General features: G+C 47.1%; 1 protein-coding gene, 1 non-coding gene and 1 pseudogene across 3 annotated transcripts; all 3 read right to left on the reverse strand.

Annotated features, from left to right (window-relative positions):
• Window positions 1–2965: 2965 nt before the first annotated feature.
• LOC144497703 (uncharacterized) lies at window positions 2966–41517 on the reverse strand. The gene is given in 15 exon segments (XM_078219147.1): window positions 2966–3513; window positions 5253–5431; window positions 5524–5546; window positions 10970–11203; window positions 11284–11379; window positions 17858–18385; window positions 24821–25215; window positions 26328–26414; window positions 28084–28273; window positions 28550–28671; window positions 31633–31778; window positions 31871–31893; window positions 36357–36590; window positions 36671–36766; window positions 41074–41517. Coding segments are annotated over 15 exon segments (3345 nt in total).
• On the reverse strand, window positions 16745–16938 carry LOC144498012 (U2 spliceosomal RNA). Its single transcript, XR_013498602.1, has one exon. It is a non-coding gene; the product is annotated as a U2 spliceosomal RNA (small nuclear RNA).
• A 38-nt stretch (window positions 41518–41555) lies between the features above and the next one.
• On the reverse strand, window positions 41556–47778 carry LOC144497704 (zinc-binding protein A33-like; annotated as a pseudogene). Its single transcript, XR_013498564.1, has 3 exons — window positions 47661–47778; window positions 46317–46820; window positions 41556–41734 (listed from the first exon to the last, which is right to left on the reverse strand). The product of XR_013498564.1 is annotated as a zinc-binding protein A33-like (transcript).
• Between the last annotated feature and the right edge of the window lie 24311 nt (window positions 47779–72089).

A 72089-nucleotide genomic window follows, 5' to 3' on the forward strand; every position in this document is an offset into this window, starting at 1 on the left:
ATCTCTGGGATCAATCTCATGAACCTCCTCTGAACTCCCTCTAATGCCACTATATCCTTTGCAAATATGGGGGTCAAAACTGTGCACAGTACTCCAGGTACGGTCTCGCCAATGCCTTATATAGTTGTAGCAATGTCTTACATTTATACTCTATTCCTTTAGTTGTAAATACCAAAATTCCACTTGCTTTCCCTATTACCTGAATACCAGTTTTCTACAACTCATGTACAAGGACACCCAGATCGCTCTGCACTGAAGCAGCTCAAAGGCTTTCTCCAGTTAGATAATAAGTTGCCAGCTCCTCTCTTGTATTTTCCACCTGACATGGGTCATAATCACATTTTTCCTCCATCACCTAAATCTCTGTCTCTTTTGTCATCCAGGGAGCTCTGGATTTCTTTGTCCTGCCTTTCCTCTTTGTGGTAATACATCTTGGGGGCAATTCTCCCATCCCGCTTTGCTGCTTTTGTAAAAACAATTTAAAATTACAAAGGGTTGTGAACGTAGCCCAGTCCATCACTCAAACCAGCCTCCCACTCATTGACACTGTCTACACTTTACACTGCCTCGGAAAAGCAGCCAGTATAATCCTACCCAGCTCCCTAAATCCTGGCAGCAGGAGCACATCGCTCTGTCTACTTGTGCCGTTGGTACTGATGTGGACCATGACCCCTGGCTATTCACCTCCACCCCTTCAGGCTGCTTTGCAGCTGTTCAGTGACATAAATGGCCCTGGCATCCGGAAGTAAATGTACCTGGATTCATGTCTGCAGCCACAGAAAGACCTGTTTGTAGCTCTAACTATTGAATCTCCAATCACTATTCCTGCTCCAGTCTTCTTTGTGTCCTCTGTGCAGCTGGTACCATGGACTTGACTCTGGCTGCACTCCCCCGATCAACCATCACTTCAATCAGTATTCAGCACTGAATACTGGTTGGGGAGAGAGATATACTGAGGGACTCCTGCTCTACCTGCCTTTCTGTCACTTCCTGACATCACCCCTGAAACTCGAGGCAGACAATGTTCCTTTTGGATGTGGATCAATTCTGAACTGTGCCTCAGGGGTGGTCAGGAGATTGCAGATGGGCCGAATGGTCTGTTTCTGTGCTTTAAAGACTGGAATCAAAATGAAGCATGCTGGTAATACTTATCAGGTCAGGCACTGCCTCACTCTCGCTACACCAACCCGAGGATCGATAGTCTAAGTGAACCTTGTATTTTGTGAGATTTGGACACCCTCCAGTCAATCTCTGAGTCACCAGCAAGAGGAATTCCCAAAGTTCACACTGAGTTACAGTGTAACTCCACAAGTCCCAGTGTCACTCCCTCAGTAACAGATTCACTCCTCAAGCACTGGCTCAATTCTACACCCACTCTCTTTTCAGGTCCACCTTCGCATGCCCTTCCTCTCCCCTGTAACCCTCTCTCGTGTCCCTCGCTCTATCGCTCTCAGCTCTGTGTCCATCTCCCTCCTTTGCATGTACTGATCCCAGCAGTGCACGTCATCGCTGCCTTGGATACTGTGGGTCTTCCTCTTCTGATCTGCTGTCCAACACATCAGAGGCTACACATCCCACCCTGATTTCCGAGAGTGAAGAATGCTATTCCCACATGAGCAATACACCAGAAAGTACGGCAAGCTGAAAGGCAGACGATGTTACAGTGGGAAACAGGCAGCTTTAGTGAAGATGCGAATATGAAGTTCGAAACTTGCCTCATAATCTATTTTTTAAAATTTCTTGTATGGGATGTGGGTGTTCCTGCAGCATTTCCTGCACATCCAGAATTCTCTTGACCACGGAGTGACCTTTTCAGAGGGTAATCAAGAGTCAACAATAGTGCTGCGGGTCTGGAGTTACATGTAGACCAGACAAGGTCAGGATGAAAGATTCTCTCAGTGAACCAGATGGGTTTTTACCACAATCAATGATAATTAATCACCATTATTGATGAATTCATCATCATCGAGCTGTGTCTAAATGATTGAGTTGAATGACACAGAGGGAGCAGGAGACAGACAAACCCACGGCCCACCATCATAGAAATGGTGGCACAGGATCGGCTGGGGTCACGTTTCATGACTAAACAAAGAACAAAGAACATTACAGCACAGGAACAGGCCTTTCGGCCCTCCAAGCCTGCACCAACCATGCTGCCTGACTTAACTAAAACCCCCTACCCTTCTGGGGACCATATCCCTCTATTCTCATCCTATTCATGTATTTGTCCAGACGCCCCGTAAAAGTCACTATCGTATCCGCTTCCACTACCTACCCCGGCAACGAGTTCCAGGCACCCACTACCCTCTGTGTAAAAAATATGCCTCGTACATCTCCTTTAAACCTTGTCCCTCGCACCTTAAACCTGTGTCCCCGAGTAATTGACTCTTCCACCCTGGGAAGAAGCTTCTGACTATCCACTCTGTCCATGCCTCTCATAATCTTGTCGACTTCTATCAGGTCACCCCTCAACCTTCGTCGTTCCAGTTAGAACAAACCTCTCCTCATAGCGAATGCCCTCCATACCAGGCAACATCCTGGTAAATCTTTTCTGTACCCTCTCCAAAGCCGCCACATCCTTCTGGTAGTGTGGCGACCAGAATTGAACACTATACTCCAAGTGCGGCCTAACTAAGGTTCTATAAAGCTGCAACATGACTTGCCAATTTTTAAACTCAATGCCCCGGCCGATGAAGGCAAACATGCCATCTGCCTTCTTGACTACCTTCTCCACCTGCATTGCCACTTTCAGTGACCTGTGTACCTGTACACCCAGATCCCTTTGCCTATCAATACTTTTAAGGGTTCTGCCATTTACTGTATATTTCCTATCTGTATTTGACCTCCAAAGTGCATTACCTCACAGTTCAGTTTTAACATCTCTCTTCATCTCCTGATTCTGTGCACCCCCTCATGGGAGGTTAATATCAACACCATTCCCCTTCATCTCTGACACATCAGGAATCTATGGTTCAAAGTGATGAAGTTTCAGAGGGGCAGCATTTTTACCCTCATCGGATGTTCCAGCCCAGAAATAAGGGAAGAGTTTCTCAGTGAATGTGTCAGTGAAAGTGTGGAGAACGGACATATCATCAGCATTGTAAAAGCTCACCTGCCCCCCCTCATAGTCCAGGAAAACTCCGATGGTTCTGGGATTCACACTGGGGGTCAGGGGGACTGATGGGAAATCGAGAGGTTTGTATTTATTCCCGTTACTCAGCCTCACAGCCCAGTAACCACGTTTAGGACCCAGTGTTATCTTTCCCTTCCTATTGGCTGACTCTCTGGCCACACCCACATCCCAGTCAGTCTTGTTACCGACCCCCACCTCCCAGTAATGTTTCCCCGATGTGAATCCCTCTGACCCCAGGACACAAAGACACGCGTCAAATCTCTCCGGATTATCAGGAATAAGCTGGGTTCCTCTGTAACTGATTTTTACACTGGTCCGGTCCTCAGACAGGATGAGGTAAGGATGTGCTGTCTCTGGGTCCAGCGTCAGTGAGGCTGCAACTGGGGAAATAAAAAGGACAAACAATAGATCTATTAAACAGAGGAAGCTGTGTGAAAAGGCTACCAGCTGATGTCTGTGTATAAGGAATTGGCTCAATGCATAATTTCTGCAAAAACAAATATCTCAGCCTGGGTATGGTGTACAGTTAGATATATTCCCAGACTCCAGTGTGTACAGTGAACAGATATTACAGACTGGGTATGGTATACGGTTAGATATATTCCCAGACTCCAGTGTGTACAATGAACAGATATTACAGACTGGGTACGGTGTACGGTTAGATATATTCCCAGACTCCAGTGTGTACAGTGAACAGATATTACAGACTGGGTACGGTGTACGGTTAGATATATTCCCAGACTCCAGTGTGTTCAGTGAACAGTCTACATCAACAGGGACAAAGTAGAAAGGGTCGAGAGCTTCAGGCTTTTAGGTATCCAGATCACCAACAATCTGTCCTGATCCCCCCATGCGGACACTCTAGTTAGGAAAGGCCGCCAACACCTCGACTTTCTCAGAAGACGAAGGAAATTTGGCATGTCAGCCACAACTCTCACCAACTTACACAGCTGCACCATAGAAAGCATTCTTTCTGGTTGTATCACAGCTTGGTATGGCTCAAGATACGACAAAAGGTCGTGAATGTAGCCCAATCCATCATGCAAACCAGTCAATGATGTAGAATCAGTGATTTCAGTCAAATGTGAAGGGATCTAGTGGATTCCAGTGATGTGATCCCATGTCAGTCACCCTACCTCATGAATACACGCAAACTAGCCTCCCATCCATTGACTCTGTCTACACTTCCCGCTGCTTCAGCGAAGCAGCCAGCATAATCAACAACCCCATGCACCCTGGACATTCTCTCTTCCACCTTCTTCCGTCGGGAAAAAGATACAAATGTCTGAGGTCATGTACCAACCGATTCAAGAACAGCTTCTTCCCTATTGCCACCAGACATTTGAATGGTCCTATCTCACCTTAAGTTGATCTTTCTCTGCAACCTAGCTATAACTGTAACACTACATTTTAAACTCCCTCATTTCCTTCTCTGTGAACGATATGCTCTGTCTGCATAGCGCGCAAGAAACAATACTTTTCACTGCATGCTCATACATGTGCCAATAATAAATCAAATCAATTATTACAGACTGGGTATGGAGTGTGGTTAGATACATTCCCAGACTCCAGTGTATGCAGTGAACAGATATTACAGACTGGGTATGGTGTACGGATAGATATATTCCCAGACTCCAGTGTGTACAGTGAACAGATATTACAGACTGGGTACGCTGTACGGATAGATATATTCCCAGACTCCAGTGTGTACAGTGAACAGATATTACAGACTGGGTACGGTGTACAGTTAGATATATTCCCAGACTCCAGTGTGTACAGTGAACAGATATTACAGATTGGGTACGCAGTACGGATAGATATATTCCCAGACTCCAGTGTGTATAGTGAGGTGATAATCAATGATCGCAGTCTGATTGCTGACCAGCGATTCCTGAGGGATAGGCTGAGAGTTTGATTGTGAATGTAAAAGTTGTTCAGATCCCCTCATTCTTCAGTCCCTCAGTGAGATGTGTGATATTAATAACAGTCCTTTGAGTGATGTATCTGATGTTGCTGCCCCAGTGATTTATTCATAATAACAGGCAGCACCTTCTGGAGAGAGGATAAAGAGAGCAGGAAACTGTCCAGAGAGTGGACACAAAGCTGGGGAGTTTCCTACCTGGAGAGATGATCTGTTTCATTTCCTTCCACACTGTGTAGAGCAATGGGCCTCGAAATCCCAAGTATCTCCTTCTTCGTGCCTCCATTATCATCTTCTTCTTCCTCTGAATCTCAAGTGTTGTTATCTTCCTCATAAACATCTCTGCCATGTCCCCCTTCCTCTTCGTTAACCCGTAGCTGTGTGAATGGGATTGATATAATCACTCTCTGCTGGATACAGACTGTGATCACAGTGTAAAACCCTGTGTGAGTTTGGATTCGATACTCACCTTTCTCTCAATCTTTTCAGTTCCTGTGGGACAGAGAATCAGAAATATTTTAATAAACATACACGCTGCTGTTTAGATTGAGTTACTTTATACTTTTTCCTAATAAGGAGTCAGAGAGAGTAATTGGGATCTCAGAGTTTTTCTGGACACATTTCCATTCGTGTTTCTCTGCTGTGATTCTTTTCACACACAGTTCAACATCATTTCAGAGACAGAAAACAACATTGCCTGTGCTGTCAGCACTGATGGAAACCTCGGCCCTCTGGAGATAACAAACGTCCACACTATCTGACTGCATTTGTTAAATACATTCAACATCCTGCTTAAAAATATATTGAAATCCTGAATACTGGTCATTTGTAGCTTGTTAGGTGACGGCACATCTGACGAACCTATCATTCCAAATTTAAAATTTTGAACTTGGAAAACGTACATCCAATGAGAGAATAAACAAAACAGGCTTTCCTCATGCAAATAGCACTTCTTAAAACAGGGTGACCTCAGCTGTACACAGTATTAAATGTACAATCCACGGTTCAAGATAGATTTGAAACAACTTCTCTGCTTATAGATTCTTTCTTCCAGTCAAGGTGGATGCAAGTGCAAAATGCAATCAGAACATTCTCTGGTGCATCTGTGCAACTGTATGTGTGTGTGTGGACATGTGTGCATGGATATGTGTGTGTGGATATGTGTGTGCACATATAGAACATAGAACAGTACAGCACAGAACAGGCCCTTCGACCCACGATGTTGTGCCGAGCTTTATCTGAAACCAAGATCAAGCTATCCCACTCCCTATCATCCTGGTGTGCTCCATGTGCCTATCCAATAACCGCTTAAATGTTCCTAAAGTGTCTGACTCCACTATCACTGCAGGCAGTCCATTCCACACCCCAACCACTCTCTGCGTAAAGAACCTACCTCTGATATCCTTCCTATATCTCCCACCATGAACCCTATAGTTATGCCCCCTTGTAATAGCTCCATCCACCCGAGGAAATAGTATTTGAACGTTCACTCTATCTATCTCCTTCATCATTTTATAAACCTCTATTAAGTCTCCCCTCAGCCTCCTCCGCTCCAGAGAGAACAGCCCTAGCTCCCGCAACCTTTCCTCATAAGACCTACCCTCCAAACCAGGCAGCATCCTGGTAAATCTCCTCTGCACTCTTTCCAGCGCTTCCACATCCTTCTTATAGTGAGGTGACCAGAACTGCACACAATATTCCAAATGTGGTCTCACCAAGGTCCTGTACAGTTGCAGCATAACCCCATGGCTCTTAAACTCCAACCCCCTGTTAATAAAAGCTAACACACTACAGGCCTTCTTCACAGCTCTATCCACTTGAGTGGCAACCTTTAGAGATCTGTGGATATGGACCCCACGATCTCTCTGTTCCTCCACAGTCTTCAGAACCCTACCTTTGACCCTGTAATACACATTTAAATTAGTGCTACCAAAATGAATCACCTCACATTTATCAGGGTTAAACTCCATTTGCCATTTTTCAGCCCAGCTTTGCATCCTATCTATGTCTCTTTGCAGCCTACAACAGCCCTCCACCTCATCCACTACTCCACCAATCTTGGTGTCATCAGCAAATTTACTGATCCACCCTTCAGCCCCCTCCTCTCAGTCATTAATAAAAATCACAAAGAGCAGAGGACCAAGCACTGATCCCTGTGGCACTCCGCTAGCAACCTGCCTCCAGACCGAAAATGTTCCATCCACCACCACCCTCTGTCTTCGATCGGATACAGTAAGAAGTCTCACAACACCAGGTTAAAGTCCAACAGGTTTATTTGGTGGCAAATACCATAAGCTTTTGGAGCGCTGCTCCTTCATCAGATGGAGTGGAAATGTGCTCTCAAACAGTGCAAACAGACACAAAATCAAGTTGCAGAATACTGATTAGAATGCGAATCCCTATAGCCAGCCAGGTCTTAAAGGTACACACCTCCAGATCATTTCGATCAGATAGCCAGTTACCTATCCAATCGGCCAACTTTCCCTCTATCCCACACCTCCTTACTTTCGTCATCATTTACACAGAGGGTGGTGGGGGCCTGGAATGCGCTGCCAGGCAAGGTGGTGGAGGCGGACACACTGGGAACGTTTAAGACTTATCAAGATAGCCATATGAACGGAGGGGGAATGGAGGGATACAAAAGAATGATCTAGTTTGGACCAGGGAGCGGCACAGTCTTGGAGGGCCGAAGGGCCTGTTCCTGTGCTGTATTGTTCTTTGTTCTTTATATAAGCCGACCATGGGGGACCTTATCAAACGCCTTACTAAAATCCATGTATATGACATCAACTGCCCTACCTTCATCAACACACTTAGTTACCTCCTCAAAAAATTCTATCAAATTTGTGAGGCACGACTTGCCCTTCACGAATCCGTGATGACTATCCCGGATTAATCCGCATCTTTCTAAATGGTCGGAAATCCCATCCCTAAGGACCTTTTCCATCAATTTACCAACCACCGTAGTAAGACTAACCGGTCTATAATTACCAGGGTAATTTCTATTCCCTTTCTTAAACAGAGGAACAACATTCGCCACTCTCCAGTCCTCTGGCACCATCCCCGTGGACAGTGAGGACCCAAAGATCAAAGCCAAAGGCTCTGCAATCTCATCCCTTGCCTCCCAAAGAATCCCAGGATATATTTCATCAGGCCCAGGGGACTTATCGACCTTCAGTTTATTCAAAACTGCCAGGACATCCTCCTTCCGAACATCTATTTCCTCCAGCCTATTAGCCTGTAACACCTTCTCTTCCTCAAAAACATGCCCCCTCTCCTTGGTGAACAGTGAAGAAAAGTATTCATTCATCACCTCGCCTATCTCTACTGACTCCATACACAAGTTCCCACTACTGTCCTTGACCGGCCCTAACCTCACCCTGGTCATTCTTTTATTCCTCACATAAGAGTTTTTACCCCTTGGGGTTTTCCTTGATCCGACCCACCAAGGACTTCTCATGTCCCCTCCTAGCTCTCCTAAGCCCCTTTTTCAGCTCATTCCTTGCTAACTTGTAACCCTCAATCGAGCCATCTGAACCTTGTTTCCTCATCCCTACATAAGCTTCCCTCTTCTTTTTCATAAGACATTCCACCTCTTTCGTGAACCATGGTTCCCTTACTCGGCCATTTACTCCCTGCCTGACAGGGACATACCTATCAAGGACACCCAGCATTTGTTCCTTGAAAAAGTTCCACTTTTCATTAGTGCCTTTCCCTGACAGTTTCTGTTCCCATCTTATGCCCCCTAATTCTTGCCTAATCGCATCATAATTACCTCTCCCCCAATTGTAAACCTTGCCCTGCCATACGGCCCTATCCCTCTCCAATGCAATAACAAAAGACACCGAATTGTGGTCACTATCTCCAAAGTGCTCTCCCACAACCAAATCTAACACTTGGCCCGGTTCATTTCCCAGTACCAAATCCAATGTGGCCTCACCTCTTGTCGGCCTATCCACATATTGTGTCAGGAAACCCTCCTGCACACACTGCACAAAAACTGCCCCATCCGAACTATTTGACCTACAAAGGTTCCAATCAATATTTGGAAAGTTAAAGTCCCCCATGACAACTACCCTGTGACCCCCACACATATCCATAATCTGCTTAGCAATTTCTTCCTCCACATCTCTATTACTATTTGGGGGCCTATAGTAAACTCCTACCAACGTGACCGCTCCTTTCCTATTTCTAACCTCAGCCCATATTACCTCAGTGTGCAGATCCCCCTCGAAGTGCCTTTCCGCAGCCGTTAAACTATCCTTGATTAACAACGCTACTCCTCCACCTCTTTTACCAGCTTCCCTACACTTACTGAAACATCTATACCCCGGAACGTCCAACAACCATTCCTGTCCTTGTTCTACCCACGTCTCCGTAATGGCCACAACATCGTAGTCTCAAGTACCAATCCGCACCCCAAGTTAATCTACCTTGTTCCGGATGCTCCTTGCATTGAAGTAGACACACTTCAACCTACCTTCCTGTCTACCGGCACCCACCCTTGACCTTGACACCTTCCCCAATACCTCACCACCCTCAACACTGACTTCTGGACTACAACTCCTTTTCCCACTCCCCTGACAAATTAGTTTAAACCCCCTGAAGAGCCATATCAAATTTCCCTCCCAGGATATTGGTGCCCCTCTGGTTCAGCTCCCGAAATTCCTGTTTTAAATCCCCATCCCTTCTCTTACCTATGTCGTTGGTACCAATGTGTACCACGACTTGTGACTGATTCCCCTCCCCCTTAAGAATCTGGAAAACACGGTCCGAGACGTCACGGACCCTGGCATCCGGTAGGCAACATGCCATCCTCGAGTCTCTTTTGCTGCCACAGAACCTCCAATCTACCCCTCTAACTAACGAGTCCCCAATAACTATTGCCCTCCCGCTCTCCCCCTTACCCTCCCGAGCCACAGAGACGGACACAGTGCTGGAGATCCTCTCACTGCGGCTCACCGCTGGTCTGTCGTCCCCTTCAACCGTATCCAAAGCGGAATACTTGTTGCTAAGGGGAACGACCACAGGGGATCCCTGCACTGACTGCTTCCTCCCAGCCCCTCTCACCGTCACCCATTTATTTTCATTCCTCGGAGTAACTGTATCCCTAAAGCTTCTGCCTATGACCATCTCCGCGTCCCTAATAATCCTAAGTTCGTCCAACTCTAGCTCCATGAGCATGAGCATGAATGTGTGTGTGCACATGTGTATGTCTGTGCATATGTGTGTGTGTACACGTGTGGGTGTGCGTGCATATATGTGTCTATGTGTGTGTGTGTGCGTGTGTGTGTGTGTGTGCGTGTGTGTGTGTGCGTGTGTGCGTGTGTGTGTGTGTGTGCATGCGTGTGTGTGTGTGTGCGTGCGTGTGTGTGCGCGTGAGAGTTACAGTCCATGGATGGGAAGGAAATTTTGAGGAGAATGGAAAAAAAGATTCAGCATTTTTGATCTGTCAATGTCTCCCACCTGCACGTCACTATCTATCCTCTCGTTTGTCTCCAATGGATCCAGCTTGCTCCTGGCCGTAATCCCCAATCCTCCCACCATCCTGGCTCCCCCCACCCCCACCCCCACCCCCTGCCTGCCCCTGCCCTCACCTCACCCATCCACCCACCTGTCTAGTTTAAATGATTTCTCATCTAATGTTCCTCACAAACCCTCCTTGGTTTCAGTGCTCCCATCTCTTCATTCCAAATTCCTTTCTGAACATTTTATTCTGGCTCCAGTCACAATCAGTGTGAGGGGTTGTTAGTGTGGGACAGTCTCCTCAACACTCCCAAACTCAATCCTGACTCATACCTGTGTGTCCTCAGTTATACTGCACACTGTGCATTGTTGTCATGGGGTTTGTCCCTATCATAAAATGCAGTTTCTAATCACACCAACAGTTTGGGGATTGGATTATAAAGGGTCACCTTGAGAAAGGAGACACTGTCTTGCTGCTCGATGTCGACACAAAGGTTCAATATCTTCTCCTCAAGTGAAGTCAGTTCCTCTTCAATTCTTCTCAGATTCTCCTCCATTGGTTGCAGATCTTCCTCCTTTTGTTTCCTCAGCTCTTCGATTAAATGTTTCTCTTTGTCTTCAAGATATCGATGGATTTTGGCAAATTGTGTGGAGATGTCTTGCTCCAGGGATCCAGTGAGTTGCTATGACAGTGAGAGAGATTGTTTAAACAGCGGGTTGTTAAAGGGTTGCAGTGTTGAAAGGGAGCTGGAGTCATACTCACCTCCAGTTCTGAAATCTCCCTCTGCTGCCGCTGTTTGAATTCACTTTGATTTTGCTTTTCCTTCTCCATGGAATCCAAGGATAATTTCAGCTGGTCCTAAAAATGGAATCAGATCTCAGCGTGATCCATTGTAATGTCTGCTGTTATATCACAAACTGTGAGGAGAGGTGTTCAGGGAGAGGTGTTAACATGTGGCACGAGCACTTTATAACTGGCAGAGTGAAAGGTATTGAATCAGACCAGGTACAGCTTCAAACCAACAACAGCTTCATGGTGTATAGAATATATGAATGGATTTGATAGTTTAGACATTGTTAATTGTACAGTAATTGTGTTTGATTGTGGTGCTGGTCCTGGTATTAATTGGGGATTCGCTGGACCTCCTACACACAGGCACAGACTAAAACTGACAGTTGGCTGGGAGGTGTAGGCTTGTGGATCTGAGTTTAATCAGTGGTCGGGGGAGGTGGAGCGTATTGTTCAGCAGGATAATGAGATTAGTTGGGTTGGACCTGATTTAAAGATATTACATTGCTGGGGATCGGACTTCTGCCCCTCAGTGGAGGTCCTGCCTGAGCGTGCAGCCAGCCAATCAGATTGGAACCAGATGCGAGTGGCCGCAAGGCGAGCCATGGAGATCAAAGGTGGACAGTGGATTGAAGGAAGCCCAGCGTTTTTGTGTGGCGAGGAATTGGGCCCCATGGGGTGAGGAGGGGAGTGGGGACAGGGGTTTTGGAGACCAGGCCGGAAGGTGGAAGTCCAGCTCAGCTTGTTAAGGCCATGCACTGCCCAGGATCTCCGTGGGACAAGTGACTTTTCATCCAGCTGCGCAATGCACCCAAAGTTCAGCCTGACAGGTTTACAGGTCTCGGAACGGACAAAGATGGGGTAAGATCTTCAGAGGTCTCCATAATGCGCCAAGGGCACCCCCTCCCTCCATTCTTTCTGCCCTTCCTCCACCTTTGGCGAACAGCGGACTGGCCTCACTCGTCCGTTCCACTGCCCACTGGAGGTAGAAAGAGGCTCAGAATCGCCACTGAATTGGGCAGTTAAGCCCCTCAGTAAGCTAAGGGATGGCTGATTACCCACCCATATTGTAGATTCTGCTCGGGGTGGGCAGGAAGGCAGTGGGCGAACTATTTTACATCCCCCCACCAACAATCTGCCTCACAGACTACACTGTAATAAAGGAAACTTACTTCGAGCTACATTCCACTATAGTAATAGTAGAAACACAGTCACTAAGAAAGGAAATTTGTACAAAGCTACATTACATTACAGTAAGTGAAAACACGGTCAGTAATAAAGAAAACCTACTTAATGCTACATTATACAAGAGCAATAGTTTAAACAGTCTGTAATGACAGACTCAATGGGCCAAATGGCCTACTTCTGCTCCAATCTTATGTTCTTATGGTAATGAAGGAATCTTCCTTAAAAGCAACATTACAGTACAGAAATAGTGGAAGCACAGTCTGTCATGAAGGAAAAGTATTTTTTATTCAGTTATTGGATGTGGGCATCACTGGCCAGACCCAATTAATACCAGGACCAGCATGTCAAACGTTTGTTGTGATGTGGAGATGCCGGCGTTGGACTGGGGTAAACACAGTAAGAAGTTTAACAACACCAGGTTAAAGTCCAACAGGTTTATTTGGTAGCAAAAGCCACACAAGCTTTCGAAGCTCTAAGCCCCTTCTTCAGGTGAGTGGGAATTCTGTTCACAAACAGAGTTTATAAAGACACAGACTCAATTTACATGAATAATGGTTGGAATGCGAATACTTACAACTAATCAAGTCTTTAAGAAACAAAACAATGGGAGTGGAGAGAGCATCAAGACAGGCTAAAAAGATGTGTATTGTCTCCAGACAAGACAGCCAGTGAAACTCTGCAGGTCCACGCAACTGTGGGCGTTACAAATAGTGTGACATGAACCCAATATCCCGGTTGAGGCCGTCCGCGTGTGTGCGGAACTTGGCTATCAGTTTCTGCTCAGCGACTCTGCGCTGTCGTGTGTCGCGAAGGCCGCCTTGGAGAACGCTTACCCGAATATCAGAGGCCGAATGCCCGTGACCGCTGAAGTGCTCCCCAACAGGAAGAGAACAGTCTTGCCTGGTGATTGTCGAGCGGTGTTCATTCATCCGTTGTCGCAGCGTCTGCATAGTTTCCCCAATGTACCATGCCTCGGGACATCCTTTCTTGCAGCGTATCAGGTAGACAACGTTGGCCGAGTTGCAAGAGTATGTACCGTGTACCTGGTGGATGGTGTTCTCACGTGAGATGATGGCATCTGTGTCGATGATCCGGCACGTCTTGCAGAGGCTGCTGTGGCAGGGTTGTGTGGTGTCTTGGTCACTGTTCTCCTGAAGGCTGGGTAGTTTGCTGCGGACAATGGTCTGTTTGAGGTTGTGCGGTTGTTTGAAGGCAAGAAGTGGGGGTGTGGGGATGGCCTTGGCGAGATGTTCGTCTTCATCAATGACATGTTGAAGGCTCCGGAGGGGATGCCATAGCTTCTCCGCTCCGGGGAAGTACTGGACAACGAAGGGTACTCTGTCCACTGTGTCCCGTGTTTGTCTTCTGAGGAGGTCGGTGCGGTTTTTCACTGTGGCGCGTTGGAACTGTTGATCAATGAGTCTAGCGCCATATCCTGTTTTTATGAGGGCACCTTTCAGCGTCTGGAGGTGTCTGTTGCGATCCTCCTCATCCGAGCAGATCCTGTGTATACGGAGGGCTTGTCCGTAGGGAAGGCCGCTGCCCTCGACTTGACATGTATGCCCAAGCCGTCAGGAGGTGCGTCAACACCAAATTCATCAGCCGCACTCACAAGACAGCCCCAAACATCACCCAAGCACAACGTAACGCCATCCACGCTCTCAAGACCAACCGCAACATTGTCATCAAACCAGCAGACAAAGGAGGGGCCATCGTCATACTGAACAGAACAGATTACTGCAAAGAAGTGTACCGACAACTCAACAACGAGGAACACTACAGACAGTTACCTGCAGATCCGACCAAAGAACACACCCGTCAACTCAACACTCTGATCAAGACCTTTGATCCGGACCTTCAGAACACCCTCCGTGCTCTCATCCCACGTACTTCCCGCGTTGGAGATCTCTACTGCCTCCCGAAGATACACAAGGCAAACACACCCGGCCGTCCCATCGTATCGGGCAATGGGACCCTGTGCGAGAACCTCTCCGGCTATGTCGAGGGCATCCTGAAACCCATTGTACAAAGAACCCCCAGCTTTTGTCGCGACACGACGGACTTCCTACAGAAACTCGGCACACATGGAGCAGTTGAACCAGGAGCGCTCCTCGTCACAATGGATGTCTCGGCACTCTACACCAGCATCCCCCATGACGATGGCATTGCTGCAACGGCCTCAATGCTCAGCGCCAACAACTGCCAGTTTCCAGATGCAACTTTACATCTCATCCGCTTCATCCTGGACCACAATATCTTCACCTTCAACAACCAGTTCTTCATCCAGACACACGGAACAGCCATGGGGACCAAATTTGCACCTCAATATGCCAACATCTTCATGCACAGGTTCGAACAAGATTTCTTCACCGCACAGGACCTTCAACCGATGCTATACACTAGATACATCGATGACATTTTCTTCCTTTGGACTCATGGTGAACAATCACTGAAACAACTCTATGATGACATCAACAAGTTCCATCCTACCATCAGGCTCACCATAGACTACTCTCCGGAATCGGTTGCATTCTTGGACACGCGCATCTCCATTAAGGACGGTCACCTCAGCACCTCACTGTACCGCAAGCCCACAGATAACCTCACGATGCTCCACTTCTCCAGCTTCCACCCTAAACACGTTAAAGAAGCCATCCCCTACGGACAAGCCCTCCGTATACACAGGATCTGCTCGGATGAGGAGGATCGCAACAGACACCTCCAGACGCTGAAAGGTGCCCTCATAAGAACAGGATATGGCGCTAGACTCATTGATCAACAGTTCCAACGCGCCACAGCGAAAAACCGCACCGACCTCCTCAGAAGACAAACACGGGACACAGTGGACAGAGTACCCTTCGTTGTCCAGTACTTCCCCGGAGCGGAGAAGCTACGGCATCCCCTCCGGAGCCTTCAACATGTCATTGATGAAGACGAACATCTCGCCAAGGCCATCCCCACACCCCCACTTCTTGCCTTCAAACAACCGCACAACCTCAAACAGACCATTGTCCGCAGCAAACTACCCAGCCTTCAGGAGAACAGTGACCAAGACACCACACAACCCTGCCACAGCAGCCTCTGCAAGACGTGCCGGATCATCGACACAGATGCCATCATCTCACGTGAGAACACCATCCACCAGGTACACGGTACATACTCTTGCAACTCGGCCAACGTTGTCTACCTGATACGCTGCAAGAAAGGATGTCCCAAGGCATGGTACATTGGGGAAACTATGCAGACGCTGCGACAACGGATGAATGAACACCGCTCGACAATCACCAGGCAAGACTGTTCTCTTCCTGTTGGGGAGCACTTCAGCGGTCACGGGCATTCGGCCTCTGATATTCGGGTAAGCGTTCTCCAAGGCGGCCTTCGCGACACACGACAGCGCAGAGTCGCTGAGCAGAAACTGATAGCCAAGTTCCGCACACACGCGGACGGCCTCAACCGGGATATTGGGTTCATGTCACACTATTTGTAACGCCCACAGTTGCGTGGACCTGCAGAGTTTCACTGGCTGTCTTGTCTGGAGACAATACACATCTTTTTAGCCTGTCTTGATGCTCTCTCCACTCCCATTGTTTTGTTTCTTAAAGACTTGATTAGCTGTAAGTATTCGCATTCCAACCATTATTCATGTAAATTGAGTCTGTGTCTTTATAAACTCTGTTTGTGAACAGAATTCCCACTCACCTGAAGAAGGGGCTTGCAGCTCCGAAAGCTTGTGTGGCTTTTGCAACCAAATAAACCTGTTGGACTTTAACCTGGTGTTGTTAAAACATTTGTTGCCCATCCCTAGTTGTTCTTGAGAAGGTGGTGGTGAGCTGCCTTCTTGAACCGCTGCAGTGTCTGAGGTGTAGGTACATCCAGAGTGCTGTTAGGGAAGGTGTTTCAGGATTTTTACCTGCGACAGTAAAGGAACAGGGATATATTTCCAAGTCAGGATGGTGAGTGACTCGGTGGGGAATCTCTAGTTGGCGTTTTCCCGGGCCTCTGCTGCTCTTGTCCTTCTCGATGGTCGTGGTCGTGGGTTTGGAAGGTGATGCGTGAGGAGCCTTGCTGAATTACTGGAGTGCATCTCGTGGATGCTACACACTGCTGCCACTGTTCGCCGGTAGTGGAGGAACAGAATTTTTTTAAAAATCCGATTCAATCAAGTCAAGTCCAATTCAGAGTCTCAAAAAGTGAGACATTCCCGATCCAAGCTGACAAGACAGGGCTCTCACCTCCTGTCTTGGGCTTGATCTACATGATCCAAGCTGATTGGAGTAGGCATTGCACCTCCTCTAAGGCTTGATCTCATTTGCATCGTGGCCAAAAGGCCGAGATGCCGCTTTTAAAAATTGCTTCAAATGAAGCTAAAATGTAACCGAATGACTGAACTGATCAGAACAGATACTACACTTGATCTTAGCCAAAAGGCCGAGGAACAGAATGCTTTTAGAAAGGGTAGCAATCAAAGGTAGCTTTGTCTGGCATCTTGAGTACTTACATAAAGCTACATTATAGTGCAGTAATAGTGGAAATACGATATTGTAATAAAGGAAACTTACTTAAAGCTACACTACACTGCAGTAATAGTCACAGTCTATAATGAAGGAAGCTTACACAAAGCTACATTACACTAAAATAATAGTGGAAACATTCTGCAATAAAAGAAACTTACGTAAAGTTACATTACACTGACTACAGTAATACTGCAAACACATTCTGGAATGAAGGAAACTTTCTTAACGCTGGAGTTACCGACTCTCTCACTGTGTCTTGTTGTTTCCCTGAATTGAAGCTTAATCTCCAGGATTTTGCTGCCATCGACCCAGAAGAAATCTCACCGGGACATGAGAAACTGAGTTTATAATTTTCTTGGAAAACAGCGATGTTGGGAAATGACTGACAGTAAAATAAAATGAGCCAATCACTTGTTGAAGGCTCTCTGTTCATTTCCCAATTGGTTGGGAAGACAATGCTGATGAGGATTGACATGTGCATTGACCAATGGCTGGAGTCTGGGGGCGGGGTTTAGAGACAGGCAATCATGTGCTGAATTCTCCAGGAACAGAATCAGTTTCAGTGCGTTCCCCAACTCCAGAAATAATATCAACACAACACAGCCCGAATGAAGAAAGCTGAAACCTGGGACTGCATTCATATAATGTCAGTGAAAACAGAGGCTGTAAGACCTTTCACACACTATTAACATTAACACTCACATTTCCCACTGCCAGGTGTCAGTATTGAGCTGAAAGCGAGCAATCGGGCAGAGCAACATTTGTCTACTAACTTATTACAGTCCCAATTACAGCCCAATAAACACCATGAACATGGAGACGGGTAACTCACTGTGTCCCCTTACCTTGTACTTGTCAAAAGCCATTGGTAGAGTTAGTAGTGTGTGGACTGAATGTGGGGGAGAGTCTAGACAACTGGCACAGATCAGAATCTGATCATCCTCACAGAACAGCTTCAGCTTCTCCCCATGTTCCTCACAGAGAGACTGCTCCCTCTCTGTGTCTCCATCCAGCTTCTCCCCGTGTTTCTCACAGAGAGACTGCTCCCTCTCTGTGTCTCCATCCAGCTTCTCACCATGTTCCTCCTCCAGTTTCAGCTCCAGTTGCCTGGTTTTCTCACAGAGATTGGCCAGTACCCTGTTACTGGTGAAACTTCTCCGGGGGAGAAGCTGCTGACATTCCGGGCAGGACACAGCCTGACGCTGCTTTCCCCAACACTTCTGGATACAGGATTTACAGAAGTTGTGCTCACAGTCCAGCCGCACCGGCTCCACAAACAGAGCCAGGCAGATGGAGCAGGTTAAATCCTCACTCAGGGATAAGATGTGTTCACTGACGGCCATCTCCGTTGCTGCTCCTGCTTCTGTTATTCGCTGAACTTTCAGTTTCATTTCAGTTTCATTTCACTCCGGTTATCAGTAAATTTCACATCGTTCTTAAAGAGGCAGTGTCACCCAGACAGGTTTACTGGCAAAATAAAAAATTTCTTATCACAGATTAAAGTTCCATCAGCTTCCCCGTGGATCTCAGCAAAGAAACGTTTTTAAACTAATCCCATTACCCCACTCTAAATCCCCCAAACTCAATATACATCCCAAATCATTCCTCTCTGTCCTGTTCCCTCCCAGAGCCATGCACCAATCCCAACTAAACCCATTGATCCACACTCTCCGAAGATCCCTGTGGTAACGCAGATTGCCTTGTTCTCTCCCATAGTCCTGGATGTGGAGATGCCGGCGTTGGACTGGGATAGGCACAGTGAGAAGTCTCACAATACCAGGTACATACTCTTATACGGTTCAGAGATACTCAGAGAATGGGCAGGCTGGCATCAGCAGGGAGAGTGAAGTGGGTGTTGCCACAGCAACCCAGGCTCCTTGGCAGGCCAGTTGTTGGTTGGATGGCTGTTGTGGATCAGGCTGGTGCCAACCGCACAGTTTTTATACTCAGTCTGTGGGGGGGGGGGGGGGGGGGGGGGCGGGGGTTGGTTGCAGGAACTCTGGCTCCTTGTGCTTCCTGTGATGGAGATCATAACAATGGGGTCAGACTTACATCAGAGAGCTCAAGGAGAGAAAATAAATTGAATGAAAGATTGGAAATGTACACTGCTCTACACTCTCTCCTTTACCCTGTATCAATCTCAAACTAATTCCACTGATGTAATCTCTCCCCACAGCTCAGTATCAATCTCAAACTAATCCCACTGCCCCGATCTCTCCCCATAGCCCTGTATCAGTCTCAAACTAATCCCACTGCCCCGATCTCTCCCCATAGCCCTGTATCAGTCTCAAACTAATCCATCTGCCCCACTCTTTCCCCATTTCTGTATCAATTCCAAACAAATCCCACTCTCTCCACATAATGCGGCTGCCCTGTGCTTTCCCCATATCCCTGTATCTATCCCAAACTAATCCCACTGCCCCAAATCTCTGCTGAGTTTCAGAAAATAAATATTAAGAGTAACAAGGGAGAGAGTAGGGCCTCTTAAGGATCAACAAGGTCATCTATGTGCGGATCCACAAGAGATGGGTGAGATCCTAAATGAATATTTCTCATCAGTATTTACTGTTGAGAAAAGCATGGATGTTAGGGAACTTGGGGAAATAAATAGAGATTTCTTGAGGAGTGTACACATTACAGAGAAGGAGGTGTTGGAAGTCTTAAAGCGCATCAAGGTAGATAAATCTGTGGGACCTGATGAGGTATATCCCAGGACATTGTGGGAGGCTAGGGAGGAAATTGTGGGCCCCCGAGCCGAGATATTTGAATCATCGATAGTCACGGGTGAAGTGCCTGAAGATTGGAGAGTGGCAAATGTTGTGCCTTTGTTTAAAAAGGGCGGCAGGGAAAAGCCTGGGAACTACAGGCCAGTGAGCCTCACATCTGTGGTGGGCAAATGGTTGGAAGGTATTTTGAGAGACAGGATCTACAGGCATTTAGAGATGCAAGGGCTGATTAGGGACAGTCAGCATGGATTTGTGAGTGGAAAATCATGTCTCACAAATTTAATTAAGTTTTTTGAAGGGTTAACCAAGAAGGTAGATGAGGGCAGTGCAGTTGATGTTGTCTACATGGACTTTAGCAAGGCCTTTGACAAGGTACCACATGGGAGGTTGTTGCATAAAGTTAAATCTCACGGGATCCAGGGTGAGTTATTGAAATAGATACAAAATTGGCTTCTGTCGAGTGGTTGTAGAGAGTTGTTTTTCAAACTGGAGGCCTGTGACCAGCGGTGTGCCTCAGGGATCAGTGCTGGGCCCACTGTTATTTGTCATTTATATTAATGATTTGGATGAGAATATAGGAGGCATGGTTAGTAAGTTTGCAGATGACACCAAGATTGGTGGCATAGTGGACAGTGAAGAAAGTTATCTCCAATTGCAACCGGATCTTGATCAATTGGGCCAGTGGGCTGACGAATGGCAGATGGAGTTTAATTTAGATAAATGCAAGGTGATGTATTTTGGTAGATTGAACCAGGGCAGGACTTTCTCAGTTAATGGCAGGGCGTTGGGGAAAGTTACATAACAAAGAGATCTCGGGGTACAGGTTCATAGCTCCTTGAAAGTGGAGTCACAGGTGGACAGAATGGTGAAGAAGGCATTCGGCATGCTTGGTTTCATCGGTCAGAACATTGAATTCAGGAATTGGGACGTCTTGTTAAAGTTGTACAAGACATTGGTAAGGCCACACTTGGAATACTGTGTGCAATTCTGGTCACCCTATTATAGAAAGGATATTATTAAACTAGAAAGAGTGCAGAAAAGATTTACTCGGATGCTACCGGGACTTGATGGATTGAGTTATAAGGAGAGGCTGAATAGACTGGGACTTTTTTCTCTGGAGCATAGGAGGCTGAGGGGTGATCTTATAGATGTCTATAAAATAATGAGGGGCATAGACAAGGTAGATAGTCAATATATTTTCCCAAAGGTAGGGAGTCTAAAACTAGAGGGCATAGGTTTAAGGTGAGAGAGGAGAGATACAAAAGTGTCCAGAGGGGCAATTTTGTCACACACAGGGTGGTGAGTGTCTGGAACAAGCTGTCAGAGGTAGTAGTAGAGGCGGGTATAATTTCACCTTTTAAAAAGCATTTAGATATTTACATGGGTACGATGAGTAGAGAGGGATATGGGCCAAATGTGGGCAATTGGGGTTAGCTTAGAGGCTTTTAAAAAAAGGGCAGCATGGACAAGTTGGGTTGAAGGTCCTGTTTCCATGCTGTAAACCTCTATGATGCTATGACTCTAATTCTGCTCTGGGTGTATCTGTTGCATCCTTAAGTAATCCTATCCTATTTTTAAGTATTCATGTGTTTGTAGTGTATTTCACAATTGTTTGTCTGTTGCCTGATAATTATTTTTTAAATCCTCTTTACATTTCCAATGTTTCATTTAACTTCTTTTCTCTCCTTCTTGAGCTCTCTGACTGTAAGTCTGACCCCATTGTTACGATCTCCATCACAGGAAGGCACAAGGAACCAGCAGTTCTGACCGCCCCAGGAAAACTAAGGATAAAAACTGTGCAGTTGGCACCAACATGATCCAGACCAGCCATCCAACCAACCAACTGGCCTGCCAAGGAGCGTGGGTTGTTGTGGCAACAACACTTCACTCTCTCTGCTGATGCGAGCCAGGCCCTGCCCATTCTTTGGCTCCACCTACTCCCAGCCCTGCCATCCCATCAATCATGGTGCCCATGTGAAACTCCGCCATCTTGGTGAAGGAGTCACTGGAGGGGGTGAGGATGGGGGTCGTTGCTGCTGGAGATGTGTGAGGGACTCCATCAGTGATATAGCCAGTAATTTTGAGATGCAGTGCTGTCAGAAAATGTATTAGCCATTTCATTTCTAAAGCTACTCTGACCACTGTTTTCCTCTGATATGTTTTTATTACTTCACAGGATGTCGCATCACTGGCTAGGCCAGCATTTATTGTCCTTCCTTAATTACCCTTCAGAAGGTTGTCGGGAGTTGCCTTCTTGAACCGCTGTAATCCTTGAGTTGTAGGTACACCCACAGTGCTGTTAGGGAGGAAGTTCCAGGATTTTGACCCAGTGACGTTGAAGGAACGGGTGACATATTTCCAAGTCAGGATGGTGAGTGACTCAGAGCGGAACAATTTTAATCCCCAAAAGTCAGTAACATTCTGCTTTTTAGGCATTTTACTTTGAACCATGTGGTATTTTCCATCATTAGTCTTTCGCAAAGCTGGAATTTCATTACTCAACAGTTTATGTTTTAAATTCAAGTTTATTAAGACATGAGTTAGAGAAAAATTTACTTGTTTCTGACTGGGGGATGGTGCATGGGGGGAACACTGCTTTTCCTGGGCCTGGTTGTAATGGATACAATTTCAAAATGTGAAACTGATGCAAGATTTGGAAGTATTGTGCACGGTGAGGAGAATAGTGATGGACTTCAAGAGGATGTAGAGAGACTGGTGGAATGGGCAGACATGTGGCAGATGAAGTCTAATGTAGATCAGTGGGAAGTGATACATTTTGGTCAGAAGAATGAGGAGATGTGACGCAAAATAAAGGTTACAATGCTGAATGCAGGAGCAGAGAGAGCTGGGTATATTTCGCATCAATCATTGAAAGTGGCAGGACAAGTTCCAGTTAATAAATTACATTGAATCCTGAGTTTTATGAATAGGGCACAGAGTACAAAAGCAAGTCACTTATAAACATTTATAAAACACTGGCTCAGTCTGAACAGGAAGAATGTGAATGTTTTTGAAAGAATGCAGCAAATGTTTACGAGAATGTTTCTGAGGATGAGAGAGTTCAGTTATGAGGATAGATTGGTGAAGCTGGCACTGTTCTCCTTGGAGAAGAGATAGTTGAAAGGAGATTTGTTAGATGTATTCAAAATCATGGAGGATCTGGATAGAGTAAATAGGGAGAAACTGTTCCCATCGGCAGAATCGACATTAGAAAAAATCTCCTTACACTTGGACAGATTCACAGAATCCCTACAGTGCAGAAAGAGGCCATTTGGCCCTTCAAGCCTGCACTGACGCTCCAACAGAGCATCTTCCCCAGGCCCTATCCCTGTAACCCCTCATATTTACCCCACTAATCCCCCAAAACTACACGTCTTAGGACTTTAAGGGACAATTTGCCATGGCCAATCCACCTAAACTGCACATCTCTGGACTGTGGGAGGAAACCGTAGCACCTGGAGGACACCCACACGCACACGGGGAGAACATGCAAACTCCGCACAGAGAGTGACCCAAGCTGGGAATCGAACCCGGGTCCCTGGTGCTGTGATTAAGGAGTGCTAGCCACTGTGCCGTCAATGCACACAACATGGGGTCTGGATGTGGAATGCACTGATTGAGTGTTTGCTGGTGACAGATCCAATTGCTGTTTTCAAAAAGGAACTGGATAATGATCTGAGATCTGCTGGGAGGGATCAGCCGACACGGAGTAGAAAGTGCATCCACAACATTTTCTTCTGATTATTTTTATTTGGCCAATAAAATATCTTGCTTTGTAATTCCACACAGTTCAAGAGGTGAACAAGAAGTTCCCAAACCCACACCGTATCCACACCCCCTCGCGCACACACCCTGAAACTTGATCACAATGAATAAGTAATTCCATCCATTGAGTTGTGGAGAATCAGAATTGTGGGGGTCTGTTAGCTCAGTTGGCTGGATGGCTGGTTCTTGATACAGAGTGAGGCTAACAGTGTGTGTTCAATTCCTGTACCTCTCGACATGAGGTTATCCATGTGAAATATACCCAGCTCTCTCTGCTCCTGCATTCAGAATTGTAACCTTTATTTTGCGTCACATCTCCTCATTCTTCTGACCAAAATGTATCACTTTACACTGATCTACGTTAAACTTCATCTGCCACATGTCTGCCCATTCCACCAGCCTCTCGACATGAGGTTATCCATGAAGGTTCCACATTTTCAAACTTGCCTCTTGCCTGAGGTGTGATGACCCTCAGGTTAAATCACCACCAGTCAGCTCTCTCTCCAAGGGGAGAGCAGCACATGGTCCTCTGGGACTGTGACGACGTTCAATCAGACTTGTGGCACATAATGCACAAACCCAAAATAAATATCATTAAAACTTAGATTTATTTGAACTTATATTTTTGGGGTCCACATGTTTGCAATAAATTCCCAATTTTCCCCAGGTGGCACAGTGGTTAGCACTGCTGCTTCACAGCTCCACGGACCCGGGTTCAATTCCCGGCTTGGGATTCCCACACTTCAATTCCCACATTGTCTGTGTGGAGTCTGCACGTCCTCCCCGTGTCTGTGTGGGTTTCCTCCGGGTGCTCCAGTTTCCTCCCACAGTCCGAAAGATGTGCTGGTTAGATGAGTTGGCCATGCTAAATTCTCCCTCAGTGTACCCAAACAGGCGCAGGAGTGTGGCGACTAGGGAATTTTCACAATAACTTCATTATAGTGTTAACGTAACCTTATTTGTGACACTAATAAACTTGAAACTTTAAAATAATTCTAAATCTACACCAGAATGGTAACATGTGCACACACGATGGGCTGGGGTCACAATTCATGACCTTTTCATTTTAACTGTCCCACCCCCTCCATTCTGCCCCCGTCCTGCCCACCAATCCTCTCTCTCCCCAAATGGGGGTTGAATATCACTGTTTCCTTCACTGTTTCGGAATCTACGCTTCTAAATGTCGCATGTTTAATTGGAGCTGCTCTCGGAATCCTCTTTTTATAATGCAGACCTGAAATAAGGGAAGAGTTTCTCAGTGAAGGTGTCAGTGAAAGTGTGGAGAACGGACATATCATCAGCATCGTAAAAGCTCACCTGTCCCCCCTCATAGTCCAGGAAAACTCCGATGTTCCTGGGATTCACTCTGGGGGTCAGGGGGACTAACGGGCTTTCCAGAGCTCCGTATCCATCCCCGTTTCTCAGACGCAGCGCCCAGTAATCATGTTCGGGGCCCAGTGTGAGATCCGCCTTCCTATTGCCTGACTCTCTGGCCACACCCACCTCCCAGTCAGTCTTGTCCCCGACCTCCACCTCCCAGTAATGTCTCCCCGACGTGTGTCCCTGCGCCCCCAGGGAACAAAGAGTCTCACTGAACCTCTCCAGGTTATTAGAAACCAGCATGGTCGTACTGATTTTCACACTGCTCCGCTGCTCAGACAGGACGAGCTGACGACGCTCTGTGGTCGAGACCAAGGTGGGGGAGGCTGAGACTGGGGAAATAAAAAAAACATCCGGGTAAATATTTTACACAGTGGATGGATACAGATGAAAGTCTGATGTCTGTGTAACTGGACCCGCCCTCCCCACCATCACCCTCCGCCTCCCCTCCCACCATCACACCCCAAACCCCCAGTCCATAGCTGCTGCAGCATTGAATATTACTGACTGATGACAGTGAACTGTTAGATACATTGCCGTACAAAGCACACAAGGAGCAGCAGTGGGTCAGTCAGTCCATCAAGCCTGCTCCTCCAGTTAATAAGAGCATGATTGATCAAACCTGCAACCTGCCTTCTTCCACAGTTAAAGGTGTGGGTCGGTGGATTGTCCGTGGTAAATTTCCCCTTAGTGTCCCAAGGTGCGTAGGTTAGAAGGATTGGCCCTGGAAAATGTGTGGGGTTACGGGATGGGGCGGGGGAGATATTCAGAGTCAGTGCAGACTCGATGGGCCGAATAGCCTTTCTGCACTATAAGGGTTCTACAATAACCTCTCACCCTCTTGCTGACCAAGATTTTATACACCTGTGCTTTACAAATACTCAAAGTCGCGGCTTCTGCTATCTTTATCGGAACAGAGTTTCAAAGATTCACGACCTTCTGAGAGAAAACATTTCACCTCATCTCTCTGCTTACATATTTTCCCTACGAATCATACAAACAAAGAGCAACACACGAGGCCATTCAGCCCCTCCAGCCTGCTCCAGTGTGTACAGTAAATACAGCGTCTCCATCTCATCACTGTCCAGAGAGGCCCATTTTCAAGGTCTGAGTGTCTGGGTGTCAAATTAAGACATTCTGCCGCCCTCATTCTCACATCCCTCTGTGGATTGTCACCCTGTCGGCTTGGAGATGCTGTGTGCTGCGACTCTGCCTTCAGCAACGTCATCAGGAGTTCTTTGCCCCCACCACCCCCATGGGCACCCATGGCAGCAAGGTCAGTTGGGGGGGAGGGGGGGAGGTGCCACACAAAGTGCAGTCCAAAGAGCCCACGATGCCAGAACAAAGGAAGACTCTGCAGCTCTGGGACTGCCATGGCTGGGAGGGGGCTGAAGATGGTCCCAGTCATTGTGGTTTGACACATCACCAAATTCTGACCGCCAACCCGTGAAGATCTTGTGACGGTGACACAAGACCTCCCCGTGTGCATCAAAGGCAGAGTCGCTTTCTACCAGGGTCCATTTGTCAAGTCCTGTGGGGAAGGGGAATTGGCAAATTAATGGGGTCGGGGCAGTGAACCCAGGAGTCCCCCCGAGTCAAGAAGACAAGATACACGCGCATGAAGGTCACTGGACACCTGTATTGGGACTGAGCTGCCTTTGGACAGCAGCAGCGGTTACTGAGCACTCCAGAAGATAGCCTCTGCTTGCCTCAGATGGTGAGGGGGGGTCAGAAAGGGTGCCCTCAAAATGGCCTGTCCCACTTCCTCCTTGTTGGGGAAGTAAACCCTGCTGGACCCCATCTTCACTGTCACAGAAAGAAAACGTTAGCTGCTCCAACTCGGGACGTTGCAACACTGGAAGACAATCTCAAGCACGACTGACCAGAAAGAAGAGGTGCAATGAGCTGTCAAGTCTTGAAATTGACCTCGGTGCCCTCGGTGAGACCCACCTCCCTGGGGAGAGACACCTGAAGGAACAAACTGGGAATATACCTTCTGCTGGAGAGGGCAGGCTGACAGTGACTCGAATATCAATGGAGCTGGTTCTGCCACTGGGAATTGGATGTGGGATACTCAACCAAAATTCCTCAATTGTATCCATGAAATTCCATCCAGAGCTCAACCATAACCAATCTACCAGGGTCATCGGCACAAAGGCCCCAGTGCAGATGTTCAGAAAAAGTTCTATTCTGACCTGCCAGCCCAGAGAAAGAAAATAACCATTCTCCCGGGGCAACTTAATTGCCAGTGTTGGCCATGACTCCAATTTCTGGAGAGAATCCAGTGGGAAAAATAGCGAGAAGTCCACCCTTTCCTCCTGGCATCTCGGTGCCCTCCTGCCAACAAAGTTCACTCAGCATGGCATCCTTAGAAACAGGAAGAAGTCTCACAACACCAGGTTAAAGTCCAAAAGATTTATTTGGTATCACGAGTTTTCAGAGCAATGCCCCTTCATCAGGTGAGTCACTGAGGAAGGAGCAGTGCTCCGAAAGCTCGTGATACCAAATAAATCTGTTGAAATTTAACTTGGTGTTGTGAGACTTCTTACTGTGCCCATCTCAGTCCAGCGCCGGCATCTCCACATCATGGCTACCACCGACTCCTTATAAACAAACACCCACTTCCGTCAATAAGACAAATACAGACCACATGAAAGTATCAAAGATCAAAGCACTATCTCTTCCTGGATTACGTCGTTGTTCCAGTCAAAGACCGAAGTGATGTCTGTGTCACTCAATCCATGTGGGGGACTGATGCCTGCCAGACAGATCATCGACTGATGCTGAGTGTCCACCCAGCACCAAGACATCACAAGACCCTGAACTCCAAGAAGAAGATCATTGTCTCACCCCTAAAGCTGCCAGACCAAAGAGAGGAAATCCAAGCATAGCTCACAGCCAACCGGCTAGGTTTCCCCAAGTGCAACGGAATTTCAGAACTGTGGGATCAAATGAAGTCAGCTGCGTGGGATGCGTGTGTTCCGAACCATCGCCGAGCCTCATGGTCACCAGCATTGGTTCAATGAAAATGATGCTGAAATACGTGACCTCCTGGAAGGAAAAGGCTCAGTGCTCATTGCCTGACAGAACAATCCAAGAGGCAGCGTTTCCAACAGTTACAGACGGACAGCCAAGGACAAACACGGAAGAGAAAGGTGGAGTGGGAAGAGAAAGTCCAAGGGATCCAATGAAATGCTGACCTTCCTGACGTGCAAAGCTTTTTCGATACAACCGATGGACCCAGGTCAAATGGACAAAGTCCCCTTCACTGACAGGATGGAGTTCCTCTTCTGAAGGGTGACAAAGCCACCCATCGATGCTGGAAAAGACATCCCCCATTCCTGAATCCACAGCGACAGGTGTCAGCGGCTGCAGGCTGTCCCCCAGATCCTGTGGCCGAATCCATGGGTGAGTCACCATCGACGGGAAAGCTGCAACAAACTATCAAACTGATGGGAAACAACAAATCCCGCGGCCCAGAAGGTATTCCAGCTGAGAGTGTCAAAGCCAGCAGAGTTTGCCTCACATCAGAACTCCATGCCCCTCATCCAATTTGCAGGATATAGAAATTCCCTCGGTTCAAGAATGAGGTCTTCAAGAAAGGAGATAAGTTAGGCTGTGGAAACTATCGAGGTATTTGTCCATTGGAATGAAATGTGACTTTACCTGGGTTTGGGGCTCAGTTGAGATGTCTATTTCCCAGCAGGCCTGAGGAGTTCCGCGCATATGCAGAGCGGTCACATGACCAGCTGCACATGCTCTGTGCTCTTCCTTTGGGGTTTTCTTTTCTGTTGAGGAGTCATTGGAAACGTGCTTGACTGGTGAAAACCACAGTCACAGGACCCAGCATGGGCCTGGGAAAAGGGAATTTCTTCTGGCATTGTGGGCTCTTTGGACTGCACTTTGTGTGGCACCTACCGTCCCCGCTCCCCCCGCCCCACCCCCCCCAGTGACCTTGCTGCATGGGTGCCCATGGGGGGGGGGGGGGGGGGGGCAAAGAACTCCTACACCATGGATGTAACCAGGCAAAGAGAGGAAAGGAATGAACGAGAGGAGAAGAATAAACCTCCTAAAAGACTTGAAGGACAGCACTGGGATAAAGATACCACCCAGAGACAGAGACAGAGAGAGAGAGAGAGAGATCATTTGGAGGAAGAGAGAGAGACCACCAGGAGAGAGAGAGAGAGAGACCACCAGGAAAGAGAGAGAGACCACCAGGAGAGTAATAGACGGAGAGAGAGAGAGAGAGAAAGACAACCTGGAGAGATAGAGAGAGAGACTGACCACCAGGAGATACAGAGAGAGAGAGAGAGAGAGAGAGAGACCACCAGGAGAGTAAGAGAGAGCGAGAGAGATAGAGAGAGACCATCTGGAGAGAGATAGAAAGAGACCATCTGGAAAGAGAGAGATAGAGAGACCACCGAGAGAGAGAGAGGGAGAGAGAGACACAACCTGGAGAGATAGGGAGACAGACTGACCACCAGGAGACGCAGAGAGAGAGCGAGAGAGAGACCAACAGGAGAGTAATAGAGAGCGAGAGAGATAGAGAGAGACCACCTGGAGAGACCACTGGGAGAGAGAGAGAGAGACCACCTGGAGAGAAAGAGAGAGAAAGAGAGATAGAGAGAGACCACTGGAACAGAGAGAGAGAGAGAGACCATCTGGAGAGAGAAAGAGAGAGACCATCAGGAGAGTAATAGAGAGAGAGAGAGAGAGACAACCTGGAGAGATAGGGAGAGAGACTGACCACCAGGAGACACAGAGAGAGAGAGAGAGACCACCAGGAGACAGAGAGAAAGAAAGGGAAAGAGAGACAACCAGGAGACACAGAGAGAGAGAGAGAGAGAGAGATCACTAGGAGAGAGAGAAAATGAGAGAATTCACCAGGAGACACAGATAGAGAGAGACCATGAGAGAGCGAGAGAGAGAGAGACATTGGGAGACAGAGGCCTGGATGAGGACCAGAGGTTCCAGGCAGCTAATGTGCTTCTGTGTGCTGGATCCATGTAACTGGGGCTCACTGAGGCCCTGGGGAGTTGGACAAACCCGGACACAAGTTCTCCTGAATCACCTACTTCCTGTGGCTGAGGAAATGCTCCCGGAGACAGTGTGGTTCTCCTTCGAAAGGAACCTCTAGCATAGTCTGTGCTTCTCAGACAAATCCAAGGAAAAGGTTGAGAACAAGACCAGGAACTTTTGATTGGCCTAATCAAACTGACCAAATCATTTGACTCAGTAAATCACGAGGATCGATGGATTGTTCCCCAGACATTTGGATGTTCATCACAATCCTGCCGTTGATGATATTATTGTAACTGTCAGGAGTGGGAGATCTGAGACAAACACTTTCTAAACCTGCTCCAGTGTCAAACAGTGTAACAACCTCCCAGACTATTCACAATCTACCTGTCAGGAGTTATTCACCTCATCAAAGATCCTCTGCCCTCTGGTATGAATATTAAATAGCATCTTGATGGAAGACTTTTTAACCTCAGTTGCCTCTGTGCCAAAACTAAACTGACCACCATAGACGTACATGATCTACGGTTTACGGAAGACTGCAGTGTCGGTGCCCTCTCTGCACCAGACTTGCAAATTATCCCCCTTGAGCTCTTCAATTCTCCATGCAAAAAACTTGAGAGTTACCAAAAACTTAAATAGCAACCCAGACCTGCCAATCAAATATTTCACCTGCCATATATATTGAAGGAGAGACTCTGTGATACATTGGCAGCCATCTTTTTCAATATTGGTGAGGAGATCCAACACTGGCTCAGTTGCCCAGCTCAGCTTCCTACAAACTAGAGGAGGGAATGTGTAACAACAAAGACCTCGGTAAGAAGTCTCACAACACCAGGTTAAAGTCCAACAGGTTTCTTTGGAATCACGAGTTTTCGGAGCGCTGCTCCTTCGTCAGGTGAGCGGAGGTTAGTTCACAAACATGGCATCGATTTGTGCAAAGGCACAATTGCAAGATATTTACAGATTAGAATGTGAAGAGTGGTTGGAATGTGAGTCTTTACAGGTAAGAACAGTGTGTGGAGAGAGGGATAATCATAGGTTAAAGAGGTGTGAATTGTCTCAAGCCAAGACAGTTGGTCTTTAACTGTGAGACTTCTTACTGTGCCCACCCCAGTCCATCTCCACATCATAACAAAGACCTCCACAAGTCAACAGAAGTCCTAGTCCACAGAGTGGCTGTTGTCACAACTCTCCTGCACGGCAGTGAGACCTGGACTGTGCATCATGATACACAAAACAGCTCGGGAAATTCCTTCCACAATATTCCCCAGATTCAATGGCAGGAACATCCAACAAACACTCCAGCCTATCTTGAAGTCACCGCCACAAATATTCAGGAAAAACTCCAACAGATTCAACTGTGATGGACTGGACAGTGTCTGAATATCTGAAATGAGTCTTCCTCTGCCAGTGCCTGTTTTCTCAACTCGCAAATGACCAGCATTCCAGAGAAGGTTAGGAAAGCAATCACTACACAAAACACAACTCTGACATTCCCCTTGAAACCCGGTGGCATTGACATAAATGACTGGGAGGAGATTGCTGTCAATTGTTCAAATTGGAAACAACTTGTCCATCAAACCACATCAACCTTTGTATCCAAAGTGAGGTCCCCGATGCTGCTGCACTGGTGATCTGTACCCAATAACAGGCAGCACCTTCGGGAGAGGGAGGGCGAGAGTCAGAGACTGTACAGAGAGTGGACACCAAGCTGGGGAGTTTCTTACCTGGAGAGGTTATCCGTTTCATTGCCTTCCACACTGGGTAGAGAAATGGGTCTCGGAAGCCTGCGTATTTCTCTGTTGGAAACTCCAGTATCTCTACATCTTCACTCCCCTCATCATCTTCCCCATCCTCCCCTTTATCCAGGTAGCTGTGTGAATGGGATTGATTTAATCACTCTCTGCTGGATACAGACTGTGATCACAGTGTAAAACCCTGTGTGAGTTTAGATTAGATACTCACCTTTCTCTCAATCTTTTCAGTTCCTGTGGGACAGAAAATCAGAAACATTTAATAAATATACACGCTGCTGTTTAGATTGTAATGTTCAATTATGTAGAATCAGTGATTTCAGTCAAATGTGAAGGGATCTAATGGACTCCAGTGATGTGATCCCATGTCAGTCACCCCACCTCATGAATACACGCAAACCAGCCTCCCCTCCATTGACTCTGTCTATACTTCCCGCTGCCTCGGCAAAGCACCCAGCATAATCAAGGACCCCAAGCAACCCGGACATTCTCTCTTCCAACTTCTTCCATCAGGAAAAAGATACAAAAGTCTGAGGTCATGTACCAACCGACTCGAGAACAGTTTCTTCCTTGCTGCTGTCAGACGTTTGAATGGACCTACCTCATATTAAGTTGATCTTTCTCTACACCCTAGCTATTGTTGTAACACTACATTCTCCTCTCCTTTCCTTCTCTATGAACGGTATGCTTTGTATAGCGCACAAGGAACGATACTTTTCACTATATACTAATACATGTGACAATAATAAATCAAATCAAATTGACAGTTTTCCTCTGCTGCTGAGGACTATGAAGGTTCAAACGATCAGTTCCTCATTTTTTCTGATCTCTATTTTCCCATAAAATTCACAGTTTCTCTCTGTTCGTGTCACCCTGACTTGGTGACAGCGATGTTATTCTTAACCTCAACATCCCCTCGATACAGGGATAGCTGGAACCCAATCTGAGCGTCAGTGAGCAGGTTATTCCTGTGTAAACGCCACTTGATAGCATTGTCGACATTTTCTCTCACACTGCTAATGGGGGGGGTAATTAGTCGCATTGGATTTCCTCTGACTTTTGTCAAGAAATTCATACCTGGGCATTTTTCCACATTGCTGGGGAGATTCCAGTGCTGCAGTCCTACTGGAACAGCTTGGTTGGCGTTGATTCTGGAGCACAAGTCTTCAGTACCATTGCCAGAATATTGTCAGGGCCTTTGCAGTAGCCAGCACCTTCAGCCGGGTCTTGATGTCATGGTGAGTGAATTGAACTGGCTGAAGGTGTGAGGCTGGGACCCTCAGGAGGAGGCCGAGGTGGATCATCCACTCAGCCCTTCTCGCCAATGATGATTGGTTCAGCTTTGGTTTTTACACTGATGCTCCTTCATCATTCCGGACGGGGATATTTGTGGAGCCTCCTCCTCCAGTGAGTTGTTTCATTGATTCACGATTGGATGTGGCAGGACTGCAGAACTCAAATCCCATCCGTTGGTTTTGGGATCACTTGGCTCTTGTCACATGCTGCCTCTGCTATTGAACATTCATGTAGTCTTGTGTTGTAGCTTCACCAGACTGACACCTCATTTTTAGGTATGTCTGGTGCTGTCCTGGCAACAAACATATCTTAAATGGCCATTCAGCCCCTTGAGCCTGCCCCGCCATTTAATAAGATTGTGACTGATCAAATCGTAACTTTAAACATCCCGTCGACTCACCGACAACCTATCACCCCCTTGCTTACCCAGAATCTACCCATGTCTGCCTCAAAAACATCAGAGTCTACCTCCTTTGCCTTTTGAGGAAGTGACTTACAAAGACTCACGACCCTTTAACTTTGATCTCCATTTTAAATGGATGATCTTATTTTTAAACAGTGACCCCTAGTTCCAGATTGTCTGACGAGAGGAAACATCCTCTCCACCTCCACCCTGTCAAGACTCCTCAGGTTCTTATAGCTGGAATGTTACGGACATTCACGCTGGTGGGATTTTCCCATCCCGCTCCAGTGAATGGAGATTTGGCTGGACGCCAAATTCTCCGACTTCGCTGCAGTGGGAGTGTCGTGTGAACGGCCGGTAAGATCGCACCCTCTGAGTGGGAATTTTCGGCTTCGCTCAAATCCAGACTGGAAAATGTTGCCCGAGGTCAACAGACATTCCCTTTCTCCGCCCCCTCGCCCACTCCAATTCCATGGCAGGCGGGACGGTAGAATTCCAGCGTATATAGAAACATAGAAGATAGGAGCAGGAAGAGGCTATTTGGCCCTTTGAGCCTGCTCCGCCATTCATTACCATCATGGCAGATCATCCAACTCAATAGCCTAACCCTGCCTTTCCCCATAACCTTTGATCCCATTCGCCCCAAGTGCTATATCTCGCCGCCTCTTGAATATGTTTCAATCAAGTTGCCTCTTCTTCTTCTAAACTTCAACAGATACAAATCTAGGTCCTTAAAAGACAATATTAGTTCAATAAATCGTCCCTGCACTGCTTCCAATGTATTTATATTCCTCCATAAATAAGTTGACTCATACTGTACACAATACTCTAGATGTGGTCTAACCAATGCCCTGTACAACTGAAGCATTACTTTTGTATTCAATTTCATCACACGAAATGATAACATTCTATTCGCTTTTCTAAATACTGGCAGTACCTGCCTATTAGCCTTCCACGTTTCATGCACTAAGATACCCAAATCCTTCTGTATCTCAGAGCTCTGCAATCTCTCACCATTTAGATGAGAAGCTTCTTTTTTATTCTTGCTGCCAAAATGGATAATTTCACATTTTCCTGTATTATACTCTATTTGTCAGACCTTTGCCCACTCACTTAACCTTTCTATATCTTTTTTGTAGTCTCCTTATGTCCTCTTTGTAAATTAAACTGATTGTCAATATGTCTTTCTGACAAGATCCGATTAGTTCTCCCTTTATACACCACCCTACCATGTTGTTCCTGTCAGGAGGCCTGGACACGACTCCCACAAGTGACCTCTTGCCTTTACTATTTCTCATCTCCACCCAAACCGTTTCCGCATCCTGGTTTCCATAACCTAGGTCATATCTATCAATTGCGCTAATACATCATTAACTTACAGACACACTTCGCCACCTTTTCCTTGCTTCTTGACCTTTCTAAATATCTGAAATCCTTCAATATTCAGGTCACAATCCTTGCCTTCTGCAGCCATGTCTTTGTAATGCCTATCAAATGGTATTTATTTATTTCTAAGTACGCTCTCAGTTCATCTGTTTTGTTTTCAATGTTTTGTGCAGTCAGATACAGAGTTTTTATTTTTATCCTCTCATTATTTTTGTAACCTCTATCTCATTGGTGATTTACTGTTCAATTTGGACTCTCTATCCCTTCTGTCATGGTCTGTTTTTCATTTCATGTGAGAATACTTTTCTCTTTTGCCTGGTTGCTTCTCTTTCAGTGACCATACCTTCCCTGATCTGATCCCTTGTCCCCACTATTTAACTTAAAACTCTCTCTACTTCCCTTGATATGAGGCTCGCTAGGACAGTGGTCCCAGCACGGTTCAGGTGTAGACCATCCCAATGATACAGGTCCCTCTTTCTTCAGTTCTGGTGCCAGTAATCCACGAACTCGAACCCACTTCTCCCATACCAGTCTGTGAGCTTCCTGCATTCTTTATTGAAGCAGGGTGGATCCCCTGGTTTGATGGTAATGGTAAAATTGTGGATAATGGTAGAGTGGGGACATGCTGGACCATGAGGTTATAGATTGTGTTTGAATACAATTCTGCTGATAGCCCAAAGAGCTTCATAAAAACACATTGGGTCTTTCCTGTGAGATATTAACTTTTGGTTCTGATAAAATTCTTTTTAGCATTTTATTGAATCTTCTTAATTGTCTCTAAGCTTTATTAAAATGGGGAGACCTGAACTCTGTACATTATTCCAAGTGTGATCTAACTTTGGTTCAATTCAGGTTGATAGCATCTTCTCAGCTCACTGTGTGTATGTGTCTGTGTGTGTTTGTGTGTGTGTGTCTGTGTGTGTGTGTGTGTGCGCATCTGTACTTGTGTGTACAGTTTGTGCGTACCTGCATATGTTTGTGTACCCTGCATGTGTGTAATTACATGTAGATGTTACCTGCATGTGTGTAGACCTGAATCTCTGTGTATATATACCATGTATGCCGTATGTATATGTGTGCATGTGTACCTGTTTGTACCTGCGTGTGCCTGCATGTGTGTGTACCTATTGATATCATAAGAAAATTGAGCAGGAGAGGAAACAGATTCTCCATTAGCTCCCAAAAGGTATTTCCAATTTTCGAAGTCTGGAAGCCTCTCCAGATGACCTTCTATTCTCTGGTTTGTCTCCAATGGATCTGGTTTCCTCTCAGCCCAGGCCACCCTCCACCTATCTGGTTTGAATGAATTCTGATTGTCATCTTAAACATTCCTGACAAGACTGTTTCTGTCTCTGATTCCAGTGCAACCATCTCTTCTCTCCCAATCCTTTTCTTTGCCCATTCACTCTGCTTCCAGTTACACTCCAGTCAGTGGAGGTGCTGAGAGTATGGGACCACCTCGCTGACATCCTGAACTCAATCCTGACTGATCCCTGTGTGTCCTCAGTTATACTGCACACTGTGCATTGTTGTCATGGGGTTTGACCCTATCATAAAATGCAGTTTACAATCACCCCACTAACAGTTTGGGGATTGGATTATAAAGGGTCACCTTGAGAAAGGAGACGCTGTCTTGCTGCTCGATGTCAACACAAAGGTTCGCTATCTTTCCCTCAAGTGAAGTCAGTTCCTCTTCAATTCTTCTCAGATTCTCCTCCATTGGTTGCAGATCTTCTTCCTTTTGTTTCCTCAGCTCTTCAATTAAATGTTTTTCTTTTTCTTCAAGATATTGATGGATTTTGGCAAATTGTGTGGAGATGTCTTGCTCCAGGGATCCAGTGAGTTGCTATGACAGTGAGAGAGATTGTTTAAACAGCGGGTTGTTAAAGGGTTGCAGTGTTGAAAGGGAGCTGGAGTCATACTCACCTCCAGTTCTGAAATCTCCCTCTGCTGCTGCTGTTTGAATTCACTTTGAGTTTTCTTTTCCTTCTCCATGGAATCCAAGGATAATTTCAGCTGGTCCTAAAAATGGAATCAGATCTCAGTGTGATCCATTGTAATGTCTGCTGTTATATCACAAACTGTGAGGAGAGGTGTTCAGGGAGAGGTGTTAACATGTGGCACGAGCACTTTATAACCGGCAGAGTGAAAGGTATTGAATCAGACCAGGTACAGCTTCAAACCAACAACAGCTTCATGGTGTATAGAATATATGAATGGATTTGATAGTTTAGACATTGTTAAGTGTATAGTAATTGTGTTTGATTGTGGTGCTGGTCTTGGGTTTTAAATGGGGATTTCCTGTGCCTTTAAATAGGCACAGACTAAAACTGAGGCAGTTGGGTTGGAGGATGCGTAGACCTGTCCGGGCTGAATTTTACACAGAGGCTTCTTTCACTGTCTGAGGAAAAGTCAGTTGCAACGCGACCAGCTTTAGTAAATGGCTGGTCTGCAGAGATATTGGGGACAATGGTCCCTCAAGCAGCGCAGCAGGCCGAGAGGCTTAAGCTGAGGCCGTTTAGCGGGCTCCCAATTGGGCGCCAGACCCTCTCTGTCAGCTTCGTGCCAGAAATCGGTGCGGAGCTGCATAATATATTCTGATTGTCAATTAAACATATTTTACATTTAATCAGCGGGCTCGGGACTGAAGTCTCGGAGCCTGCTCGCCTCTCTCCCTCCCTGCCAGGAGTGTTTCACTCCAGCAGGGTTTACAATAGCTCTCCACTTGCGGGGAGCTGGCGGCCCAACCGCGCTGGAGTGAAGTGAGGCCATCGAGGCCCCCGAGAAGGTCAGAGTTAAGGGGTGGTGACCCCTGCGCATTGCCAGCTTGGCAGTATCAGCCTGGCCCCCTGGCACTGCCCAAGGAGCAAAGTGCCAATGCCCAGGGGGCACCTGACATTGTCCACCAGGCATCGGGCAGTGCCAAGGCAGCGGGACCTAATGGGGGGCGATCAGTGGGGTGGGCTATCCCAGTGCCACTCTGCACTCGGCGGTGACAGAGGGAGGGATGCCAGCGATCGGGGCTGTGGGGGTGGGGGGAGAAATCGGGGCTGCGAGTGGAAGGGATGGTTGGGTTGGTGGGGGTGGCAAGTTTGAGATGGGCTGGGGGTGGTGGGGGGATGTTCAAGGCTGACCCGGACATGTTCGAGGGGCCAATGATCGGGTCTGGGGGGGTGGCGGGGGAGATCGGATGGGCAGCCTTGCAGGGTCGTGGGGCTGGCTAGCGATCAAACTGGCCAGCGATCGGGAGGCCGACAGTGTGTGGCTACTATGGATGCATTGACCTTGGTGCTGACAGATCAGCGCATGCACAGTGGCCCACTCAGCGCTATGCTGCCAGTCTCTCCAGCGGGAATAGGCCCCTTCCCCGGATTTTTCAGGTGAATCACACTCTGGCTCTCTGCAGTGCACAGACTGTGGGAGATTCATTTTGAAAATCCTGCTGAAAAAAAACAGTGGGATTTACTTCAGTTTTTAACGTGAATTCGACACTTTTTGGGGGGGAAATCACCCCATTAAGTTTAAATTTATTTATTAGTGTCACAAGTAGGCTTCCATTAACACTGCAATGAAATTACTGTGAAAATCCCTCGTCGCCACACTCCGGCGCTGTTTAACTACACTGAGTGAGAATTAAGCTTGGCCAATGCATCCAACCAGCACGTATTTCGGACTGTGGGAGGAAACCGGAGCACCGGAGGAGACCCACGCAGACACGGGGAGAATGTGCAGGCTCCGCACAGACAGTGAACCAAGCCGGGAATTGAACCCGGGTCCCTGACGCAATGTGAGGCAGCAGTGCTAACCACTGTGCCACCGTGCGGTATTACACCGTGGGAGGGTATTACCAAGGTGAGGGTTAAACCGCTGCCCCTTCGTGAAAGGAGATCCCACCTTCGTGTGCTGCTGGGATCTCTGACAGTTCCACCAACATCAGAAGAGAGCAGTGGGCACTGCTCGGGCTGCCAGGAGTCCCACACGTGTCAAAAGTGGACACCGGATGGAAGGAAGTGCAGGATATTTGAGTGGGGAAGGTTTGGACACCGTAGGTGAGGTGGGGCAGGAGGGAACACAGGACATTCACACCGGCGGGATATTGGACACCCTTCTGGGAGGTTGATATCCAACCCTTGGCTTCTTAAGACCATCCGGAGCCTAATATCTCTGCGGGACTCGCTCATCTGGGTGGGCTATAAACAGCTAAATAAAATTCAACATTGGGGAGAGATCAGGCCAGCATAAAATTCCTCCCACAACACTGTAAATAAAAAATGTGTTAATATTACACTATACGATATTAATATACTTCAACAACTGCTTTTCTGGCTGGAATAACAGTCTAAAAGTGAAGGTTGTAACCTAAGAAAATGGAAAACTACCCTCCAATATTCTCAGAGTCTGAACCATTTATACAATGAAAGAGTGATAAGAGTTTCGTAGGCATGGTTAGTAAGGTTGCAGATGACACCAAGATTGGTGGCGTAGTGGACAGTGAAGAAGGTTATCTAGGATTGCAATGGGATCTTGATCAATTGGGCTGACGAATGGCAGGTGGAGTTTAATTTAGATAAATGAGAGGTGATGCATTTTGGTCGATCGAACCAGGGCAGGACTTACTCAGTTAATGGTAGGGTGTTGGGGAGAGTTATAGAAGAAAGCGATCTAGGGGCACAAGTTCATAGCTCCTTGAAAGTCACAGGTGGACAGGGTGGTGAAGAAGGCATGCTTGGTTTCATTGGTCAGAACATTGAATTCAGGAATTGGGACATCTTGTTGAAGTTGTACAAGACATTGGTAAAGCCACACTTGGAATGTACAGTTTTGGTCACCTTATTATAGAAAGGATATTATTAAACTAGAAAGAGTACAGAAAAGAATTACTCGGATGCTACCAGGACCTGATAGTTTGAGTTATAAGGAGAGGTTGGATAGGGTGGGGCTTTTTTCTCTGGAGCTTGGCAGGCTTAGGGCTGATCTTATAGAGATCTATAAAATAATGAGGAGCATAGATCAACTAGATAGTCAGTATCTTTTCCCAAAGGTAGGGGAGTGTAAAACTCGAAGGCATAGGTTTAAGGTGAGAGGGGAGAGATACAAAAGTGTCCAGAAGGGCAATGTTTTCACATAGAGGGCGGCGAGTGTCTGGAACAAGGTGCCAGAGGTAGTAGTAGAGGCAGGTAGAATTCTGTCTTTTAAAAAGCGTTCAGACAGTTACATGGGTACGATGGCTGTCGAGGGATATGTGCCAAACGTGGGCAATTGGAACTAGCTTAGGGGTTAAAAAAAGGGGCAGCATGGACAAGTTGGGCCGTAGGGCCTGTTTCCATGCTGTAAACCTCTATGGCTCAATGAATCTTTGTGTGGGCACAGGTTAAATCATGACCCAGGAGAAAAACAACATACGTGGCCTTGGTATTGTCACTATCGAACAGAAATCCAAAGAAAAAAGTAGAGTATTTTGTGAGCTAGATAGTTCAATGGTCGTGAAAGAGGAACATATCAGACAAGTGTGTGATCTAATTGAATGGTAGAGCAGAATCGATGGGCCAAATGGCTGACATCTTTATGGCCTTCAATAGTGATGAAGGGTTGGACCTTCTGTCAGGCTTCTTGGGTTAAATGTACAATTAATATGAAACAGTCAGCAATGGAGGAAACTTATTTAACGCCGTATTACACAACAGCTCGAGTTACCCACCCTCCCACTGTGTGCTATTGTCTCCCTGAATTGAAGACTAATCTCCAGGAATCTAATACGAGGCGACCCAGGAGAAAGAAAATCACAGGGACATGAAAAGAAAACAGCTTTTATTGTTTTTTCTTGGGAAACTTATTTGTATAAAAATATCACCGATGTTGGGAAATGACTGACAGTAAAATAAAATGAGCCAATCACTTGTTGAAGGCTCTCTGTTCATTTCCCAATTGGTGGGGAAGACAATGCTGATGAGGATTGACATGTGCATCGACCAATGGCTGAAGTCCGGGGGCGGGGTTTAGAGACAGGAAATCATGTGCTGAATTCTCCAGGTACAGAATCAGTTTCAGTGCGTTCCCCAACTCCAGAAATAATATCAACACAACACAGCCCGAATGAAGAAAGCTGAAACCTGGGACTGCATTCATATAATGTCAGTGTAAATAGAGGCTGTAAAACCTTTCACACACTATTAACATTAACACTCACATTTCCCACTGTCAGATGTCAGCATTGAGCTGAAAGCGAGCAATCGGGCAGAGCAACATTTGTCTATTAACGTATTACAGTCCCGGGTTACAGCCCAATAAACACCATGAACATGGAGACGGATAACTCACTGCCCCCTTACCTTGTACCTTTCAACAGCCATTGGTAGAGTTAGGAATCTGTGGGCTAAATGTGGGGGAGAGTCCAGACAACTGGCACAGATCAGAATCTCATCATTCTCACAGAACAGGATCAGCTTCTCCCCGTGTTTCTCACAGAGAGACTGCTCCCTCTCTGTGTCTCCATCCAGCTTCTCCCCATGTTCCTCCTCCAGTTTCAGCTCCAGTTGGCTGGTTTTCTCACAGAGATTGGCCAGTACCCTGTTACTGGTGAAACTTCTCCGGGGGAGAAGCTGCTGACATTCCGGGCAGGACACAGCCTGACGCTGCTTTCCTCAACACTTCTGGATTCAGGATTTACAGAAGTTGTGCTCACAGTCCAGCCGCACCGGCTCCACAAACAGAGACTGACAGATAGAGCAAGTTAAATCCTCACTCAGGGATAAGATGTGTTTACTGACGGCCATCTCCGTTGCTGCTCCTGCTTCTGTTATTCGCTGAACTTTCAGTTTCGTTTCACCCAGTTTAGCATGAAATTCACTGAAAGGGCACGGTCATCATGCAAATGTGTCTTTGAACGCCCAATACAAAACACAGCGGCCAAATTCTTGGATCTGGGGGTCGCAGATTGAAGATGAAAATCTGAAGAGAGTTCAGGTTCAGCATTAACCCCTTCACTGTTGGCTATAAAATACACATACAGGAATCTGAGTAAATCTGCCCTCACCCCCACATGGTTCCATCAGATTCCCCAGGGATCTCAGCAACGAATCGTTTTTAAACTACTCCCACTGTCCCACTCTCAAATCCCAAAAGCCGGTATCAACACCAAATCATTCCTCTCTGTTCTGCTCCCTCCCCGAGCCATGTACCAATCCCAACTAAATCCATTGATTCACACTCTCCCAATATATCTGTATCTGTGTGGCCAAATTCCCCTCCAACTCCATTTTCAAGTTAGCGGACTACACCGCCATCTGAAACCCCCCACGACTTGCCTGGGCTTGCAAAATCTCACTAACTGTCCTGGCTGGAGATAATATACATCTCTTTAACCTGTGCTTAACCCTCTCTCCACTCACATTGTCTGTACCTTTAAGACTTGATTACCTGTAAAGACTCGCATTCCAACCATTATTTTGTCAATTGAGTTTGTGTCTTTAAATGCCCTGTTTGTGAACAGAACTCCCACTCACCTGATGAAGGAGCAGTGCTCTGAAAGCTTGTGGCTTGTGCTACCAAATAAACCTGTTGGACTTTAACCTGGTGTTGTGAGACCACTTACTGAACAGGAAAGAGACAGAGAATCTGTTGGAATGGTGAGACGATGATAATCTCGCCCACAATGTCAGTGAAATGAAGGAGATAGTCATCGACTTCAGGAAGCGGAGTGGAGGACATGCCCGTGTCTACATCAATGGGGGTGAAGTAGAAATGGTCGAGAGCTTCATGTTTCTCGGTATTCAGATCACCAGCAACCTGTCCTGATCCCTCCACACTGATGCTACAGTGGAAAAACCCACAATGCCTCTACTTTCTCAGGAAGCTAAGGAAATTCAGCATGTCCACTACAGGTCTCACCAATTTTCATAGATGTGCTATAGAAAGCATCCTTTCTGGTTGTATCACAGCTTGGTGGGTTCTTCCACTGCTCCTGCTCTGACCAAGACAGCAAGAAACTAAACAGGCTGTGAACGTAGCCCCGTCTATTCACACAAACCAGCTTCCCATCCATTGAATCTGCCAGCACTTCCCGCTGCCTCGGAAAAGCAGCCACGCTCCCTGAACATACTCTCTTCCATCTTCCTCCATCGGGAAAAAGATACAGAAGTCTGAAAAAAAGGTTCACGTTTGTCTGAAAACAACCGACTGAAGGACAGCTTCTTCCCCGCTGCCATCAGACTTTTGAAAGGTCCTATCACACATTAGCAGATCTCTTCAACCAACCTGTAATGTTATATTCTGCACCGTGTCCTTTCATTCTCCCCTATGTTCTCGAATGGTTTGTTTTGTCTGCATAGCGTACAAGAAACAATAATTTTCAATGTATCCCAATACATGTGAAAATAAATCAAAATCAATCCCAACTGAACATACTGACCTGAACTCTTCAGATTTCCCTGTATGAACCCCAAACTAATCCCACTGTCCCAATAACTCCCTATAACCCAATATCAATCCCAAACTAATCCCACTGCCCAATATCAGTTATCAACTCATCCCATTCCCCCACAGTGCAACATCTGCCCCAAACTAATCCCACTTACCCCATCTCTAATATGTTACTTATCATATTTTTATTATTATTTGTGTATGTATTCATGTGAATGAAGTGTACTTCACTCGTTCGTTTCTTATTTCTTCACAGTTTAATTTTTCAGATCCTCTTTACTTTCCGATGTTTTATTTGACTCCTTTTCACTTCTCTGCCTGCACCAATGTCTGAGCCACTTGGTTCTGATCCCCAGCACAGGAAACACAAGGAGCCAGAGGTCCTGAATCCTCCCCATCCCGAATAGCAAAACTCTGACCCACACCAGAGACCAGCCAACCTGTGCCCCAGTGAGTGCCACTTACAGTGCCAACTCACACCTTCACCTCTCTGTGTCCAGTTGCAGCCTGGTGACAAGGCCCCGCCCACTGAGCCCTGTCCAGTGTCCCCGCCCAGTCTGTGTCCCCGCCCATTGAACCCTGTCCAATCAGTGGCCCTGCCAACACTGACCCCGCCCCTTGCCTGGCCCCGCCCACTTCCAGCCCTGCCATTCTGTCAATCATGGATCCCAATTGACAATCTTGTGAAAAGTCTGCTGCCTTGTATTGATCATTGTGGTTCCATTCACTCACAGTCTTCAAACACTTGGTCTAGTTTTATAAAGATAGGTGTCATTTCCATTACAGCAGAAAAACGCTACATTATAATTAAACAACATCTACAATCAAGGCACAATTCAGAATTGATCCACATCCAAAAGGAACGTTGTCTGACTCCCAAAATCCCCTCCTCCACCTGGAAACAAAGTCCCCTCCCAGAATAATAACAACAACTTTTCTTTCAAGAAGAAATTCGATACAGCTCTTGGGGATGATGGGTTCAAGGGATATGGGGGGAAGGGGAGATCAGGGCATTGAATTTGTTGATCAGCCATGATCCAGTGAATGACAGAGCAGTCTCAAAGGGCTGAATGGTCTACTCCTGCTTCTAGTTTCTATGTATTCATGCAGAATCTTTAACACAATGAAAATGCTCAAAGCACTTCACAGGGACATTATTGAACAAAGAATGACACAGTGAAATAAACAGATAGTACAACACAACCTAAAGCTGGGTCAAAGAGGTAGATTTTAAGAAGTGTCTTAAAGGAGGAAAGCAGAGAGACGGGGAGGCGAAGTGATGGAATTCCAGATCTTGGGCAACAAAAACAGAAAATGCAGGAAAATCTTAGCAGGTCTGACAGCATCTGTGGAGAGGGAACAGAGCCAATGTTCCAAATCTGGATGTCCCTTCGTCAGAGCTAAGACAAAGAAAATAGGATGAGGTTTGTACTCTTCAGGGTGGGGAAGCGGCTGTAAATGAAATGTATGGCATAGATAAAAGAGAAAGGGAATGTAAATGGTGATGATAAACGCTTGGAATAGTGCTACTAATGTCCATTAAGAAATCAGAATGTATAAATGGCAGACCAAAGGTGCAGAGTGTGGGGATGTGGCAGATGGCCCGAGTGGGGTAGAACGAGGGACAGGGTTGAAACAAGGTGGAACGTGAGATTTTAGGAGGGGAAAAATTTTAAAAATATAAAGTAATAAAAATGGATTAAGAACATGAAAAGAAGAAATGAAATAAAAGAAATAGAAATGGGGTGAAGGTGGAGGAGAGCGTTCATGCTGTAAAGTTGTTGCACTCAATGTTCAGTCTGGAAGGCTGTAAAATGCTCAATTGGAAGATGAGGCTGTTCCTCCAGTTTGCATTGGGCTTCACTGGAACATTGTAAAAGGCATGTGGACAGGAGAGCAGGACGGTGTGTTGAAATGGCAAGCAACAGAACAGACCGAAGGTGTTCAGCAAAGTGGTCACCCAGTCTGCGATTGGTCTCTCCGATGCAGAGTGGACCGCATTGGGAGCGGCGAATGCAATAGACCAGATTGAAGGAGGTGCACCTGAAGCACTACTTCACCTGAAAAGAGTGTTTAGGACCATGGACAGTGAGCAGGGATGAGGTAAAAGGATAGGTGTTGCACCTTCTATGGCTGCATAGTAAGGTGCTGTGGGTGGTGGGTGAGGTGTTGGGTATGAGGGAGGATGGGACCAGGGTGTCGAGGAGGGATTCTTCCCTGCGGAATGCTGACAGGGGGAGTGAGGGGGAGATGTGCATGTTAGGTGGATTGGCCATGCCGCCTTAGTGTCCCAAGATGCGTAGGTTAGATGGATTAGCCATGGTAAATGTGTGGGGTTACGGGGATATGGCGGGGAGAAGGCCTGGGTAAGATGCTCTGTCTGGGAGCTGGTGCAAACTTGATGGGCTGAATGTTACTTCAGAAGGAACTCTTCAAAATGCAGCTAATGAAAATACAACAAAGCTTACTCCAACTTATTACTCAAAGAAAGGGTTTAATAAAGAAACATAATTACTCCAAACTTGGGGCCATGCCCTGGGCCACTCCAAGCTCTTCACAATTCTACATAGTTCCTTATTTATAGTGAGTCAGCTGACCATCACATCATTCTGTAATTGGTTCCATCTTTTACTGGGTCAGCTGACCCTTATATCTTGTTCCCATTGGTCACATTACATCCGATCAAAGTTGTCAGCGGTTACATTCTAGCGTGAATGGCCTCCTCCCGCACTGTAAGGATTCGATGATTCTGTGTGTTTAATGGTGCCATCATGCTGGGGTTGGCAGAAAAGGCAGAGGATGATTCTTTCAATGCAGGAGTTGGTTTTCACCCACAATCTTAGTGAACCACATGGGTTTTTACCACAATTAACGATAGTTTCACATTCACCATCACTGAGCTGAGTTTTAATTATTGATTTGAATGACACAGAGAGAGCAGGACACAGACAAACCCACGCGTCACCATCACGACAATGGTGGCACAGGATGGGCTGTGGTCACATTTCATGACATTTTAGTTTCAACCATCCCCCTTCATCCCCTGATTCTCTCCCTCCCCTGATGGGAGTTTAATATCAACACCATTCCCCTTCATATCGGGCTAGGAATCTCGATTCAAAGTGACGGAGTTTCAGAGGGGCAGCATTTTTACCCTCATTGTACGCCCCAGCCCAGAAATAAGGGAAGAGTTTCTCAATGAAGGTGTCAGTGAAAGTGTGGAGAACGGACATATCATCAGCATTGTAAAAGCTCACCTGTCCCCACTCATAGTCCAGGAAAACTCCGATGTTCCTGGGATTCACAGTCAGGGTCAGGGGGATTTCTGTTCTTTAGAGGGCTTCATATCGATTCCCGTTTCTCAGCCACACAGCCCAGTAACCAGCTTCAGAACCCAGTGTTATCTTTCCCTTCCTATTGGCTGACTCTCTGGCCACACCCAGTGCCCAGTCAGTCTTGTTCCCGACCCCCACCTCCCAGTAATGTTTCCCCGATGTGAATCCCTTTGACCCCAGGACACAGTGACACACATCAAATCTCTCCGGATTATCAGGAACCAGCCAGGATTCCCGCTTACTGATGGTCACACTGCTCCGGTCCTCAGACAGGATGAGTTTACGATGTGCTGTGTTTGGGTCCAGCAACAGTGAGACTGCAACTGGAAAATACAAAATAAATCACAATAAATATGTTAACCAGAGGAAGCTGCATGGACACAGGTTACCAGTAGGTGTCTGTATAACTGGACTTGGAACATAGTCCAAAATATCTGCATCACCAAATACCTCAGTGTGTAAAGTGAAAAGATATTACAGACTGGGTATGGTGTCCAGTTAGATATATTCCCAGACTCCAGTGTGTACAGTGAACAGATATTACAGACTGGGTACGGTGTACAGTTAGATATATTCCCAGACTCCAGTGTGTACAGTGAACAGATATTACAGACTGGGTACAGTGTACAGTTAGATATATTCCCAGACTCCAGTGTGTACAGTGAACAGATATTACAGACTGGGTACGGTGTACAGTTAGATATATTCCCAGACTCCAGTGTGTACAGTGAACAGATATTACAGACTGGGTACAGTGTACAGTTAGATATATTCCCAGACTCCAGTGTGAACAGTGAGGTGACAATAAATGTTCGCAGTCTGGTCACTGTCCAGTGAGTCCAGCTGGATAGACTGAGAGTTTGATTGTGAATTAAAAAGATCTTCTGATCTCATTCTTGAATCCCTTAACCAGAGGAGCAACATGAAGAACGGTCGCTTGAGTAACATCCCTGGTGTTGCTGCCCCAGTGATCTGTTCACAGGAACAGGCAGCACCTTCAGATGTGTGGGAGGGTGGGGCGGGGCGGGGCGGTGGCAGGGGGTGGGCGGGGGGGGGGGTGGGGGGGGGGTTGGGCGGGGGGGGGGGGGTGTGGGCGGGGGGAGGGGGGTGAAGGGACCATGAAACTGTACAGAAAGTGGACACAAAGCTGTGGAGTTTCTTACCTGGAGAGATGATCTGTTTCATTTCTTTCCACATTGCGTAGAGTAACGGGCCTCGATACCCTGTGTATGTCCTTTCTTGAAACTCCATTATCATTTCTGTCCGATTCTCTGATTTCATTTTTCTCGTGTCCATCCACATCTCTCCCCACACGTCCCACTTTCTGATCTTCAACCCGTAGCTGTGTGAATGAGATTGATATAATCACTCCCTGCTGGATACAGACTGTGGTCACAGTGTAAAACCCTGTGTGAGTTTAGATTAGATACTCACCTTTCTCTGTATCTTTTTAATTCCTGAGGGACAGAGAATCAGAAACATTTTAATAAAATGCTGTTTAGATTGTCATTTTCAATTATGGCAAATCAGTGATTTCAGTCAAATGTGAAGGGATCACAGAATATAGAATCCGTACAGTGCAGAAGAGGCTATTCAGCCCATTGAGTCTGCACCGACTCTTTGAAGGAGCATCCCACCCAGGCCAATCCCGTAACTCTGCACATTTACTCTGGCGAATCGGCCGAACCCATGCCCCTTTGGACTGTGGGAGGAAACCGGAGCACCCAGAAGAAACCCACGCAGGCACGATGAGAAAGTGCAAACTCCACACACACAACCACTCGAGGCCAGAATCGAACCCAGGTCCCTGTCACTGTGAGGCAGCAGTGAAAGGGAAATGTGGATAGAGAAAGCCCAGCCAAAGCCCTCCGCCCACCTATCCAATTTAAGTGATTTCTAATTGCTGCATCAATGTTCCTCACAAACCCTCCCTGGTTTCAGCTCCCATCTCTTCATTCCCATTCCTTTTCTGAACCTTTTATTCTGGCTCCAGTCACAATCAGTGTGAGGGGTTGTTAGTGTGGGACAGTCTCCTCAACACTCCTGAACTCAATCCTGACTGATCCCTTTGTGCCTTCAGTTATACTGCAAACTGTGCATTGTTGTGATGGGGTTTGACCCTATTATAAAATGCAGTTACAATCACACCAACAGTTTGGGGATTTGGTTACAAAGGGTCACCTTGAGAAAGGAGACACTGTCTTGCTGCTCGATGTCTACACAAAGGTTCAATATTTTCTCCTCAAGTGAAGTCAGTTCCTCTTTAATTCTTCTCAGATTCTCCTCCATTGGTCGCAGATCTTCCTCCTTTTGTTTCCTCAGCTCTTCGATTAAATGTTTCTCTTTGTCTTCAAGATATCGATGGATTTTGGCAAATTGTGTGGAGATGTCTTGCTCCAGGGATCCAGTGAGTTGCTATGACAGTGAGAGAGATTGTTTAAACATCGGGTTGTTAAAGGGTTGCAGTGTTGAAAGGGATCTGAAGTCATACTCACCTCCAGTTCTGAAATCTCCCTCTGCTGCCGCTGTTTGAATTCACTTTGATTTTTCTTTTCCTTCTCCATGGAATCCAAGGATAATTTCAGCTGGTCCTAAAAATGGAATCAGATCTCAGCGTGATCCATTGTAATGTCTGCTGTTATATCACAAACTGTAAGGAGAGGTGTTCAGGGAGAGGTGTTAACATGTGGCACGAGCACTTTATAACCGGCAGAGTGAAAGGTATTGAATCAGACCAGCTCCAAACCAAGCAATGAATTATGGGCTGGAAGATAGAGAATGGGGCTATGTTACTGGACGAGTAATCCAGACAGCTGGACTAAAGATGCAGAGGCATGAGTTCAAACCCCAATTATTATTTTGCATCATTTTCAAATTCACAGTAGAAAATGAAAAGTTTACTTGACTCATCTTAGTTGAAAAATCGATCCTATCAGAATAGGAAGCCTGGTTTGATGGTGCCCTCGATCACTGGTGGGCAACCTGTGGCCCGGGGTGACCAACAGCCCATCAGGGTTGTGAGAGCGTCCCTCAAGACCCTTTGTCGACCGTTGCCCACGCACAGGGTTACCACATTCCGGGTTGCTTTTTCCCTGCCGGAAGTGATACACACATCCGACAAGGACACGCAAACTGAGGAGCCTGCTGATTGCTCACAACACTGACTGTGAGAGCCCTGCCCTGTGCCCAATCAAAGCCTAAATGTTCATTTTGGGAAATCTCTAATAATTGCATGTGGACCAATGCTGCTCCATTGCTGTGTTGCTGTTACTGGGTCTGTGAGTTAATTGTTAAAAGCGGGTTATTTGGGAAACTCTGTGGAACAGATTCATCCCCAACCCAGTGACAAATTACCTCAGACTCCTGCACTGTTGAAATGTCAGTATTGAGCTGGAGACAATCAACTGAACATCATTTGTCCATTAACTTCACATTGATACAGGGATATGGAGAGAGGGAGTAGGACAATGGGATTAGTTTGGCATTGATACTGGGTTATGGGGAGAGAGTGGGTCAGTGGGATTAGTGCGGGATTGATACTGGGTTATGGGGAGGGAGTGGGTCAGTGGGATTAGTGCGGGATTGATACTGGGTTATGGGGAGGGAGTGGGTCAGTGGGATTAGTGCGGGATTGATACTGGGCTATGGAGAGTGGGTCAGTGGGATTAGTTTGGGATTGATACACAAATATGGGGAGGGAGTGGGGCAGTGGGATTAGTGCAGGATTGATACTGGATTATGGGGAGGGAGTGGGTCAGTTTCATTTCTCCCAGATTGAACTCAATTCAAAACCCGCCCTTTTAAAGGGACACTGTTGTCAAACAAAGTCCTTTTATTCAGCAATGTTTTTTTGAACGTCAAAAATGTAATACACATTTCTTGGACCTGGGGGTCTCAGATTGGAGATGGAAATCTGGAGACGGGTCAGGAATTTGGACAAAGTCTCGCCCAAATGAATGAGACAAAACAAGAATGATTCCTCCATCAGAAATCCCACTTTTAACCCTTTCACTGCTGAAAGTGCTCCTGCAGGAATCCCAGCTGAGTTCCCTCAGCCCAGCAATGTTCCATCAGCTTCCCCAGAATTTCAGGCAAGGAACCTGTTTATTTTCAAATATCCCTCTCTGTCCCACTATCCCCACAATCCCATATCAATCCCAAACTATTGCATCTGTCCATCTTTGTCCAATAGCCCAGTATCAATCCCAAACTAGTCCCACTGCCCCACTCTCTCCCCATAGCCCAGTACCAATCCCAAACTAGTCCCACGCCTGGCATCCCAAAACTCAGTATCAATCTAAAATGACTCCCACTGCCCCACTCTCTACATCTTGATCTGTATTAATTGGAAACTCACCCACAGCTTCACTCTTTAAACATAGCTATGTATCAATATCAATTTTAGTCCACTGGCACTGTCTCCCTATATCCCTGTTTCAATCTCAAACTAATCCTACTGTCCCTATATCCCTGTTTCAATCCTGAAGCAATCCCACTGTCCAATTCTCTTCCCATATCCCAGTTAGGTGGATTGACCATGTTCTCGGTAATCCTTGCGAGGCCAGCTGTGTGAGCGCACAGTAAGACCCCACTGTGAATGTGTCCAGTGATGGGAAAAATTGCAGCCACTTTCAGGTTTTTCCAGAGTTTTTTTATTGAGGTCTCCAGTCGCTTGAAAGGTACAGAATCCAGTTCCCAGACTACTTGAGACCACCCCTCTTCCTCCCGTGATATTCCTCACATTTTCCGCATGCAGTGGTTGCCACAGACACCAAAGTTGCAGCAGGTGAATCCGTCCTCACAGTGTCCATATGGACAGGGGTTGCAGGGACATGTTTTCAGAATGATTCCAGCTTCATCACATTTCTCCTCCTCGACAAACACAGGGCAGACTCGAAACCTCACTGCAATCCAGAGAGAGACACAAATCCATCATTTGCCATTCCCTCTGACAGTGCGGCACTCCCTCAGCACTGACCCTGTGACAGTGCAGCAGTCCCTCAGTACTGACCCTCTGACAGTGCGGCGCTCCCAAAGTACTGACCCTCTGACAGTGCAGCACTCCCTCAGCACTGACCCTCTGACAGTGCAGCACTCCCTCAGTACTGACCCACCGACTGTGCAGCACTCCCTCAGCACTGACCCTCTGACAGTGCGACACTCCCTCAGCACTGACCCTGTGACAGTGCAGCAGTCCCTCAGTACTGACCCTCTGACAGTGCGGCGCTCCCAAAGTACTGACCCTCTGACAGTGCGGCACTCCCTCAGTACTGACCCTCTGACAGTGCAGCACTCCCTCAGTACTGACCCACCGACAGTGCAGCACTCCCTCAGTACTGACCCTCTGACAGTGCGGCACTCCCTCAGTACTGATGCTCTGACAGTGCAGCACTCCCTCAGTACTGACCCTCTGACAGTGCAGCATTCCCTCAGTACTGACCCTCTGACAGTGCGGCACTCCCTCAGCACTGACCCTCTGACAGTGCAGCACTCCCTCAGTACTGACCCTCTGACAGTGCAGCACTCCCTCAGTACTGACCTTTTGACAGTGCAGCACTCCCTCAGTACTGACCCTCTGACAGTGCGGCACTCCCTCAGCACTGACCCTCTGACAGTGCGGCACTCCCTCAGTACTGACCCTCTGACAGTGCGGCACTCCCTCAGTATTGACCCTCTGACAGTGCGGCACTCCCTCAGCACTGACCCTCTGACAGTGCAGCACTGCCTCAGCACTGACCCTCTGACAGTGCAGCACTCCCTCAGTCCTGACCCTCTGACAGTGCAGCACTCCCTCAGTACTGACCCTCTGACAGTGCAGCACTCCCTCAGCACTGACCCTCTGACAGTGCAGCATTCCCTCAGTACTGACCCTCTGACAGTGCGGCACTCCCTCAGTACTGACCCTCTGACAGTGTGGCACTCCCTCAGTACTGACCCTCTGACAGTGCAGCACTCCCTCATACTGACCCCCCTACAGTGCGGCACTCCCTCAGCACTGACCCTCCAACAGTGCGGCGCTCCCTCAGCACTGACCATCTGACTGTGCAGCACTCCCTCAGTACTGACCCTCTGACAGTGCAGCACTCCCTCAGCACTGACACTCTGACAGTGCAGCACTCCCTCAGCACTCGTTGCTCTCAGATGCACGATATAACTTACTGTACTCGATCGAACAGCTGCATGGGTTCCTCTCATCGATCCTCAGGCAGAACTTGCAAAGTTCTGAAAAATCAGCAGGAAGGAAATAATTAAATCTTCAAATTTAATCTCAGTGATCGAAACATTCAAATTTTCTCTCTCTGAGTCTTTCTCTGTGTCTCTCTCCCTATGTCTCTGAGTCTCTCTCTGTGTCCCTGTCTCTGCATGTCTGTGTGTGTCTCTCTCTCGGTCTTTGTGTGTCTCTTCTCTTTGTCTGTGTGAGTGTGTGTGTGTCTGTGTGTGTGTGTATGTGTGTGTGTCTTTCTGTGTGTGTGTGTCTTTCTGTGTGTGTGTGTGTCTCTCTCTCACACCTGTGGTGCTCGCTGGGGATACAGTCAGAGTTAGGAGCAGCGTGATGGTGACCAGTCGGTCCATCTCTCTCCCTGGTGTCGATCAGGAGTTGGAGGGGTGGGTTCTGCCTCACAGAGTGTCGTTGTGTGGAAGATATGGGCTTTTTCTCGATGGGGACACTCCCTTCCCCACCCCACAACCACCCACTCCCATCACCCTCCCACCTTGATATGATTGGATCCTGATGAATCCGGCCTCACCCACTGACCCACCAGACAGTGTGTGTCACCTTCCCCCACCTCCACCCAGGTTGTGTGAGTTGGCACAGTGAGGGAACATCGCGTGAAATCAGGATCTTGGAATCCATTAGCATTGCTGAACCAGAGCCAGACTCAAAGAACAAAGAATGAAGTACAGGCCCTTCGGCCCATCCACGCCCGTGCCGGTCACAATGCCCCAGATAAACTAGAGAAAAAAATCTTCTGCCCTTCCTTGGTCTGCATCCCTCTATTCCCTCCCTATTCATGTCCCCATCCAATTGCCTCTTAAATATTGCGAATGTACCTGCTTCCACCACCTTCTCTGGCTGCGCATTCCAAGCACCCACCACTCTTTGCATGAAAATCTTCCCCCGCACATCTCCCTTAAATTTTCCCCCTCTCACCTTGAACCTGTACCCCCTTGTAATTGACACTTCCACCCTGGGGGAAAAAGCCTCTGACTATCCACCCCTCCCCATATAGAAACATAGAAACATAGAAAAACTACAGCACAAACAGGCCCTTCGGCCCACAAGTTGTGCCGAACACATCCCTAACTTCTAGACCTACCTATAACCCTCCATCCTATTACGCTCCATGTACTCATCCAGGAGTCTCCTAAAAGACCCTTTTGAGTTCGCTTCCACCCTGGGAAAAAGCCTCTGAGAGTCCACCCGATCTATGCCTCTCAACATCTTATACACCTCTATTAGGTCTCCTCTCATCCTTCGTCTCTCCAAGGAGAAAAGACCGAGCTCCCTCAGCCTATCCTCATAAGGCATGCCACTCAATCCAGGCAACATCCTTGTAAAACTCCTCTGCACCCTTTCAATCCTTCCTATAGTGAGGCGACCAGAACTGAGCATAGTACTCCAAGTGGGGTCTGACGATGGTCTTATATAGCTCCAAGTATCAATCCCAAACTAATCCCACTGCCCCGCTCTCCCCATAGCCCTGTATTAATCCGAAACCAAGCCCACTGCTCCACGCTCCCCATATCATTAAAGCAATCCCAAACTAACCCCAATGCCCTGCTCTCCCGAGATCCCTGTTTCAATCCCAAATTAATCCCACTCCCCCACTCTCCTTCCATCCGTTTCAATCCCAAACTAATCCCTCTGCCCCATTCTCTCTATCTCCCTGTTTCAGTCCCAAACTAGTCCCACTGCCCCACTCTCTCCCCATAGCCCTGTATCAACCCCAAACTAATCTCACTGCCCCACTCTCTCCCCATAGCCCTGTATCAATCTCAAACTAATCTCACTGCCCCACTCTCTCCCCATAGCCCTGTATCAATCTCAAACTAATCTCACTGCCCCACTCTCTCCCGATAGCCCAGTATCAATCCCAAACTAATCTCACTGCCCCACTCTCTCCCCATAGCCCAGTATCAATCTCAAACTAATCTCACTGCCCCACTCTCTCCCCATAGCCCTGTATCAATCTCAAACTAATCTCACTGCCCCACTCTCTCCCCATAGCCCAGTATCAATCCCAAACTAATCTCACTGCCCCACTCTCTCCCCATAGTTCCTGTATCTATCCCAAACTTACCCCACTGACCTGATCTGTCTGCTAATATTTTTCTTCTGATAAAACATTTTTATTATGAGTATGTATTAATGTGCACGAAGTGTACTTTCACGAGTTGTTTTCTTATTCCTTGATAGTTTAACTTTTCAGATCCTCTTCACTTTCCAATGTTTTATTTGACTCCTTTTCACTTCTCTGCCTGCACCAATGTCTGAGCCACTTGGTTCTGATCCCCAAGGAGCCAGAGGTCCTGACTCCTCCCCATCCCGAATAGCAGCACTCTGAGCCACACCAGAGATCGGCCAACCTGTGCCCCAAGGGAGTGCCACTTACAGTGCCAACTCACACCCTCACCTCTCTGCTGTTTGTGCCCAGTTCCAGCCTTGTGACAAGGCCCCGCCCACTTTCCAGCCCCACCCACTGAACCCTGCCCAGTGTCCCCACCCATTGAACTCAGTCCAATCAGTGGCACCACCAAACACCCTGACCCCGCCCACTATCTGGCCCCGCCTACACTCAGTCCTGCCAACCTGTCAATCGTGGTTCCCAATTGACGACCCTGTGAAAAGTCTGCTGCCTTGTATTGATCATTGTGGTTCCATTCACTCACAGTCTTCACATATTTTCTCTAGTTTTGTAAATCTTGTGGAGATGTCGGTGTTGGACTGGGGTGGGCGCAGTCAGAAGTCTCACAACACCAGGTTAAAGTCCAACAGGTTTATTTAGTAGCACAAGCTTTTGGAGCATTGCTCCTTCATCAGGTGAGTGGGAGTTGGGTTCACAAACAGGGCATATTATAGACAGTTTAACAACTTACTGTGAAAAACACTTACTGTGTTTACCCCAGTCCAACGCCGGCATCTCCACATCATATTATAGACACACAGATTCAATATCAAGATAATAGATGGAATGCGAATTTTTAACAGGTAATCAAGTCTTTACAGGGACAGACAATGTGAGTGGAGAGAGGGTTAAGCACAGGTTCAAGAGGAGTGAATTGTCTCCAGCCAGGACAGTTAGTGAGATTTTGCAACCCAGGCAAGTCATGGGGGTTACAGATAGTGTGACATGAACCCAAGATCCCGGTTAAGGCTGTCCTCATGTGTGTGGACCTTGGCTATCAGTCTCTGCTCAGCAGGCCCGGGTCCACAGGCAGAGTGGAGAATGGTGCGTCCACTGGGTGAGTCTGCCTGGAACTGGGCGGAGCACAAAGCAAAGCTGCCTCCGATATGGGATTGGCTGCGCCAAATGATTGACATGTCCATTGTAGGCGGAGCCCAAGTCCGAGCATTACTTGATTGGCTGTTTGAGCCGTCAATCAGAGCGCTGAGCTGTTTGATTGGAGCTGTGTGTTGGGTATTGAGTGTGTTTATTGGAAGCATTTCCCTTCTGATTTACAGGCTGAGTTTTGTTGATGGGTCATTGCTGAATATGAGAAGGTGAGGTGTAATTATCTGGGAGGGCAGAGTGTCTGAGGATTCTTTCTGACTTCCTATTGTTAAGTTGTGTGTGTGTTGGGAGCTGGTTATTATCCTGTGGACTGGGAATGGTCAGTTCTGTCTGTGTGTTGGATGTTTTCTGTCTTTTCAAATCTATCTCAAGATCCCCTCCATCCTCCTCTCTCTGTAACCTCCTCAAAAAGCAGAGACTTCCATTTATATTGAGCTTTTTACAATCACCAGTTGTCCAAAAGCTCTTTACGTTGTGGTCACTGATATAACGAGAGAGACATCGCAGCCAGTGTGTGCACATCAAGATCCCACAAAATGCAGTGTAAGAATGAGCAGATAATCTGTTTCTTACTGATGTTGATTGAGGTATTGTTACAATCCTGGTAGAGACTGAAAACTTTATTTCAAAAGATTTAAATTCTCAGTGACCAACTTCAAGGAATTCCCTGATAAGCTTCCAAATTTTAGCACTCTCACTGTAACAAAGTAACCAGGACAAGTGTCTGAACAATACCTTGTCGTCAACTAATACAGCACCCTGCAGTAAAGATATCCCCCTTTAATGCTTAACCAGACCGAACACACCACAGTTATACTTTATGTTTCGCTGTCTGCATATAGTTTTACAGGAACCAACCTCAGACCCAGCTCCTATCAGACTCTTCTTCCTGTGTCTCTGATTTGTGACCTTCAGTGACCGTTAAAAGACATTTCTCTGAGTTTCCATGAGAATTCCAAACTGACTGCCAACGAGGAGGTTCCCTGGAGGAAATTCCTCCCCCGGCCTCCCCAGGTTGAATCTTCTGGTATTTTAGATTGCTCAGGGGTGTATTTCTTGTCCCACGTTCTCCCAGAAAACTCTGAGAAAGAACCTCCTCTCCTCTCTGCTGACCATACTGGCTGCAGTCCTCTATCTATGCCCCCTGCCCACCCCTCCACTCCCCCTGCCCCACCCCACCCACCCCTCCACTCCCTACCATTCCTCCCCCTCATCAAACACCGACATCTCCACATGGACTTGGAGCCGGCTCACCAGCTTCCCTGACACTGAGAGTTGTCTCTGTTGTTTACCCTCCAGTGCTCACACAGGGGAGCTGTCCTTCCAAAGCACTGTCTGTCTCAGCAGTGTCTGTCTCCAACCTCTCCCACCATCAGTTCCATCATTTCAAGAAGGCTAATTTAATCTTGGACCACATCTCCAAACATCACCAGAAGAAGACATCAATATGTATGGAAGCTGCTGTATAAACTCAGCATCCTTTCAGTGCAGCGCCAGGTACAAGTCACTCTCTGAGTCACTCTAACCAAGAAGGTAATCAGATACTCAGTGGTTAGAAAGGCTTCAGCTTCTAATCTACCAGCACAAACACCCGGGGGAGGAGCCATTCCTGGGGTAGTAATGGAGGGACTTCAATTAGCCTCAGCATCTCTGGTCTATGGAGGGGAGAATCGGCCAGGAATCCCGTTCCTCATCAGTGAGTCCAGCTGGGAAGTCAGGGGGAGGACAGGATGTGTCTCGGCTGTGACAGTCTCCATTGTCTGACAACACTCACTGTCTGGGTCTACACATGCTGAATGGCCACTCAAACAGAGCACGAGAGGCCACTCAATGTCCACAGTCTGTACCTTGAGGATTGGAGGGAATGGGAGGGGACAACAGCTTGTATTTATAGAGCATTCTAATATAGTCAAAGGTCCCAAAGTGTTTCATAGACATGTAATCAGAGAAAAATTGATACTGGGAGATATTATGAAGGGATGACCAGAAATATGATCATCCAATTTAACACATCAGCCATGCCGCATACAGAAATCCCATTTTTGATCTCTAATTGGCCCAATTTCTCTTTTCACTAGTTAAATACCAATAGAAGACTTTTGGATTCCCTTTTATGTTCCCTCGCACAATCTTCTCAGTCTCTCTTTCCTTCTCTTACTTGGTTTTCCAATTCCCCTCTGAATCTACAAGAGACGAACTAGGAGCAGGGATCGGCAATTCAGCTCTTTGAGCCTGCTCTGCCGTTTACTCAATGTCCCAGCATCCACCGCTCTCTGGGGCAGTGAATTGCACAGATTCAAGACCCTTTGAGAGAAGTAATTTCTCCTCATCTCTGTTTTAAATCTGCTGCCCCTTAATCATAAAACTATGACCTCTTGTTCCAGGTTGCCCCACAAGAAGAATCATGCAGTCTACGTTTACTTTGCCAATACCTTTTATCATCTTATGTACCTCAATGTCCTCTCATTCTTCTCAACCCGAGAGAGTCCACGCCTAAACTGCTCAACTTCTCTTCCTAATACAGAGTCCTCATCTCTGGAATCAATCTCGTGAACCTCCTCTGAACTCCTTCTAATGCCACTATATCCTTCGCAAATAAGAGGATCGAAACTGTGCACAGTACTCCAGGTACGGTCTCACCAATGCCTTATATAGTTGTAGCAATGTCTTCTTACATTTATACTCTATTCCTTTTGCTATAAATACCAAAATTCCATTTGCTTTCTTTATTACCTGCACACCAGTTTTCTACAACTCATGTACGAGGACACCCAGATCGCTCTGCACTTAAGCACCTCAAAGGCTTTCTCCAGTTAGATAATAAGTTGCCAGCTTCTCCCTTGTATTTTCCACCTGACATGGGTCATAATCACACTTTTCCTCCATCACCTTAATCTCTGTCTCTTTCATCATCCAGGGAGCTCTGGATTTCTTTGCCCTGCCTTTCCCCTTGTGGTAATACACCTTGAGGGCAGTTCCTCCATCCCGCTGCGCTGCTTTTGTAAAAACAATTTATCACTACAAAGGGTTGTGAACATAGCCCAGTCCATCACTCAAACCAGCCTCCACTCATTGACACTGTCTACACTTTACACTGCCTCGGAAAAGCAGCCAGTGTAATCAAGGACCCCACGGACCCCGGACATATGCACTTCCACCTTCTTCCGTCGGGAAAAAGATTCAAACGTATCAGGACATGTACCAGCCGACTCAAGAACAGCTTCTTCCCTGCTGCCATCAGACTTTTGAATGGACCTACCTCGCATGAAGTTGATCTTTCTCTCCAGCCTGGAGAACACTGTAACACTGTAGACTGTAACACTACATTCTGCACTCTCTCCTTCTCTGTCTGTATAACGCGCAAGAAACAATACTTTTCACTGTACACTAACACGTGACAATAATTAATCAAATCAGGGGAGACTCGAGCGGAGGCTGTTTTGCGGTCTTCCCGCTGGGCGCCACGGCGTCAGCGCGTCTCCCAGTGCCGGATTTCTGGTGCCATCAGATCCGTGCCAGAAATCGGTGGGGAGCTGCCTGATGTGTTCAGCAGCTCATTTAAATACGATTGAAATGCTATTAACGGGCCCGGGTCTGAAGTCTCCAGACCTGTTCGCCTCCCTCCCACCACCCAACCAGGAGTATTTCACTCCAACGGGATTTAGTATCGATTCCCACTTGTGGGGAGCTGGTGGCCCGACCCTGCTAGAGTGAAGGGGGGGCAATCGAGGCCCCCAGAGGGTCGGGCGCCGATGGGGTGCCTCCTGGGCATTATCACCTTGAGAATGCCAGGCTGGACCCCCTGGCACTGTCCAAGGGGCAAAGTGCCAATGTCGAGGGGACACCTTCCCACTGCCCACTGGGCATCGGACAGTGCCCAAGGACGTGGGGCCTAATGGGGCAGGGCCTGAAGCATGGCAGGGCCTCTGGGGTGGGGTGGGGGTGGCTGTTGAGGGCGGGGTGTTCCGCTGCCAGTCTGACTGGGATCTGTGACAGAGGCAGGGAGGCCAGCGATCGGAGCTGGCCATTGGGGTGGAGGGGGTGGGGCTTCGGGGAGGGCGTTCGGCATTGTGGTTGGGGGGGCGGTGTCGAGACTGCCGATGGTGGTAGGAGATCGGAGAGGGGGGTGTGGGGAGATGGTGCGGGGTGGCGGGGGGGGGGATTGAGGCGGGCTGGGCTGGGGGAGGGGGGTGGTGGAGATCGTGGCTGGGCTGCTGGGGTGGGGTGGGGATTGAGACGGTGGTCGGGGTGGGGCTGAGGGGGGCGGTGGTCGGGGCTGGGCCCAGACATGTCCGGGGGGGGGGCGCAAGTAATCAGGGTGCGGGGGGGGAGGTGGTTGCAGGGCCGATGATGCGGGCGTTGCAGGGCTGGCCAGCGATCGGGAGGCTGGGAGGGCGACTGCACATGCGCTGATCTCTGCTATGACAGATTGGTGTACACGCAGTGGCCTGCTCAGCGCGATGCTGCCGGCCTCTGCTACAGGGACAGGCCCCGGGCACAGATTTCTGAACTGATTTACTCTGCAGTGCAGAGTGTGGGAGATTCATCTTCAAAATCCCGCTGAAAAAACCCAGCATGATTTACTCCAGTTTTTACGGGAATTTGATAGTTAGAATTTTGGGAGAGTTGTCCCCTTTGACTCTGCCTGATTAATTTGCTCTTTAAAGGCATCCTACTGTAAAAGTCCAGGACACAATATATTCGTGAATGTCACTTTCTCCATCAATGGGTTTATAATTTCCAGTTCACAGAAAGCATAACATTTTCCTGAAGAATGAAACACTTGCATTTATATATCACCTTTCACAAACTCAGCATCTGCAAGCACGACAGCCGATGTAGTGTTTATTGATGGGTAGTCACTGTTCTAATTTCGCAAAAATGGCAGCCAATTAGTACACAGCAAGCTCCCACAAACAGCAATTTGATAATGACCAGATAACCTGTTTTGGTGATGTTGATTGCAGGATCCATACTGACTGGGACATCAGCAATAACGCCCCTGCTCTTATACAATGTAGTGTCATGGGATCTTTTACATTCACCCGAGAGGGCAGACAGGGACTTTGTTGAACTCATCTGAAAGATGGTGCCTCTGACAGTGCAGCACTCCCTCAGTACTGCACTGGAGTGTCAGCCTCACCGCTCAAGTCTCTGGAGCGTGACTTGAACCGACAACCTTCTGACTCAGAGATGAGAGTGCTCACTAAGCCATGGCTGACAATAATGTATAATATTTCTGTTGTATTAGATTCAGTTTCCAAGGGGTTCAATCCCAAGGCTGTGTACAAAATGCTTTCCCCCTTGTAAACTGGCAGCCTGGAAGTTTGATTTGATTTAAAGTGGTAACTAGTTGGAGCTGCAGGTGTCAGTGTTGTGTTTGTGTCTGGGTTCCTGAGGTTGTGAAAGTGGTAAAGTCCCTGGTGTCAGGAGAAGTGAAACTGATGGAGAAAAGTGGGTAGACTCCAGGGGTGAGGAACAACCTACAGACTCGGTGCTGATAGAGGATCACCACATCGAGCAAAAGCCCAAACTTCCTAAATCCCACTGACTCAAACAGAGCCACACTCCAGAACAACCATCAACTGTCTGAAAATCCCTGATATTCCTCAGGGATATTGGCAGCAGTGCATTCTCCTCCCACCATTAGATCTGCTGTATCTGGAGGACTTTCTATTTCCCCAGGTTCTGCTCCCAAACATAGTATCCAATGATATTAAGGTCAATAATAAAGAAGTGTCTGAGAGACTGAGGCAGGTGAGTCTTGATCCTGAACTGGGTGTGTGAGTGGCCCATGAAAATCACACTCTTCAGGGACAGGTTAGACTCCCCAAACACTTGACAGTCTGTGTTCTCCCTCCCCAAGCGTCCCTTTGTATCTATCCCTCTCGCTTTTACCCCTCTCTGCGGTGTCCCATCCTCCAGTGCCCCTGTCTCTCCTGGAACAATGTCCCAAAAAGTGAGGAGATGGTGAGTGAAGGAGCAGAATTTATAATAAGTACATTGCATAATATCCACACTCATGTTCAGCGGTCTGACTATCCTGTGGGGAATCAGGTGTGGAAATGCCCCTTATGCTGTGTGAGAAGATCCAGCTGAGAGACCTGTTTACTCGGTGCTTTGAGCTGAGCTGTTTGATTGGAGCTGTGTGTTGGATATTGAGTGTGTTTATTGGAAGCATTTCCCTTCTGATTTCCAGGCTGAGTTTTGTTGATGGGTCATTGCTGAATATGAGAAGGTGAGGTGTAATTATCTGGGAGGGCAGAGTGTCTGAGGATTCTTGCTGACTTCCTATTGTTGAGTTGTGTGTGTGTTGGGAGCTGGGTCTTCTCCTGTGGACTGGGAATGGTCAGTTCTCACTGTGTGATGTTATTGGTCTTTTCAAAGAGCTTCTTCCACTCTATCTCTGAATTTTGGAGAAGATACAGAGGAGATTTACTCGAATGTTTCCAGGATTGAGGGATTTCAGTTCTGTGGATAGACCAGAGAAGCTGGAATTGTTTCCCTGAGAGCAGAGAAGATTCAATTTGTTTGAGATGTTTAAAATCATGAAGTGTTTCGAGTAAATAAAGACAAACTGTTCTCATTCACAGAACATCGATAATTAGAAGTTATAGAAAAAAGATGATTGAAAAAAAATCAGAGTTGACTTGATGAATAATATTTTTACACAATGTGTGGTTAGGATTTGGAATGTACTGTCTGATAGGGCGATGGAGGCAGATTCAATAATAACCTTCACCAGATTTAAACCTGGACTCTAAGGTAAACCCAATGCTGCTCCTGACATCTCTATCCACTGGTTTGATGATAATCATAGAATGAGGGCTGTGCCGGCCTGTGGGATTGTGGTGAATACAATCCTGCTGCTGCTGATGGCTCACTGCACCTCATGGATACCCAGTTTTGGGATCTGTCCTTAGTCTACTTTCCCAGTGATGATTAACAGGGTGAAGTACTCACTCATCAGCTGGGAGGGGAGTTGTAGTTTTCCTTGAATTTGTTTGACCTGAAGGCATGAGATTCCATGGAGTCAATATTGAGAACTTCCCGTGTGAATGAGATGGGACATTCCCAGGGATGGTGAGGGAGGAGTCTGGGATGTTTCCAGATTGATACGATTCAGTGAGTATCACTGCTACTTGACCAGTCTGTGAGCAGCTCTCCTCACTTGGGGACTTGTCCTGTGACCTTGGGAAGAGAGACTTTACAGATTTCACTGGGTTGAGATCAGCTTAATCTTATTCTGACACAATGTCAGGATTATCCAGATCTCCCTGATTTTCCTCTGATTGGATTTTGTAGTGATTGTTTCTCATTGTTTGCTGGGCCACTTCACAGGGCAGCTCAGCGTCAACCATGTTGTGTGGGACTGGAGTCACGTGTAGACCAGACCAGTTGTAGCAGGTTCCCTTTCCTGAAGGACAATATTTGGGTTTTGAGGACAATCTGAAAATGTTCATGTTTTTATTTTGATTCTATTGCAATGTGCAGAGTGCAGTAAATTCAGTTTCACAGTATGGAATGATTGAGACAAATAACATTGATGCTTTTCAGGGGAATGAGATCTGCCCATGAGGGGGGAAAAGGAACAGAAGGATATGCTGATAGAGTGAGATGAAGAGGGACGAGGGGAGGCTTGTGTGAAGCATGAACACCAGCATGGTCCAATTGGGTCAAATTGCCTCTTTCTGCACTGTAATACTCAGTATGTAACTTTCCGTGTGTAACCCCCTGCTGACAACTATATGCTCTGACCAGCTGAGTGAAGTGAAGCTGTCCCTGGGATGTGCTTGATGTTATAAGGGGCGACTCTGTAAATGTTCAATTAACAGGATCCTGAGTTCTTAGCGGTTGGTGTTGAGCTCGGCTAAATTTCCTATTTCCCAATAAATGTCAGTACAGGCGTGAATGAAAAGGATTAGTGGATGCAGTTGCAATCTAGAGTAATAACCTATTAATAATAGTGTGGTGCCTCCTAAAGTGGTAAGTATAGAAACCTTATAATAAGAAAAGGTTCAGGACAACTTTGCAAAAGGAATAACAAACATAAATTTATTTTCTTGCATTGTTGCGTCTCATAAAACAGGTAAAGAGTCCCAAACTAAAGATTTTTCAATTAAACAGTTTCAACCCTGAGAAATATTCAAAATATTACCAAGCGCTTGGATTTATAAACGTTGGGGCCCATACGTTGGTGCACATATGAAGAAAACACACCCTTAACAACACACTGCTGATACCGTTCAGTGTCTGATAGTACAGTCTCCAGTTACTCACACAACCACGACACACACAGTCCAGAAGGGTCTGCGAGTGGGAAGATGATGCAGCAGGAAAGAGAGGTGCAGCAAGCTGTCCGTGTTGTGACGCAGGTCCAGTGCACTGAAGTCTGTCCTCCTCGGCTGTGCTACTTAGCAAGTTAGCTTCAGCTAATCCCCGTTCTCTCCGTCTTCTCAGTGAAAACTACGCCCGGCGTTTATAGCTGACTGTCCCTCACCGGCAGTTTCTAGCAGAAACGTCCACGCTTGAGAGTACAAGATGATGCGCTTTACACTTTTACTCAACAGTAATGAAAATAACAAACAGGACTAAACCTTGCTGCCTTTCACTTCAAACTGGAAAAAACGAGTTACTAAACTGCGACAAACACGAGCTTTAACTGCACAGTAATATTTGTGCCCATACTGTGAAGTATGTTAGTCTACAAATATTATTTGCCTTGACCTTAAAACTGGGTTTTTACCACATGGAAACAGCTCCTCCTCCCCACGTGTGTCTCCTCACGTGTGTCTCCCCCCTGTGTGTCTCCCCCCTGTGTGTCTGCCCCCCGTGTGTCTCCCCCCCGTGTGTCTCCCCCCCGTGTGTCTCCCCCCGTGTGTCTCCCCCCCCGTGTGTCTCCCCGCCGTGTGTCTCCCCCCTGTGTGTCTCCCCCCCGTGTGTCTCCCCGCCGTGTGTCTCCCCACTGCAGCTTCCTCTGCCTCCCGCCGTTTTGTTTCCCTCCCCCCAAGTAATCTGATTGGCTTAAAGTGCAGCTCTCTGGAAAACAGATTGGCTTAGCTTACATCACTCAAACAAACAGTATCTGTTCAGGGTATTGGGCCCAAGTAAACAGGATATTGAAACTCACAAGAAAACAAAGAGCAATGGTAAATGTCTTTTTCATTAAATTTACCCACATTTCAAGAAAACACTCTTTTCATTTTTCTTTCATTTATCCTTTTTTTCAGGCCCCGACACGTGGTTGGATTTGAACTCTCAATCTCTGGATCATCACCAGAGCAATTCAGCTGTAATTCCTAGAAGCACGGTTATTGAAATGCCCGTTCATGCTTTCTTTAGGATAAACTGGTCTTTATGATATCAGCTCATAGTGAATGGATAGCTGGTTTTACACTCCACCCGACTGTCTTTTCCATTTCCCTCACGGTGCCTGGGAATATGGGGTCTGGGTGGAGGAAAGAAAGTCGCCACGTGGTCTGCCCCGGTCACTATTCAGTGTCCCTGCTGGAAACAGAGGATGTGTGACAGTCAAGTGAGGAAAAAGAAAGGACTTGTATCTGAACCCCACACAGGGGAATAGCAGACTGGCACTCACTGTGGAACAGTCTCTAACTGAGGAGTGTGTCCCTTTGAGGAGTTGGATTGATTTAATTGCTGAGCTTTAGTGAGGTTTTACTATTACCATACTATCTGGTCTTACTGTGCCATGATGAGGATTTGCTTCCCTGTGACAGACAGGGAAACAGTCGGCATAGTTTTTATTCAGTATTAGCGACAAAGACCCCAGGGTAAACACCTGGTATTCAGGACACAGACTATTCTGCACCGAGCTCTCCTGGAGCCTCTTGGTCATCTGACTATTAATGTCACCGTTACATCATTAATATCATCATGGTCTCATTAACATCTCCATTAACCCATTACTCTAATCTCTCCACAATGTATGGACGGCACGGTGGCACAGTGGTTAGCACAGGTACCTCACAGCTCCAGGGACCCAGGTTCAATTCTGCCCTCGGGTCACTGCCTGTGTGGAGTTTGCACGTTCTCCCCATGTCAGCGTGGGATTCCTCCAGGTGTTGTGGTTTCCTCCCACAGTCCAAAGATGTGCGGGTTAGGTGTATTGGCCGTGCTACATTGTCCGTTAGTGTTGCAGGATTAACAGAATAAATGTATGGGGTTACAGGGATGGGACGTGGAAGGGATCGTTGTCAGTGCAGGCTCGATGGGCCGAATGGCTTTCTTGTGCACTGTAGGGATTCTGTGATTCTATGAATTATCATCTCAATTGTTATATTCTTTTATTAAACTATTGACATTACATTTCCTGGGCTCTGAACCCCTCCCCCCTCCGCGGTATTTTGTACAGTTGCTGTTCAGCTCCTCCCCTCCACCCCCACCACCACCCCCCGGGTCACTGTTCCCCGAGTCTTCAATCTCCAACTGTGCTCTTGCGTCCTGTTGTGGACATTTGCCTTCACTTGTCTTTTTCCTGGGACACAAACACATTGGTGGAGTGGGACAGCAGCTTCTGACCACTGCTGTGATCTGGCCTGTGATCTTTACCATGACTTGACTGCAAGGATTGTGAAACCCATTAATTGAAAGACTGATTCAGGAGAAAAGCCTTCCAGACAAAGAACAAAGAACAAAGAACAATACAGCACAGGAACAGGCCCTTCGGCCCTCCAAGCCCGCGCCGCTCCCCGGTCCAGGATTGAATCCTGAATCCAGGATCCCCGCCCAATTTTCCAGCCTATCTACATACCAATATCCTATCCACCGAGCTGTCCCTCACAGCTACGATGCTTTGTTCATTACAACCTATTAACTCACCCCCACCCCCCCATTCCAGACCATGTGATCTCCAGGGAGAGGCGAAAACGCAGAGTGAAAAACCCCAGGGCCAATATGGGGAAAAGAAAAATCTGGGAAATTCCTCTCCGACCCCCTGAGGCGATCGAAACGAGTCCAGGAGATCACAATGGCCCTGATCGGAAAATGCTTCCCAACCCTAGTCATTTCCACTTCCATGAACACCATATGAATTCCCTGCCCCCGAGACAGGTTCCCAACTATCCGCAGTCTCGCTCTGTACTGGCACCAGCAAGATGATCATAGAATGAAGCCTTGAAACGAGAAACAAGGAACAATTAGCCCGCGCCGCTCCCTGGTCCAAACTAGACCACTCTTTTGTATCCCTCCATTCCCACTCCGGTCATATAGACGTAGACAATCGCACAGTCTCTTGAACAGGAAGAAAGATTCAGCCTGGGATGTTCTCCTTCCTCTTGGCAGACTGGAGGAAAGGCCTGAGAAGGTTAAACATTTTCCTATTTGATGAAGAATTATTCATTGCTGCATGGGCGATGAAAGAAGTATTCAATACCTCAGATTCGACTCAATCTGGAAGATGTGAAGATGAATGACGAACATGGAGACATTGCAGAATATGAAGAAAAGAGAACTTCTCTATGACTCTCGGGGTGCTACTTGCACCTTCTGTAGGCAGTGGTGTCATTTCCATGCTTGTTTCAGTGTGAGGCAGCTCCCCTGTAGTCAATGGGATGACGGTGTCAGCGTACGAAGGGAGCACGACACCATCTTCAACAATGGATAAAACCTCCAGAGCTGGATCCAGATGGAATTCCTCATCTGGGACTCTCCAGCTGGAGAAACTCCATAGTTTTGGCCTCTGCTTCTGAACTGAAGGATGACTTGAGTGTCAGCAGGACTTGCTGATGGGATTCCAGTCTGGACTGCAGCTTACTTTTGTACAAATTAGCAAGCTCTGTATTTTATCCAGCAGCTTAACCAAAATTCAAACATCTCCTTCTCCCTGGATATCTCACTGTGGTCGACAAATTCAGCTCTTCAGTAACTTCTTCAGCAACTGGAGCAAACTCCTCAAGACCAGAGAGATTTCATCTGCATTGACAGTGGAGACAAAGAACCAGGGGTTCCTCTTCTAGCGGATCACTTGTTTCTGCAACAACTTCCTTCTCATAAACTCTGTCAGCAAAGAGCCAGCCAAGGTCTAGAAGCTCCTCTGGTGAATGGTTAGCGGATGTTTCTGTGCCTTCATTATCTGTGTGTTCCAGCCCGTCTGAGAAAAGAAGGTGAGAAATCTGCAATCTCCTCCTCTGGTCTAGTGGTTACCGGCTTGTCCAACCTTCTTGTGTGGAGCCAGGCTTCAGTTATTTTCTCACTCAAGGAGCCGATGAGCAGGTATTGGAAACAAAAAGATTGGCACAACATTAAACATGAGTTCAAAAATAAACCTCAGATATGAAAAGAAACATCTTGCTGAGCAATAAACAAACAATTTTGAAGCAATAAATTGATAATGTTAAAACACGAGTAATAAATAATGATGACCATTCGGGGGAGAGTGTGTGTCTGTCTGGCTCACTCCCAGTATCAGCGGTTGTGAGTGTGTGTTGGTGTGTGGCGATGAGGGTGGATGAGAACCCTCAGATTGAGAGTGATCCAAAACGTTATCATTCACTCACAAACACCTCCAACTTTCTCACATGTAAACACATATAATACACTCTTACATTTGCACATACAGATACACACACAAACATACTCCTCTCTCTCTGCACACACACACACACACTCCTCTCTCTCTGCACACACACACACTCCTCTCTCTCTGCGCACACACACACTCCTCTCTGCGCACACACACACACACACTCTCTCTGCGCACACACACGCACACACTCCTCTCTCTCTGCACACGCACACACTCCTCTCTGCGCACACACACACTCTCTGCGCACACACACACACTCCTCTCTCTGCACACACACACACACACACACACACACACACTCCTCTCTCTCTGCACACACACACACACACACACTCCTCTCTCTCTGCACACACACACACACACACTCCTCTCTCTCTGCACACACACACACACACACACACACTCTTGTTTCTCTGAGACAGGCACATTCACAAGGACTCCAATTTCTCTCCTCTCTGACACACAAACACACCAGTTCTGCTCTATCTCACACCCACATTCACACTCCGCTTTATCACACACTACCTCTTTCTTGCACACACACTGTTTCTCTCGCACACACTCTCACAGACTGATTCCAATCTCTCTCCTCTCTCACGCAAACACACACAAACACACCAGCTCTACTCGATCTCACAACATACACACTCCTTTTTCTCTCCCTCTCTCACACACACACACACACTCTGTAATCTCTTTAATATCAACACACACTCATTCTATCACACAGACCCTCTCTCTATCTACACAGACAGTCACACAAACACACTCCTTCTCTCAATCACTCAATCCTCTCTCTCTTACACATGCCTGTTTATCTCTCTCACGCAGACATATAAATCTTTCTTACACACACACTTACTCGTCTCTCTCTGTCTTATGTTTACACACAGACAACAAACATTGACAAACTATCTCACAGACACACATTCCTCTTTCTCTCTCTCTCTCACACACACACACACACATGCTTACACACAGACTCCTCTCTCTCTCACAAACACAAACACACTGCCCCACTCTATCTCTCACACACCACACACTCTTCTTTCTCTCTCTCTTTCACACACACACACACTGTGAACGTGTGAGAGAAACGAGTTGCAATGTGTGTGAGTGGAATGTGAAAAAAGAGTGTATGTGTGTGACATAGAGTCGAGCTGGTATCTTTTTGTGTGTTTGTGTGAGAGAGGAGAGAGATTGGAATCAGTAAGCATCCATTTGTGAGAGAAATGTGTGTGTGATAGAGAGGTGAGTGCATGTATGTGAGAGTCAGAATGAGGGATGCGACTGAGAGAGGGGGAGAGATTCTGTGTGTATGGATGTGTGTGTGATATAAAGAAAGACTCCTTCTTACACACACACAAACACGCTGATCCCCAGTGTCCCTACACAGCCCGGCGCGCAGCACGGACTGCCCCCCCCACAACCTAAACTCTGTCATCTCTCTCTCACACAGACACACCTCTTTCTTTATTTCACACACACCCCATACACACAGAATCTCTTCCCCTTTCTCTCTCATATCCCTCATTCTGACTCACAGATACATGCACTCACCTCTCTATCACACATACACACTATTTCTCTCACACATGGAGGCCCATACACTGATTCCAATCTCTCTCCTCTCTCACACACAAACACACATAAAGATACCAGCTCTAGTCTATCTCACACACACACAGACACACACACACTCCTCTTTCACTCACACACATTGCAACTCTTGTTTCTCTCACACACACACATTCACACTGACTCCACTCTATCTCTCACACACACACCTGCCTCTTTCACTATTTTTCACACACACACACTGACTCCAGTCTCTCTCCTCTCTCTCATACACGCAAACATACCAGCTCTCTCTCACACATACACCACCCTCTTTCTCTCTGACACACACACACACACTTGCCTCTCAATCTTACATTTACGCACACACCAAACATTGACACACTACTTTCTATCTCACACACACACACACACTCTTTCTCTCACTCACTCGTTCCACTCTATCTCAGAGACACACAAACTCCTCTTTTGCGCTTAAACACACACACACACACACTGTAATCCCTCCAACACAGACACACACACATTCCTATCCTGTTGCTCTCTCCCTCGGTCTCTCTCTCTCTCTCACACAGACACACCTCTTGCTCTATTTCTCACACACACACATACACACAGAATCACTCCCCCTCTCTCCCTCACATCCTCCTTCGATGCACTCACTCTCTCTCACACACACTTACGTTCATGCACCTCTTGTTTCTCTCACACACATGCACGGTCACACTGACTCCACTCACACTCTCACACACGAAAACACACATGTTCCCCTCTATCTCATATACACACTCTGCTGCTTTCTTTCACACACACACTGTCTGCCTCTTTCTCTCTGACACACACACTGTTTCTCTCTCACACTCTCACAGACTGATTCCAATCTCCTCTCTCACACAAGCAAACACACATACCAGCTCTGCTCTGTCTCACACACACACACTCCTATTTATCCCCCTCTCTCACACACACTCTGAAATCTCTCCAATCTCGACACACACTCATTCTTGTTTCTCTCACACAGACGCACTCTATTTACACAAACATACACAGAAACATACTCCTCCTTCTCTCACTTACTCACTCCTCTCTCTCTCACACACATACACAGATACCGCACCACTCTTTCTCACACACACACACACCGCTCCAGTCTTTCTCACACACACACACACACACCACTCCACTCTTTCTCACACACACCGCTCCACTCTTTCTCACACACACACACACACACCGCTCCACTCTTTCTCACACACTCACACACCGCTCCACTCTTTCTCACACACACACACACCACTCCACTCTTTCTCACACACACACACACACACTGCTCCACTCTTTCTCACACGCACACACACACCACTCCACTCTTTCTCATACACACACACACCGCTCCACTCTTTCTCACACACACACACGCACACCGCTCCACTCTTTCTCACACACTCACACACCGCTCCACTCTTTCTCACACACACACACACCGCTCCACTCTTTCTCACACACACACACACACTGCTCCACTCTTTCTCACACGCACACACACACCACTCCACTCTTTCTCATACACACACACTGCTCCACTCTTTCTCACACACACACGCACACCGCTCCACTCTTTCTCACACACACACACACACCGCTCCACTCTTTCTCATACACACACACACCACTCCACTCTTTCTCATACACACACACTGCTCCACTCTTTCTCACACACACACACGCACACCGCTCCACTCTTTCTCACACACACATACACACCACTCCACTCTTTCACACACACACACCGCTCCACTCTTTCTCACACACACACACACACCGCTCCACTCTTTCTCACACACACACATACACACACCGCTCCACTCTTTCTCACACACTCACACACCGCTCCACTCTTTCTCACATACACACACACACCGCTCCACTCTTTCTCACACACACACACCGCTCCA

Source organism: Mustelus asterias, chromosome 8 (assembly GCF_964213995.1).
Source record: "Mustelus asterias chromosome 8, sMusAst1.hap1.1, whole genome shotgun sequence".
NCBI classification, from domain to species: domain Eukaryota; kingdom Metazoa; phylum Chordata; class Chondrichthyes; order Carcharhiniformes; family Triakidae; genus Mustelus; species Mustelus asterias.